This window comes from Benincasa hispida, chromosome 12 (assembly GCF_009727055.1).
Source record: "Benincasa hispida cultivar B227 chromosome 12, ASM972705v1, whole genome shotgun sequence".
NCBI classification, from domain to species: domain Eukaryota; kingdom Viridiplantae; phylum Streptophyta; class Magnoliopsida; order Cucurbitales; family Cucurbitaceae; genus Benincasa; species Benincasa hispida.
In genome coordinates this window covers 2,688,761-2,760,849 of record NC_052360.1, presented here as the reverse complement: position 1 = coordinate 2,760,849, position 72,089 = coordinate 2,688,761, and the positions used below count along the sequence as shown (strand labels likewise).

Sequence of the window (72,089 nt, the reverse complement as noted above, 5' to 3'; positions counted from 1 at the left end):
TTGTGCAATCAATATAAGAGTTATTTGAGCTATTGGGGTTAATGTCCTAAATCTCATAGGGTCATGTAGTTTGTACCTGCATTGTACAAATATTTTATTTATTTAATAAAATATGAGAAGTTTTATTTGATATTTAGTTGCATTAAACCAACAAATCAATAAACTAACATCCAAGGTTATCATATATAGCTTAAACATGTATGTAGAGACATACAGGTGGTTCACGTTTAAGTGATAACATAAATAGTTTGTAGTAGATGGATAAGGTTGGATACCTTATCCTGGTGAGACTACAAATACGACCCACTTTGTAGATATTACAATTGTTGTAAAGTGCTACAAATGATCTGATCCTGATCATTCATATGGAGACATGTGAGCGGGGATATTCTATACAAAGGAGTTTGTATAAGACTAGACCATGAAATTACTAGTCTCATTATATAACACCGTTCATAATTGAAATTTACATTTCACCAGGATGACCATAGGTGACATGACCTGAATCGTGAGTGACTTGTGAACTCTTGCCTAAGAAGAAAGTCATTTGATTTGTATGGATGAGAATGGGCAGATCGTCAACTCAATAAGTCTACCATTTTGGGGATTCATCTGATTGAGGAGTCGGGAATACAGCTACACAAGACGGAATTCACTCCTCCCCCGAGGTCAGGGTAAGTAGATAATTTGCTCCCTTAAGGGTTGATTCTGGGGTTTGAACAATGTGATGTCACACCCTCTCCTGGCCCAAAATAGGTATAGTCATAGTTGGACTATGATTTATTGCTCATTAGAGGAATCAGTGGTACTTAAGGAGTTAGATGTAACTATAGAGGCAAAACAATAATTTTGGCTTAGTTGTACTTACGTGCAATTTGTGATGGGTCATCGCTCTGTTGACTAGTTATATCCGATGGAAACAGAAATATATCTGTAGTGTGAAGAGTGCAGCTATCATTCTTTAGTGAAATGCCCCACAGTTAATGGATGTTGAATAATTTAATTAATTAATTAATTATTCAAAAGAGTTTAATTAATTATTCAAGTACCATTGGAGCTTCAAGCTATAGGTTCATGAGGTCCCTTTTGTAAATCAACAGGGATTAAATGACAATCAATTTTGGATTAATTCGAATTATTCAAATTAATTGAAGGAATTAATTATATGTGACATAATTAATTTAATTTAATTATATGTGACATAATTAATTTAATTAAGTTATATATGATATAATTAATTTAATTTAATTATATATGATACATTATAATATAAAGTTTATTTCAAAGGGAATACATATTTGAATATGATTCAAATATTAATTATTTTAATTTGATTGATATAATTAAATTTAGTATAAATAAGATTTATATTAAATATCATGTATTAATGAGAGAATGAAAACTATAGGTTATATTGTATGTGATACAATATTAAACTATAAGTTATATGTTACATTTTATATAACATAAAGTTTAATATATATTATATGGTTTGCAGTTATCATATAAATATATATTAAGTGTTTTATTAAAATAAATTTTCTTTTAATTTATTTATATTTTGAAAAATATTTTTGGGAGGGAGTTGTAACTCCTTCCCCTTTTTCTCTCTATTACATGCATGTGTGGGTAAGTGTGTAGAGGGTTAGGTTTTCTCCTTCTTGCTCTTGAGATTTACAAAAGACAATACAGAAGTGTTTCTGAGAAAAGAGTTACTTGAATCTCACCCTCTCCTTCTCTCAATTCTCCTTTCAATTTTTCTCTCTCCCAAAATACCAAGAGCCCACACAACTCATTGGATTCTCATTTCAGAGAATACAGAAGGTTCTGGTTGATGGTGGCCAATTAGGGTTTCAAGTACATTGCAGCTCGTAACATTTTGGAGAAGAGAGATCACACGAAGAAGATTGGATCTTCAAAGGTTAGTGTAACATCCTAAAATTTTGTTCGTAATGTAATTTCAGTATTTTGTAATATTCGAGATCATTTTTTAATTTTAGAAATTTAATTGGATTACTGAGATTCAATTATTAAGAAAGGGATGTTTCAATTTAATTGTTTAATCAAAGGGAATTTGTAGGAATTGGACTTTATGTCACCCAAATTTAATTTCAAATTAATGTCAAGAATTAATTTCATTTTGGAAGGGGGTTATGTCACACAAATTAATTTTGAAATTAATGTCAAGAATTAATTTCATTGTGGAACGGGGTTAATTAAATTCTTTGTGAATTGAAAATTTGAAGGAAGAAATGGATTGAAAGTTAGAAGCAGGGTCTGATTGAAGGAAGATTTTGGAGATTGGAATCTTGAGGGTAGTTGTTGCTCAACCTTCGTTGGGAAATTGAATTCAAAGATTGATTATTGAAGACTGCCGCTTGGATCGATATCTGAATCTAGTATCAAGATAAGTAATCTTACTACTAGAACTGCCCACGTGCCAAGCAACATAGTTATGATTTACTGAAGATTGTTGATGATTTAATGTTCATGTATGCCTTTGCTAATATGAGGATTTAAAAGACTAAATGCGCATAGAGATATTTGAATGCTAGCATAATTTGAGTATATTATTATTCTATGAGATTCTATTTGATCTAAGGAAGATGAGATGTATGTTCATGTTATAGAACCAAGTCATGATGCCTATGATATTGCAATAGTAATAGCGTCCTCACTATTAGTTAGATACCCACTAGAGGTTGTGTTTCCTTTGAGATTCACTAGAGGTGGTGATTTCCTTCGGGGTCTACCAAAGGTTGTGTTTCCTTTGGGATTCACTAGAGGTGGTGCTTTCCTTCGGGATTCATCAAAGGTTGTGTTTCCTTTGAGATTCACTAAAGGTGGTGTCTCCTTTGGGGTTTACCAGAGGTTTTGGGTCCTACGAGACTTACTAGAGGTAGTGGGTATACTTAACTACAGTAAGATGAAATTCAGATATTCATGTATATATGTGTCCCATGGGGACTAGGGGCATGCTTATATCCCACCATAGATATCTAGAGGACATAAATGCCTAGCCTGACACGAATAGTGGGGTTACTTACTGAGTCTTTTATACTCACCTTTTCTCATGTTTATGTTTCAGGTAAGGGTAGGAACGTGCTAGCGAATGACAAAAGGAATCCATGAACGAGCCACTGGGGATCAATTTTAATTATTCCGCTCATGTTTTAAGAGTTCTTTTGTGTTTTTAACTTTTGGTCTTGACATTTGAAACTTATCGTTTGAGATTTATTTTTAGATTTATTTATTTCCATTTATGACTTATGGGTAACCTATCATTTGATTTTAATATTTGAATTTAATGAAGATCTTTTAAGTTACCTTATTTATTTAGCATTTATTTCGCTATAAAAAGGATATCGTTTTAACTTCCATGCATGCGTTTAGTAATGGCTTAGCTTGAGTCCTAGGAAGTCGGGTCATTATAGTTAATCTTTCCATCTTCTTTTTCTCAATTATAATTGCATGCTATAAATTTTAAATTGTTGATTAATGAATAATTTTTCCTGTATGTTTCTATAAAAAATTGGGATTTTAGGACCGATCCCCAGTTTCACAAAGGACCTTCACCGGTTCCTTTATGAGCGAGTGTCCTCACAATTCAAGTAGCATTGGGTTGATATAGACGAAACTAATAATGTCAGCTCCATATTTGAACTCTGGTCCGTATTGAATGTTAAGAGACAAATAGAGGAGACAAAAGTTGTTAACTCTAACGAAGTTTATCAAAGAGGTTTGACCTGGGAGGAAAAACTTGGAGTTCATAATAAGGATGTTCAAGTTGATCCCACTGCTCTTCAGAATAGGAAGAAATCTAATGACAGTAAATTTGATTTACTTGTCCTCGAGTTGTTCTTAGTAAAGAATAATGATACTGACTAGATAGTTGATTCAGGGACTACTAATCACGTATGTTCTTTCTATTAGAGATTTAATTCTTGGAGAGAATTGGAAATTGGGGAGATGACTTTAAGAGTTGGCACTGGTGAGACTGTTTCAGTTGTTGCCGCAGGCAGGCTTAAGTTACTTTTGGACAAGAAACGATATATGTTATTAGATGACGTACATGTAGTTCCTAATATGAAAAGGAATTTAATCTCTGTTTCTTGTTTAATTGAGCAAAATTATTCTCTCTCCTTCTCTAGAAGTAAAGTGTTTATTTTAAAAAACAGAATGGAGATAGGATTTGCTTCAAAAGAAAGTAACTTATATGTACTACGGTCGTTAGTTACAAAGGCTATCTTAAATACTAAAATGTTCATAACAGCAACAATTGCTAAGAGACCAAGGATTTCCCCTAAAGAAAATTTCACTTTTGGCATCTAAGATTAAGTCACATTAATCTCAATAGAATGGAGACATTGGTGAAAATGGACTTTTAAATAGTTTAGAAGAAATTTTTTTTTACTTGTATGTGAGTCATGCCTTGAAGACAAGATGACAAAACAACCTTTTACTGGAAAATGTTATAGAGCCAAAGAAACCTTGGAACTTATACATTCAGATCTATGGTCCGATGAATGTAAAAGCAAGAGAAGGGTATGAATATTTCATCTCTTTTATAGATGATTATTCAAGATACGGGTATCTATACCTAATGCAACACAAGTCTGAAGCACTTGAAAAATTCAAAGAATATAAGATTGAGGTTGAAAACATGTTAAGTAAAAAGATAAAAACATTACAATCTGATCGTGGTGGAGAGTATAGGAACTTAAGATTCCAGAATTATATGATAGAACATGGAATAATATCCAAACTCTCAGCCCTTGGTACACCTCAACAGAATGGTGTATTAGAAAGGAGAAATAGAACCTTGTTGAACATGGTCAGGTCTATGATAAGTTATGCTCAACTTCCTAACTCGTTCTGGGGATTTGTAGTGGAGACTGTTTATATTTTGAACAACGTTCCATCAAAGATCGTTTTTGAAACACATTTAGAGTTATCAACAAATGCTAAATTCATAGAGGAAGAACACATGAGGAATCAAAAACCACTAAACAAAATAATTTAAAGAAAAATTTCTGATAATACTACTGAAACTTCAACAAGAGTTGTTGAAGAGGCTAGTACATCAACAAGAGTTTTTTTATTTTGGTTCATCTAGTCAAACTAATTCATCTCAAGAGTTGAGATTACCTCAATGTATTGGGAGGGTTGTGAATCCACCTGTTTGCTACGTGGGTTTAGCAAAAGCCCAAAATATCATTAATGATGATGATGAGGATTTGTTGTCTTACAAAAAGACAATGGAAGATGTTGACAAAGATGAATGGATTAAGACCATGAATCTAAAAATGGAGTCTATGTACTCCAGTTCTGTCTGGGAACTTGTAGACCAACCTGATAGGGTAAAATCTATAGGATGTAAGTGGATCTACAAGAAGAAAAGAGGTGTAGATGGAAAGGTGCAAACCTTTAAGGCTAAATTAGTAGCAAAGAGTTATACCCAAGTTGAGAAGGTGGACTATGAAGAAACCTTCTCTCTTGTTGCTATGATAAAATTTATTCGGATTCTCTTGTCTATTGCCATATATTATGACTATGAGATATGGAAAATAGATGTCAAAACTACCATTTTGAATGGTAATATTGAAAAGATAATCTACATGACTCAACTAGAAGGATTCATAGTACAGGGTTAAGAGCAAAAAGTTTGTGAGCTCAATCAGTCCATTTATGGATTGGAACAGGCATCTAAATCTTGGAATATGAGGTTTGACATTGCAATCAAAATATATGGCTTTAATCAAAATGTTGATGAACCTTGTATTTACAAGAAGATCATTAACGGTTTAGTAGCTTTCTTGGTGTTGTATGTGGATGATATCCTACTCATTGGAAATGATGTAGGTTTTCTGACCAAAATTAATGAATGGTTAGTTGTTCAGTTCCAAATAAAAGATTTGGGTGAAACTCAGTATGTTCTAGGGATTCCAAATTATAAGGGACCGTAAGAATAAAATGCTAACCTTGTCTCAGGCATCGTATATTAACAAAATTCTTATCAAGTATTCGATGTAGAATTCTAAGAAAGATTTACTACCTTTTTAGGCATGGAATTGTTCTTTCACAAGAACAATGTCCTAAAACACATCAAGAGGTTGAGAAGATGAGACAGATTTCTTATGCATCTGCGGTAGGTAGCCTTATGTATGTCATGTTGTGTACTAAGCCTGATATCTACCATGCAGTGGAAGTGGTCAGTAGATATCAGTCCAATCCAGAATTTGATCACTAGACAACGGTCAAAACCATTCTCAAATATCTTAGGAGAACGAGAAACTATATGTTTGTATATGGTGCTAAGGATTTGATCATTACAAGATACACTTATTCTGATTTTTAGACTGATAAGGATTCTAGGAAATCCACATAAGGATCAGTATTCACTCTGAATAGAGGAGTTATACTATGATGGAACATCAAGCAAGGATATTGCAAATTCCACAATGGAGGCAGAATATGTAGCTATTTGTGAGGCTGCTAAGAAAGCTGTGTAGCTCAGAAATTTTCTGGCAGATTTGAAAGTTTTTCCGAACATGATTTTGTCCATCACCTTTTATTGTGATAACAGTAGTGCAGTGGCAAACTCTAAGGAGCCCGTAATTACAAATGTAGAAAACATATAGAGCATAAGTATCATCTCATTAGGGAGATTGTTCAACGAGGAAATGTGATTATCACATAGATTGCCTCGGAGTGTAACATTGCTGATCCATTTACAAAAGTTCTCATGGCTAAAGTTTTTTAGGGTCACTTGGAAAGCATGAGTCTACAAGATACGAGATTTAAGTATGTACAATGATCTTGAGGTCAGAAGTTCAATCTCTCACCCTATATATTGTTAAAGAAAAAGGGTATTGAACCTTCTTTATGTGTAATAGGTCATTGACCTATTAAAAAAATTATAAATTGCACAAATCTATTGCAATACATAAAATAAAATTTTATGGCCACCATAATTAGACAAAAGAAATTATATTTAATAGATCCACTAATTTTTAAAATTATTCAATGCGTAAACGATTTATTAGACACAAAATTGTATGCTAATAGACCTATTTCTAACAAAAAAAAAATTAGAAACCTACTACACAATTTTAGATACAAGACAAAAAGTTGGGGATTGAAGTTGTAATTTAACTAGTATTTTAAAATAAAAAAAAAAAATCTATATCGCATGGTAAACAATCAAAACTAGATTAAACTATAAATTAATCCTTGAACTTTAAAATTTATGTTTATTTGACTCTAATCTTTTAAATTTACAAATTTAATCTCTGAACTTCTGAATTTTCTACGTTCATAGAGTTACTAGATATAGTTAGTAAATTTCGACAATCAATTAAGTTTGTAGAAATTGGAAATTGAAAACAATGGTATTTTCAAATAAAGGAAAATGAATCAACTTAACGAAAAATATAGCAAAATATCATCAGGGTAGATACCTGTCGTGGTCTATTGACATCTATCAGTGCTAGTGATAGATATCTATCGCCGTCTACCACGGATAGACAATGACATTTTGTTATACTTGAAAATATTTTTAGCAATTTTACAATTTAAAACAATTATAAAAAAAATCTTCTAAATTAGTAAATTAAAAAGATATTGATAGTCAAAATTCCATTAACATCAAATTAAGTTTGATATCTTATATGTAAATTAGTTTTAATTCATTTCAAAATTTAAACTATAATAAAAAACTAAAAAATATAGAAATTTATTAAACAATTTTTTATGAACCAAATTTACAAAGATTGAAAATATAATTTTAACGTAAAAGATTGTAACAATAGATTGAATCCAGCTGCCAGTTCGTCCAATTGAAAGATTTTACTTCGTCTGTTTGAAACTTTGCACGTCAAGAATGAAGATATTCGACATAGTGGCTCCCATATTGATTTTATTTATTTATTTATTTATTGGGATAATTAAGGGTATAGATGACTTGAAAAATTGATCCAATTCAATTTGTACGGTTTGAATTGAGTTATTAACTCTTTGGGGTTAGATTGAGTTCAAATAAATAAAAATTTTATAGATTTGGTTGGTTCATGAGTTCACCTATAATAATTCAAACTAATCGGACCAATTCAAACTTATTATTAACTTTAAAATATATATTTTTTTAAAAAAAATTATGATACATTTAAATATACATATATTTTATTTTAGTTTTATTTAATTTCATTAGTTTTTTTTTATCATTTATTCTCCAATAACTTCTAAAAACAATTTCTTTTAGCATTTTGAAAAAATATTTTGCATTATATAAATTGAAATTAAGTTGTTAATATTAATTCAATATATGAAAATACTTAAATCAAATTTTTACGTATTAATAATTTTGCTTCTTTTTAAAACAAAAATTTAAATAAATAACCCGAGTAACTCAAACCGATCCAACCCAAATGTTTCATGGCTGGATTGGGTTGTGTTCATTTTTTAAGAGGATTACTTAGAACAATTAGGTCAGGTCTAAAAAGTCCTTCAACCCAATCCAACCCACGAACATCAGAGAGATAATTACATTTCATCTCCGTAAATTTTGAGTTTAATTTTTAATTGAGTCCTTAAGTTCTAAAATGTTACAATTTTACTATTTAGATTTGAGTTATTTCTATTTGGTCTCTAGTTTTCGAGATTTATACTTATAACCTCGATTTTTTTTTTAACTAAATAGTCACTTTTAATATTTGACATTAATGTCTATTTTTAATTAAAAATAATTATTGAGTGAAAATTTTAAATTAAATTTTAGTAATAATAAAAAATTAGTGAAATTTTAATTAATTATAATTTTTTAAATTAATTAATTAATTCTCTTATTACAAAAACTACAAAGATGAGAGATCAAACCTTCGACCTCTAAATACGTAGGTCATATTAATTTATGAGCTAAACTCACCTTCATGAGGATACATGTTTGAGTTGACATTAAAATTGTAAATAAGAAAATACCTAAAGGATTAATAATAAAAGATAAAAGACGTTTAACTTGACCCTCAATTTCATTTAAATCCTTCTTAAGTTGAGTACCATTTTTTTAGAAAATTTTCGTTGAATAAGTTTCTCAATAAATATTATAACATTACGCAATAACTATTGAATCCTATTCCGTAAATTATAATGAGTGCTACATAAGTTACGCAAGATCAACTTATTGCTATATTATTAAATTATAGCATCGTTTCTTTTATAATAATGTTTGTATTTAATGCTGCCTTTAGAATTAATTTACATGTTTTGGAAATTCGAATCACCGGTGTTGATTTTAGAAAGGACTTTCAATTTAATTCATAATTTAAGTTGTGAAAATTCACAAATAATTGGTTCAAAAAATCCAAACTTCACTAAACATATTAGATTATGGATGTGTTTGGAACATGTTCAAATATTTAATTTAAAAAATAAGTGCTTTTGAAAAAAATTGAAATGTTTACCAACCACTCAAAATAATTTTTGAAATGTATTTTTAACCATTTTTGTCAAAGAAATTTAAATAAAAATGAGTTTTTTTAAATGCACTTTTTCTTGAATAAGTTCAAACGGGTCCTATATCTATTTAGAACTCATACTTTAAAATGTCAATTTCATCAGCAAAGAACTATATGAAAGAGTAAAAAGAAATTTAACTTCGTTAATAGTTAAAATGAGCTTAACTCAATGGTAATTGATATAACTTTCTTCTTTAGGGGTGGAAGGTTCGATCTTTTCTTCTTACCGTTGTTATACTAAAAAAAACACCAAAAATAAAAAAATAAAAAATAACCTTCTTCTAAAAAGGGGGGAAAAAACCCAAAAAGAAAATTTAACCTACTTAATGTTTAATTATTTAAAAAATATTCATATTCTCTTAAAAAATTTAATATCATCAATGAAATTTCATAAGTGTTTCAAAACTATTTTCAAAATAAAAAATTGTTTAAATGTTTGACCAAAGTTAAGACCTTATAATTGATGTGACAGTCACCTAAGACAAAAAGTGGGACTCGAGCAGCCCCACATCATTCCAGATCACTATGCCACATATGTTATAGATCTCAATTTTTATCCAAAATTCTAATAGATTTGTACTCTAAAAATAGTTTTGAAATATCTATGATATTACAAAAAATAGATACTTTTTTTAACAAATGACAAGATTCAAGGTTAAAAAATTAGCCTAGCAATAGAATCTAACAAGCATTTCACTTAAGAACAAAAATAGGATATAGCACTTTATGTTTTCAACCAAAATAATACCTCAACACTTCATCTAAATTCATGAGATACAATATTAAGATTTGTTTGGTTCAAGGGAATTCAGAATATGGCTTAAGGGAATTCAAGATGAATAGTGAGTATTCCATGATGATTTTTTTTCTTTTCTCCTTATTCATTTAATTTTTATTTTGAATATAATTATTTAACTATAATTAATTGATATTAATTTACCAAAATCAATGCAATTAATTAATTTTATAAATAAAAACTCATTAAATGAATGTGATTACCTATTGCGTTTATTGATTAATTAGTGACCAGTATCTTAAATATGTGTAATTAGGTAATTAAGATTAGTTAAATAAAACTAATACAACAATCTTCATTTTTAAATTATTATAATTAATTAGTTATTGAATATTTATAAACAATTAACTATTTATTGTGGTTAATTTATGTTATTTCACTCATTATAATATATCAAAATTATATNACTATTAACCTACCATATTTTCCTCTACTTTTTCACTTTCAATATATTTTAAAATATGTTTTATTTTATTGATTAATTAAACTTAAATTAAATTTCTAATTACCAACACTAAATTAACTAAAAATAATTAAGTATTAAATTATAACTAATATGAAAATTATTATTATACATTTTTCAAATATTTATAATCAAAATGATTATTTTATTCTTAATTAATTAATTTTTATCAATATATTGAATGATATGTTTGATTGATTAATCTACTAAATTTGTGTAAGATTATCATGCTAATTCTATAAATTAAATACACAAACATAGTTTTTTTCATATAAAATTCTAATATAGCATTTCACATACACAACTAAACACAATCTTCTTTGATTATCCAACATCTCACATACAAATATTCTCAAGATCAACGGCAGACTCAGAACTTCAATTCAGTGGAAACACAAATGTATATAAGATTAGAAGTTTAGCCGATGAACTTTTAGATTTGTGTTAATATATAGTTTCTAAACTTTAAAAAAAATATTTAAAGGGTGAATGATTTCTTGATTTTTGTGTTTAACATATTCCTAACATATCAACTATGCATATAATAGGTCTCTTGCATATTCAAAAATATTAAAAATTAAATATTATACTTGACACTAATTTAACTTTGTACTTAATAGGCATGGTTAGATATTTAAAATAATAATAATAATAATGCATCTTTTCACTTCAAAATATAAAATTTAAGATTTAATTAGACACCATCTTTTTTTTCTTTTTGTTCTAAAACCATTAATCTTTAAAATATTTTTAATATTTTAAAGATTTATTAGATATAAGGTTAAAATTTATAGATCTATTAGACATTTTTAGGAACTAAAAGGTTACAAATTTATTAAGAACAACTTTTCAAAACTTAGCAACTAAAACTTATGATTCAATCTTCATATAAATGTAATTTCAAATGCATATCTAGATTAAGTAATAATAATTACAAAATTATTATAAATCCTTATAAATTTGTTCACCTAAATATATTAGCAAAAATCATTCAATCAATTTGCATAAAGATAAAAAAACTATTCATATCTTTCTATATGTATATGTGATAAAGGAAAAAAAATAATATAAAATTAAAATACAAGTACAAATTTTGTATATGAAATGAAAATTAATATACATGTTTGTCAAACATGAACATCTTTTTTAGAAAAAAAAAATATAAAACATTACCATTTGAAGAAGGTACGTACTCTTGGCCCGTTAATAAATCCCCTAATATTTTATAAATTACTAAATATTTATATATGATTGACATTTTTTTTATTGCTAAACATCAATTTCGAAGTACACCCAATATTATGGGGTATTTCAAATACTTTCACACGGCTTTGGCCTCACAAAATACAAACTTTTTACACATTACTAAAGAAAAAGAATTACATAACTCTCTTAAAACCTTCTTTTGAGGTTATTTAAATTTTTAATATCGTCCATTTCTCTTCTTCTTCTTCTTTTTTTTTTTTTTAAAAAAAAAACTTTTAATTTACGATTAAGATATATTAATAATAACAGTAATAATAATATTTGCTTCATTACTATTATTTTTTTTATTTAAGCGTTTGAATTGCTCCAAATTTCCTCAAGCTCTCTAGCAAAGGCTTTTTGTCTTCCAATTACGATTGTAATGTGGTCTTTGTTTTGCACAACATTCACACGCGCCTTTGGTACACGCGCCTTCACGTTGTAGCTGCAGTCTACCGGAACTACGTCGTCGTCGCTGCCGTGGAATATGTTGATGTGGCAGTTCACGCGCTCTCGGACGGCGTCCAAATATCTCTCTATCTTTCCACCGGTTCCACATATGACGTTGTGGAGTGTGTGCCACGCGGCGTTGTGCGTGTGGGCGAAGAAACCCTCCACTAAAAATGATTCTATTCTGAAAAATATAAATATCCACTTGTTAATATGACAGGCTGTGATGAGGAGGAAAAAAAACAAAAAAAAAAATCTATTGGATTAAAATACTAATTTTTTAAACATGATTTCTTCCATTTTGATATTTATACTCTCAATAAAACAAAATTGATTTTTTTAGGTTAAATTGTAAATTAGGTTCTATGTTTTTCTAAAAAAAAATTTAAACTTTTTTGGGAAAAAAAATTTATAACAATCTTTATAATCTGATGAAACCTAATAAATAGTTGGTTGAGCAAAAATTACAAAATTATTTATGCAAGTTTTATCAAACTATAAGGACCAAATTTACAATTTAACATTTTGTTAATCACAATCCGTTAAAATAATAAATAATAATTTCACATAAGAAAAATATAATATGTGATTATATTTTCTAAATTTATAACAAAAATACTAATAAATAATTTTTTTTTTGGAAAAACCAATAATAAACTAGACTAAACTTAAAATTTTTTGAAAATACAGGGATAAATATTAGAACTTTGAAGTTAAACAAGCCTAAAGTACAAACAACAAAATGTTACTTTAACATTTTTTTTTAAAATTTAAATTCAATCATCGTAAGAATTGGGATTTAACCATGGATCTTGTAATTTGTGTGTATTATTTATAGAATTATATTGGGATTTACAATTAAAACACTCTAAAAAGGTACTATCCTGTAAAGAGTTACAGTAGCTAGCATTAAATTACAAGAAGCAAAAATCACAAAATATCATTTACTAGCTTATTTTGTGTCAGTTTTGTGGTGTTTTATTTTTCCTGCATGCCTGTAACGTACATCAGAATATATATAATACATAACTGCATTAAATTTTACTTTTACTTTTATTTCTATAAATTTTTTCTAGTAAAATTGGAAATAAAAGGATCCAAACCCACCCATATGTTAACTAAACGAATGCTACAACTTGGACCCAAGTTCCTGACAAATTAAAACTTTTGGACATTGAGTTCAAATAATTGAAAAGGATCAGATACTACATCAAGTTGTGTTAAAGGACCAGGGTTGTATATTACTTGACTCGGACCCGGCTAGAATCATAAACTTGGTTGACCTAGACCAGATTGGATGAGAAATATTGTAGGATGGTCTATCTCATCAATGAACTTACAATTTTGTTTTTCTATAGAAATATCAAAATTTTTTTGGATAATTTGTAGGTAGGAAAATCGAATCTCTATTGTTTTTTTTTTTATATATATATATATTTGCAATATTATGATGGAAAGTGAAGGAAGTGAACATTAAATCAACGAATTTATATCAATTGAGCCACATGCACCCTATATCTTAAAATGGTTGACTATTATATTTGAGTTATGTAGTTGAGAAGGATTTTAAAGGAAAATAAAAATGATGATTTTTCACTAACAATTTTCTTTGTGGGTATTAATTACTTAAAAAATGTAATCTAGTACAGTAGCTTAATTTAATTATAAAAAAAATAAGTTTTTAAAAACTTTTTTTAAAATTTAATTTAAAAATTTGAAAAATCTTTCAAAATGTATGTTGGACCGCTAGAAAACTATTGAAAGTAGTATTTATAGACTTAATTCATTGTTAAAAAAGGAACACTAAAAAATAAAAGGTTACTAAGAAAGGCTTAAATTTTGAGTTTTTTACTTAATTAGGTTTCTAATTCATTATATGATTTTTGAAAGCTCGTGAATAAATTAGATAGTTAAATGTTTTATTAGTCACAAAATTAAATTCTATATTTAATAAGTCTATGAAATCTATTTAGGGACTACACTTGTTAGACTCAAAAACAAATGGAATGTTTTAGAGATATATCTGACTCAAAAACCTAAAAGTCGAAACCAATGTTGTTATTGAACAAATTAAAAAGTTAGAAATAGAAGTATTCGTAAATTCGAACCTAACAAAACGGTTACACCAAAAATCAAATCAAAACAATTGTCAAAGGGTGTTCAACATTTTTTTTCTCCTTTTGGTGAAAGATTCGTAATTATGGTTAAACAAAGAAAAACAACTCAAGGAACTGAAGTTTGGTGAGAAAAAAATGAGAGGAAAATACCTATTTCTGGTGACAAGTTTGGTTAGAAACTCCCAAAAGCGATGGTTCTTGCATATGAGTAGGCACACCGTCCTTGAGATGTGCTCATACCAGCAAGCTATCGACGCCCCTAGGGCTATCGGCGGCCACACCCGCCGCGGCGCAACCTTCCTCATCACGTATTGGCTCGGTTCTACACCCTTTGGTGCCGGATAATATGGCTGCAAAAAAAAAGTTTAATATGACTATTATCGTGTATTTAATCATTTATTAATGTTTTTAATAATTTTTTAAAGTTGGGTTAGTATAATTTGTACAAAATTCAATAAATATCATTATCAATTATAGGAGTAAATAACATGTGTTGTTTTAAGAGTTGAAAAATAAGATGATGGTGGAAAAAATTCTAGTACAATAAAAATATGATCATACTTCCTTTGTTCACACTAGAAATTTGTTTTTATAAGTAATTTTTTAATTTTAGAGGATCCCTCATTATTTTCAAAAGCATACTATCGTGGCAAATAATAAATGGAAGAATTTTCTATATGACCAAATGAGTGATTTTTAGTATAAATTTGGGAGGAAACAACAACCCAACACCTAACAAGTTACTATCAAGATTCATTGAGAAGGAAATGAAATTATTAGAGTTCATACACAACAAATGATTATTAATATTAAATCAAGACAAAAAAAATGACATTTTAGAAGTTTGAACACAAGATACTCAATAAATACCTTAATAATTAGATAGGAAAGAAAACGATATGAACAAGAGGAGTTCAACAAGTGATATTAAATATCAATTGTAAAGGAAGGAAAACGATATGACATGAGTTTGGATACTAAAATTGAGTGAACAAAGGACCACAAATATTAACAAATATGACATTAGAGGAGTTTGAAGCGTACCGGTGCAAGCAGTGTTAATGACTTGATAGAGCTGGGATGCTTGACGGCTAAAGCGAGGGCCAAAATGCAGCCGAGGGAATGAGCAACGATGTGGAAGGACTTGACTTTGTACGCTTCGAGAACCGAGGTTTCGATCATGTCGACGTGCTCTTTCAATGTGTAGAGTGAATCAGCCGGTTTCGGACTTTGACCAAAGCCGAGAAGATCAACGGCGAGGAACCGATATGACGATTTAGCCGACTCCGAGAAGTTTGGGAAAAGGGTTTCCGTCCAGAAAGCCGATGAAGAAATGAAGCCATGAATGAACAGTACGTCTTCACGTGGGTGATCTGAAAACCACCCATTCTTGAGTTATGTTTCAATAGTTGTATGTGCATTCAATGATAATTAAGCTTAAATGCTCCATTTTCATTTTTTTTTCCTTTTTTTTAATAGTCACTAGATTAATTTGAACTTTCAACTTCAAGAAAAACAATACATATAAATTTTGATTAAACTATGCTTCGGCTTTAATGATTCTTGTTTGGTAGTGCAATTTGAATATTTTAAAAAAATTGATCTCTAATTTTCAAACCGTACATTTTTTTTTTCCTTTTCAGATTAATTTTCAAAATATGATATTTGAACATTCTTTTTTAAATTATCCATTGTCATTATGGTTATATTGCATTTTAATATAAATATAGGACCTAAGTTATAGGTTTATAACAAAAATCAGATTGGTAGAAACATCTTTTTGACTATCATTAATGTTTTCGAAACCTAGCTAAGAGAGAGAATTGCAAAAAGGAAGAAAGATTAGGCCTTTTTCCCCCTCTTATTATTTCCTTAAAAAAGTAAACAATTATCACAATTTTAATGGTAATATGTAGGTAAGAACATTAGCTAAAATTAGGTGATCAAAATAACGAAAATAATTATTTCTCGAAAGTTTAGGTTTAGAAACTACAATATATTTTCCCCCAAAAAATTTAAAGAAAAAAAAAGAAAATTGACATTTCAAAACTCTAAAAGATTAAAAAAAAAGAAAAAGAAAAGAAAAGAAAAGAAAAGAAAAGAAAGAAAGACCTCTTGAGAAGAATTCAAAGGTCAAAATGAATCATTTAAAAGTAAAATCGAAGTTCAAAAACTAAAATTCAAACACGAGCGCAATTAAAATTACCTTTCAGTCCATGCGAACGAACAAAGAGCGATTGTTTAGGGGAAGAAGACCAACGAGTACAAGGTTTACAATCACAGTCCGACCATCTAGGATTTTGGCCACCATTGATCTTGTCTTGAAGCATTTCAACAATGGTGGAATTAACAGTAAACGTCGACCCAACCGCGGTGGTCGTCGTGGAACCAACAAGAAAAGGCATAACCTTAGATATCTCAGAGAGATAAGAAGGACGAGTATAAAGAGTATCAGAAACTTCTTCAAGCTGAAGTTTAGTGGACAAAGACAAGACATTTTTTTGAGAGACCAAAACCTTATTCCCATCACTACTTGTAATAGCTTCTTTATGGGAAGAACAATAACAAGGTTTCCATTGGGATTCAAAGAAGAAATCAGCCATTTTGTAAACAAAACATAACACAATGTCGAAGATGTCAAGAAGAGAGAAGAGAAAAATGCTTACGACTTCATTTGTGAAATGGCCAATTGATTTGAAAACCCATTTGGCTGATTTGGCCATTGAAGAAGAAGAAGAAGAAGAAGAAGATATTGATAACATTTTGATAGAAAGAGACTAATGATTTTGGAGATATAAAAAAGAGTTTAACTTTCTCTCTACCTGTTTTGTAATTTCTTCATTGATAATTTTTAAAAAAAAAAAAAAAAAAATTGACTTTTTTTTTTGGAGAGAGAGAGATAAATAGTCAGGGAGTAGCAGATAGCAGATGAAATAATAATGAATTCATTGTTTTATTTAAAGCCATCTGTTGAGGAGAAAGGAAAAAGAAGGTGGGTGGTGGTTGAACTTCCCTTTGGGGAGAGAAGGAGGGCAAACAATCTCTGCTTGGCAAATGGGATTTTGTAGACTTGGATACAAGTTTTTTTTTTTTTTTTTTTTTTTTTTTTTTTTTTTTTTTTTTTTTTTTTTTTTTTTTTTTTCTTTTCCTTTTCTTTTCACCACAAAAACAAAATACAAATCCCTTCCCTTTATATAAGGATAATTTGTGAAGTGCTTTCCATTTTTTTTTTAATATCTTTTTTTAAAATTTTAAATGATTTTGTTGTGTTATATGTGCACATCGAAATTCGATGGTGTGTTTTGGGATAACGACTATCTTAATACTATAATAATCATCTCTTGTTATAATAAATACTATTTTGTATTCCCCAATTGGCTACCGTTAATATTATTTCAAAACTCTCATTTATTACAGTATTTACTATTTGCTATAATTTTTACTATTTTACATTCATCATTTTTTTTATTCTTTGCTCTAGTTCGTTCTCAAACTAAAATAGTTTACACCTCAAACACATACTATTATAACCTAAACTAAAATAATTTACATCTCAAATACAAGTTATTATAACTCAACTATAATAACTTAGAACTATAATGACCAACTCCTTGCCAAGGCTTTGCTTGGTAACCATTTTTTTTTTGTTTTGTTTTAAATGAAGCATATTTCTTCCCAATTTTTTAAATGGTTTGCATCTTTATTCCGTATAAAAGTGGAATGTTTAGCCAAATTCTAAAGAAAAACAAGTTTTTTCAAAACTATTTTTTTAGTTTTCAAAATTTGGCTTAGTTTCTCAAAATATTAGTAAAAAAATAGATAACAAAATAAGAAATTTAAAGATGAAAGAAATATTCATAGGCTTAATTTTCAAAAATTAAAAACTAAAAACTAAATCGTCATCAAATTATCAAAAGGGCCTAAACTTTTAAGAAAATTCAACTATGTATTAAATTTCTAAAAGTAACATGTGCAATTAATTTGATTATTAACTATTTAGTTTTTGGTATTTGACATTTGAAAATCAAGCTTATAAAGTTTATTTTTTAATTATTAATTTTTTTTATACTTTCTATCGATGTTTCCATTGATTTTTTTTTTCTACTTTCTATCGATCTTTCTATTAATATTCTTGTTTTTTGTTTTTAGATTTTACCTAATAAATCAATTTCTTTTAAAGAAAAGTGAAAATCATGATAATAGAATTATAAAGAAATTAACAAAAGCATAAATTTTAAAATCAAAATCTACCCACGAAATAATTATCATATGAAACCTTTAAGAAAAAAGCACAATTTCTTTCAAATTACGGTCCTGTGATTAATTTGTTAACAATTTAGTTTTTTTTTTTAATTTTTAAAAGTTGTGCTTGCTTTTAGTAATTTCTTTGCATTGATTATAATCTTTCTTAAGATAATATTTGAATTTTTAGCCAAATTATAAAATAAAGATAAATTTTCAAAACCTAAATAGTTATTAAATGATGACTAAATTTTTCATTTTAATTCTAAACAACCCTCTAGTATTGTTAAACTTTTGATATAGTACATGGTTAGGTGGTACAATAGATTAGAAAAATAACATTTGAATATGACATATGGTGATTATAACTATCCGAATTTTTAAGATTTATAATAGAGTTGATTACTATTATACATGTAATTACAAAATCAAAACCTAGTGATGAATGTTCTAAATAAATAAATGGCGGCAAAAGTGAGTAGGTTTAATTGAGTGTAAAATACAATCAAACAAATAAAATTTGGTTTGAAAATCTATTCCATTTAATCAAATCCATCTAATTTTTGGCTTGGTTGTTGATGTTTCCCAATATAATTAAAATCAAAGTTGAAAAATTGAGCAATTCATTTAAAACTTTTATAGCTACATTACTATAAAGCAAGGATCAAAATTTATTGACTAAACTATCGCAAAGTAAGCATATAGTTCAACTTAATTGCCATAAATTACTTCCCTTAACATTGGAAAGGTTGAATTTCTTTTCATTCGCTAAAAAAATATTAAAGTATGATTGTAGTTACAATTATACATCCTCAAACTTTTAAATGTAAAAATTAGACCTTCAAACTTCTACAAAGGTTAAAATTGGACCTTTAAATTTATGATAGTTGTAGAAGTTAGACCCGCAGATGATAAAAATCGACCGTTCGAACTTATACAATTGTTATAATTTCTACAAAGATGTAAATTTGAGGGTCCAATTTTAACAATTGTAAAAATTTGAATACCCGAATTTTACAGATGAAAGTTTGATCTCTGTAATTTTATTCGCTTTATTTCCTTGTACATGACTCTCTCTTTTCTTTTTTTCTTTTTTTTTTAATGCATCACTTTTGGATTTCGAATATGATGAGGATGTTATGGATATGTCAATCTAATTGGGATATCTCGGTACATCTATTGATCCCATCTCTTCTCATATCCTATTAAAAAAAAAATTAAAAATTTGATGATGTAATTACAACTACTATCAGGATTGATTTTTTTGCCATCCACCTAAAAACTAAATTATTAATTTCAACCTTAAAAATTCTCTCTTTTAATTAACCAAAATAGAATCTAAGATAGAGAATAAATCTAAAAGAAAAAAAAAAGTTGTTGCCATTAAGAAAAAGTTATGGGCCACACTTAAAATAATATTATATATATACTATTTTTCTTGTCAAGAAGGGTTACAGCTCATGAGTATGTTATATTGAGAAATTTGTGGCCAAACTTATTAAATATTGTTCACAATTAATCTTATAAGTGAATGAATAAACAGTGCTCTCAAACCTCTAGTATTAAATGCAAGCTGCATAGGCCACATGACCTCTTCAACTCTCTTAGATGTCATCTTCACCACCGTCCTAACTGGTAAATGTCAAGTTCTTTTAACGTCTAAACGAAATTCGTGGTCGGTTCTAAAACTTTGTTTAAATTGAACTGACGATAAATAGGGATGTCCATTTTCTCCGATGAACCCATCCCTAATAGGACTCAGAGTCCCTATCTAATGAAGCATTAGTTTCTACATGCTTGATAAAGACTACTTTAAATGGGATGGATCTTTATTTTCTGTAAATGTTAAAAACTCTCTCTAACATGTGTCAAGTTTCATAGTTTTTAAATCTATAGTATAGGTTATCTTTATTTTAACTGACATAAAATTTATGTTATCGACTTCAAAGTTAGATGTTCGATTTTCTCAACCAATAAATTACAGAAAAAAATATTGTCAATTTGTTTAATTATATAAAAATTTAGATTTTAGGTTAAAACACTATTTTGGTCTCTTTTCTTTGGATTTTATTCTATTTTAGTCTAAATATTTTCAATTTTTCAATTTAGTCTTTTATAGTTATTTTTTCGAAATTAATTGAATATTAATAATAATTTTCATGAAAAACGATTTATAAGAGGGATTAAATGATGATAGAAACTAACTTTTTAATGAAAAATCTCACAATAAAATAATTTTTAGATTTATTAAAACTACATTAACTAAAATAAAACAAAACTTTCTCCACAAATTTATGTAAAAGGTTTTTGTAATTAATATTTCAAAGGATACTTTTTTTAGCCTTTAGATTTTTTTATCTTTTTGAGAAATGAAATCTAAAACAAAGAATTTTTTTTTGTAATCATGCAAAGGCATGGCATAATTTCAATGATATAGTCAGTTCAAATCTTCTCATAATGAATTTTTTATTATGTAATATTAACTATTAAGGAAAGAAAAAATTTCTCTTACAGTAGTATTTATAGGTATATTAATCCAAAGTACTTTAGATTTTTTTTTTTTTTTGAAGTTCAAAAATTCAGTTTGTCATTTTTTAAGATTAATTTTGAACAATATTGACAAGGAAAAAAGGATCATGAGGTGCATCGAAAAATCTCAACAAAGTTGACACCTCTCCAACATTCTCATCACGTTCCAAGACAAGAAATGATGATTCATTAATCGACAAAAAGAATACAGAGACGAGTTAGAGGAAAACTCGAAAGTCAATAAAAAAAGAGAATTCGTAAAGCACCCAAATAGATGATAAGTTAAGAATGTCCTCCCAGAGATGACCCGTTGTCTTGTTACGATCATGAAATGTTCGGTCATCATTTTCCAACCAAATGTTCCACAAAGTCACACCAATAAGATTGCACATTAGAAATTTTCTTTTAGTTGAATTCTTCAGGTGAATGAAGATGGCAAGGATCTCATCCGAGGAATGAAGAATATCAACAGCAGCCTCAGAAAACCTGTAAAAGAGGGGCCAAATTTGATTAGAATAGCAGTCACATTCATATATGAATAATACTTTTGTTTATCGATTTTTATTCCATAATACGAGATTTTATCTCAAAATCAATTCATTCTTATTAGAGTAGCCTATTTATTTCATAAACAATGTGAAATCCTTTAATTTTTCAAAAATGAGATTTTGGACAATTTTCAAATATTTAAATTGTGTTTGATAATTATTTGGTTCCTTTTCAATTTTATTGAAGATCTTTGAAGAGACAACTACTTAATCCTTTTTATTTTTACATTTTGAAGATTATCTTTATAAATATTTGTTCCTTTGTATGTGTTTATTTTTTTTCTTATCTAACTTTTTCTAAATGTTTTCCAAATTCTTGAAAACTAATTAAAGAAAGTATTATGTATTGTGGGTATGTAATTGATGACACATATCTTCACTTATATTGAACTTTGTGGGTGAAACTAAATGCAAAACTATAAGAACTTATGTACAAAAAATATATAATATTAAAACCATTATCGAGATATCTAAATGTTCGTTTTTCCAAGGAAAATATAAAAACTTATTTTTGTTTTTAAAATTTAACTAATAACTCATTGAAAACCATATTAATAAATAAATTACAACGAACAATCAAAAATAATTTTCAAACTCAAAACGAAATAATTTTCAATGGGGTTTTAGTCTTTCCAAAGTATATGTTCAACTAGGATCATATCCAACTGTACAAATATGAGTAGCAAGCTTTTTATAAAATTGAAGAGATATAACATCTGGAGTATGAAAATTTAAATCTCCGACCATGATCTATAATGACAAAAAAAAAAAAAAAAAATTGGGAGTCATGGACTCCCATCCCACCTTTGTATCTTCTCCACATAAATGTGCATTTACTCTTAAAAAGAGATTATGTCAATTATCATTGAACTTAGCTCATTTTCACGAAATTATTTGTAATAATTACTTTGTTTAAAATTTGAATTAGTAATAATTCATGCATGCTTGAGATTATGAAACTTCTTCGATGCGATCATACCAGCATTACTATATTAGATTCCCTCAAAATTTTACTATTAAATGTGTTTGAACGAGTAATATTAAATTGGATGACCACTTAAAAAATACTCGCGTTACACCACTTATTAGGAAGCTTCTTATATGGATTGCAAAAATTTAAAACGGTACCAAATACCAAGTCGCATAATTCTAACATGTGTGATTCAAAATGGTTCATATTGGACCACTACTTTAGACAATCATAACAGTCGGAGAAAAAAAAATATTACTTAATTATTATTTTTTATTTTTTGGAAAGAAAAAAAACACTATTATTGGAGGCTATATATAGCTTTTGAGAAAGTATTATCTGATAGAGCTTTCTATATTAATGCACATATTTTCATGGATATAATTCAATTTTTTTAAAAAAGCAGTTGAAATAAATTTGGTTGAAGAAACTTGTTCATAGGTTCACCAACATTCAAAAATTAAAATTTGTGTAGTGTTATGGTAAATAATTGTCCAATGATTTATTGATAAAAAATGATATTACTATTTTTCCAAGGTTCTTTTCATTATTTTTTAGTGTAATTTAATGTGATTTTCTACTATTCACGTAAAGTTACAACTCTCTTTTCAAGACAATTATTAATCCTTGGAAAAGAAAAGTTTACCTTAATGAAACTTTAAATAAAACTTGAATTTTCAACCACCACTACGACAATTTTAGAATTTTTTGTCACTGAATTGCCATCAAGTAAACTTTATGCATGACACTATAAAAAATGTCATAAAGTGTAACATATGTTTTTTTTAATTGTTACAGTAATATAATTAGCTAATTTTTTATCAATAAAATTTGGACAACATGTCATGCACGATGTCAACCATAATATTTCATGACGAACAGATTTTGTCAAAATATTTTTTCTTATCTATTGATATTGGCTAGTTTTCTTTCTTTTTCTTATAGAGAATGTTTTCTCCTTCTTTCGAAGTATATAGTGATCTTATTTATTTTTTTCAAGGTTATCCCTTTCTTAAAAAAGTGGGTACATCAAAAGTTTTGAGTTTTGAGTTTTGAGATTGTCTAAACCTCAACCTTCATGTACTGTAGTAAAAAAAATACATTGTATTTCCCTATTGAGAGTTTGTTCCAGAAGTCAATTAGACTTGGTTGAATTGTTGTGAGTGTAGCAAATCACTGAGGGAGTAAGTGAAAACACGGGCTGTGTTTTTTGATGTTGTATTGAGCGGATGAAGCTCAACTAAATCTTGGAAAAAACTTGCTTATGAAGGTGAGGGGAGTTCAACTTAGGGGAACCTAAGTACTTCAGTGGAAGGAGTCTATCAGATATAGATGATACTGTATCCAACATGGTATGGTATTAGATTAAAGAGTAACTTTTTTTTGTTCTATATTAGATTCATTTATTTTTCACTAATCGCCACATAAAACTTTTTTTTTAAAATTTTTTTATGACGTGTAGTAAACATAGTCAACAAATAAAACTTAATAGAAATCACTTTTTCCTCAAGTTATACTACATATAATAAAAGTTTCATTTTTAATCCCTAGGTTTTGGATCTAGTTCCGATTTATTTCTTAGATATCAAAATGTTACACTTTTATTTTTTACATTTTGAGTTCGATTTCAACATAGTTCTAGATTTAAAAATGTTACAATTTTACGCTTTAGATTTTAGTTTTGTTTCAATTGGTTCTCTAAGTTTCAAGATTTACACTTTTAAATTCGATTTTCATTAAATATTCACATTTAATCCTTGACATTAATTTTTATTAATTGAAATTTTAAATTTAATTTTAATAAAGATGAAAAATAGTGAAATTTAATTAATTATAGTTTTTCAATTCCTTAAAATTAATAAATAGAGATTAATACTAAAAACGAAAAAGTGATTATTTAGTGAAAAATTAAAGTAATTAAAAGTGTTAGATTTTAAAACCCAAGAACCAAATTGATCTCAAGGATAAAATTGTAACATGTTAAAATTTAAGGACTAAATTAAAATCAAACTCAAAGTTGAAAAACTAAAAATGTAACATTTTAAAACTGATAGATCAAAAAAAAATTACACTAAAAACCTAGAGACTAAAAAAGGTCTTTTTCCTATATTTTAGCTACTATTGATAAGACGTCAAGAATGACATGTTATCATTACAAAAATGTTAATAACATCAATGTCCTACTACCGTCAAGATTCATTACACATGACTATTTCTTTATATCACATAAACGCTTTGGTTAAATGTACATTACTGTCAATGCTACCACTTAGCTCATCTCACTTGAGTTGATTGATGACTTAACACAAGCTATCGAGAATTGTAAAACTTTTCATGTTTTTCAACATCTTGTTTTATTCTTAAGTTTTAAATTCATAATATTTTATATTTGAAAATATTGAAAACATATTTGGGAATGATTCTAAAATGATTAAAATCATTTTTTTTTTTCATTTTCAAAATCACTCTCAAACATATTTTTCATCATTCAAAATCAATTTTAATGATATGAAAATTTCATTTAAAAATATAAAATTCAACATTAGAGTGATTAAAGACATATTTTTATGTCATTTTAACTTCAACAAAATGATATTAATCATTTTAAAATTATGGAATGAAATATTTGTGAAGCATTGGTATATCAAGAGAATAATATCGTCCTGTTTCCAAACTTTATTGACGTATATCAAAGAGACATAACTATGTCAAGTGACCACATTTAGTGGGAGGACTTCATCATGATTATGGGCACTTTGAAATCAAGTTAAGGGATGTCATTTTCATATCTATACGTGTGTAAGATATTTTTTGGAGCATTGGTTTGGAAACAAATTTGAATACGAGCTAAATTAGTTATATATTCGATCAGATAGTTAAAGATTCAAACCATTTTAATCTTAATATAAATGGTTGAGAGATCAGTGAGTGCATCAAGATATTCAAACTATTTCTTTAAATTAGTGTAATTTAAAGTTGAAGTATGATCCTCTATCATTTCAAAGATGGTTTTTTTTTTTTTAATGAAAATAACTGTTAGTAATTTTCCCTTTGAATCTCAACATGTTTATTTATTCTAAGCCTATTAAAAATATGTTTTTCTAAGTTTTCTCTCTCCTCTTCCCTTCTTCCCATTTTGGACAATAATCATTAGATGAGACTAATTTTGCTCATTTCATCTCTAAGTGGTGGACACACATCAAGTGATGTTGTTGGATAATGATATCACATCAATGTTTGATAGTATCATGTCATTTCTTACATTTGAGTATTACCTGATAAGCACACTTCATATTAATGAAGATGTTGTCTGTCATTCGTATACCTAAGAATTTTCTCTTCTTTAATCGATATGAGACTTTGATCTTAACTTCCAATGTTTGATATTTGTATATATCCATTGTGGTTTTATTTCATACTCCACATTTAGATAGACCATGTAAAAACAATAAGGTTTATTACGATATGGACCTACGGGCATATAACACTGATCCCTTGTTAAAGATAAATTTCATTGTAATTTAAGTTCGATTACATACGTAATGATTGACAAAGTAGAAACTTGATCAAACGACTAAACGGTAATAATATATGAGAGTGACTTATATATCACATGTAAATTGATCACAATATATTGTATAGGGCCAACATAAGCATAATTCAAAACACTATTAAAAACGATAGGCATGCAATTGACGAATGTTGATGGGAGAACTAATGGTTTCATCTCCATCAAGGAGCTCTTTGGCAATTATGATATTAGCAGCTTCTGTTGGGTGATAAGCATCCCAAAACACATATTTTGATCGATCATCACACAAAAAGGAGCTTGATGATTGGTTTTGATCTTGGTTTTGGTCCTTGTAGCAAATGAAAGGAGGAAAGTATCCACCACAACATGGTTGCTTTGCATTCACAAACCCTATTATCATGTTTTCAAAACAATTAAAATATTTCACCATATGAAAAAATAATTGGAGTTAAAAGAAATGTTGAAACGACAAATTAAAAAAAAAAGTAAGAAAAACGTAAACAGTAAAGTTTGATAAAGATGTTTACATTGTTAACTAACAATGAATTATTTTCACGAATGGAAGAAGATAACAATATATTATTGAGAGAAATACTGCAGAAGTTCCAATAGGTAAGAGGGTTTATATATGACATCTCTGTAAATCCTAAGCCTATAATCCAAACCTCGTATTTAGTTATTCAAAGCACGAAATAACATATTCAAGACGTAACAATAAAAAAGTTACCAAAAAGTACAAGTGTTTTTCTAAAAAAAAAAAAAAAAAAAAAAAAAAAAAAAAAAAAAAAAAAAAAAAAAAAATTAAAAGTTGAGAAGTTTTTGTAAAGAAACAATGTCTATACATTGCCAATAATTATAATTACGATTTTACCTACTTTAACCTATCTGCCCAATTTTTCTTCGGTCAAATCACCATTTTATTCTTCAAGATTTGAGCTTCATTTAATTTTTTTTCTATATAATATTTATGCTATTACCCAATGCTTTACTTGTTTATTTATTATTTTTTTACATGGCAAAAGAGAGAAAATAGGTGTCTTGGGATTAGAACTTTGGCAAATGTAGTGTATTAAAAGACACCCTTTTTCTACACAACCTATTTCCTTCCGACCTAAATCCCACCAAATTTTCTTTTTTTGGACTAAAGTTCAAACTTTAATACAACTAGCCCTATGTAGTCATTCAATTTAACCTATTAACTCATACCTAAAGGTCAATCCATTACTTTTCTCTAATGTCATGAATATATTGTAAAAGTGAACTATTCGACAAAAAACTTTTAAAATCATATAGGGAATCAAAATAAAATCTAACTTAGACAATAAATGTATAAAAACAATTTAAACGCAAATCAAAACTTGCAATATTTTATTAATGAAAGCATTGAATTAAAAGTTGGGATTTGAAATCTAACCATATTGTTGATAATTGACAATAATCTTCGTGAAGACCGTATATGAATTGGCATAAACGAACATGGTATTGGGACCAAACTCTAAATTCAATTGATCAACCACTTCATTTAGTTTAAAATTGTAGGCTTCAATCAATCGGTTCACTTCTTCTGAGCATTTTTCATTTGTTACAAAATGTACTGCTCGTACAAATGGAATGCATCCTAGTGGTCCAACTCCCACCACTACAAACTTTCGTGCTCCCAACTTGTGTAGTTGCTTCATCCATAAAAACTTATAATTATTACCACAAGCTACTTAAATCCAGACATAAGAAATAACCTCTTCATTTATAACCAACTATATTTTTCAAATCATAAATTCACTAGCCAAGTATAGAGATATACAAAGTTATAAACCATATCAAATTAATTAAGTACTCGATAGTTTTACAAATATTGTACCATAAATCGTATTAAAAAATGACTGATTAGGGTTATTTGTGTTCTGATCGGAAGTAGGAAAAGTAAGGTTTAAGTAATTTACTTGGTTAAGTTTTTCTTTGCCCAAGGTCATACTTATTCTTCAAGTCTTGCCAAAATATCATTGTCCCAAAAATTAGCACTAACACTAAAGTCCCTCACCATACAAAAGATTGGTATCTTCTTTTTACTTATGGTGGGCTACCTTTTGTCCTTGACCATTTCCTGGTGGAGGGTGTCCTTGGCTGTTGGTCGGATATTCTAATGCTTTCAAAACAAAAAAGCTTTTCAATTAAAAAAAATAATAATTAAAGAAATCTAAAAAGTTAAAAGACTAATATTTTGCATTTTTTTTTTCAAAAACATAATTAGTTGCCAAATTTTTAGTAGGGATCAACAGAAAGATTTCTCCAATAAAAAAGAAATATTATTTTTAAAAATATATCTACTAATAATTTAGAGTGCTCTTTATAGTTTTTATGTGATGAAAAAACAGTTAAGTTTGGTCCTTGTCATTTTAAAATCTTTGATTGAATTATTAGGTACGGTTTTGTTAATTCTCCAAAAAATCAATTTTGTATTTCCCCACTTATTTTACACATTTTCTTTTGATATTAGCTCATCATTTGTCTATACCGTACCAAAAGGGGGAATAATGCAAGAAAAATTGTCAACTTCTTTGATAAACTATAATCTAGGGTCCTAAATTGAACAAGGCAAGAACAATATAAACTAACTTTAAAAGGGTTAGATATAAACTATTTCTTTTCAACTATATTATTGTTTAATATAGATGACTAATTAAATATAAACTCAATAAAGAATCTATTATATTTTTCTTATTTTATTTTACCTTGAGATGTATTGTTAAGTTGGAGACCATATGATCCAAGTAATCACTTGGGGAAGCCTTGTTTCTTTGGAAAAATGGAATGGAGGGTTGAATATAGTTGATTATATCATTGGATCCAACTGTTAAAGAGAAAATTGCATTCTTCAAAACCTCCATTGTTTCATTCTCTCCCTTTACTTTCACCATGTAATCTCTGCTCGCCTCAAAATTCTTCACTTGCTCCCTCAGTGGAATCCTTCCCAACTATTCATAAAAAAAAAAACGTGTTACAACATAAACGAAATCGACAAACAAAAAAGAAAACATAGCCAATAATTAAATCTTGACACATAGATTATGCAGTTCATTGATAGTATGTTAGTTATGTCTACAGGGAGAGAGAGAAATATAAGATATACATATGAAAATACAAAAATACTAATAGGGTTAAAAGGTTTTGATAATACCTCTCAAAATTCTAAGCCGATAATCGTAATTAAATAAGATATAATGCGTAAGTATTTGAAACACGAAATAAGAAATTCAAGACATTATATATACACATATCTTAAATCTTATTGGGATCTAAAATATGATAAAAAAAATTAGAAGAAAAAAATCATTTTGAGTTGAATATAATGCATTACTTACAAATAAAAGACCAGTTTCATCCAAAATTCCAGAAGCTCCAGAGGCATAGTTGATTCCATTATATATCGTGTCTGCTTCTTTACTTGGAGCTAGAAATGGTAGAGGAAATGATTTGGCTCCAAGATATTCCCCTGATTCAGACTTTCCATATAAGTAATTTGATCTATAATAATTTCCTCAAATGTCAACCTATATCAATTCCAAGAATATATATATATAAAAGTTCATATATATTTAAGATCGTATGTATATATATATGAATAACTTCATATCAATAACGTTGTTAAATGTTTCATTGTTCTTCATTTCAATTTTTAAAACATATATGCATTTAAAAGTTTTCTTATATTTTTATTTCTTTGTTACTGATCTTCCAAAAATAATCATTATATATATATATATATATATATATATATTGATTAAACATTGAATATGATTGCTATATTGTTAATAGTTTTTCGGTCCTATTTTTTGCAATCTTGTTTTTACAATTTAAGAGAAAGTTTGCAAATCCAATAAAATGAGGCCAAATATCCTATAAATAGGAGCCAATAATAATAATAAATATAATAATAATAATAATAATAATAATAATAATAATAATAATCCATGTTTAAATATATCTGAAATCAATACATAGGTGAATACATTACCGATAATATCTGAAATAGTTCGACCATTGGTGAACCTTCCGGTGGGCTGGCCACCGGAGGGCTTGAAATCAATACCGTATGGTGGTGAATCAGCTTTGGAGAGGGTGAAAATATAGTCATTGTTCCCGACATCAACGAGTGAATCTCCAAACACAAAGGTCGTGAAGCAATGGACACCACCAAAGAAGTTGATAAAGAAAACAATGAACGTCACAACATATGATTTAAAAGAAAACCATATTTTTTTTAACACTCTCCACAGTTGTAGACTCGGTTCAAAGCTCTTGCATTATTTAACTATGTGAGCTAAAGAAGTTGATAGTGTCATGCAAAGAGAAGCATAATATGTGCATGTTTTGCAACGACTACGGTTTGAAATGGTCGCCATTACAATCTGAAATTTTTTTTTTTTTTTTTTTTTTTTTTTTTTTTTTTTTTTTTTTTTGCTTGCTTGCATTTGTGTCAGTGTTTGAAGCATTCATAGGTTTAGAAATGGTGGAAATTGTCATAGTGAGACACTTTTTGTTTGTTTGTTTTTTTCCTTTTCAAAATCTAGTTTAATTTTGAACTATTAGTTCTGGTATTTTTTAATTTTTGGTTTTAGTTTATGAATTTTCAATAAAAAAATTATTTTAAATAACACAACTGCTGAAAGTATTTATAAATAATAACAAAATATCACAGTTTATCTGTAATAGACCACGATAAACTATTATCTGTATCTATTGTGATATTTTACTATACTTTTATAAATATTTTGGTTCATTGTTTTCCTATATTTAAAAATAACCCTTCAATAAATCTTAAATCTAGTATTTCAAATTTAGTTTTTAGAAAAATTGGTTAAATAATAATAATACATTTTTATGTAAGAAAATACAATATATGTGAATATATTTAAAAAATTTATGACTGAAAGACTCATAAATTATAAAAAGGTCTTTTGAAAAAATCAATAATAAACTAGTACGAGTAAATTAAAGTTAAGATTTATTAAAAGTAATATAAAAATTAAAATTAGACTACACCAAAATTAATATATAGAAGTATATAAAAGTTAGAAAAAAGAACACTATGAACAAAACCAATGTTAAATTAAATTTTGGAACTTTTTCCAATTTATAATAACAAGAAAGCTATCTCAAAATTTACAATATTATGGTGATGTTGACAATGTTACGTCATTGAATGCATGAAAGTGAATATAAAAATTGCACTTCAAATTGTTGTTTGAATCGTTATTAGGGTGCAAATATATTTTAAACCTAAATCTCAAAATGATTGGGACAAACATGTGATAATCTCATTCAATAATTTTTCCAATCGTAAAAGATATTATGTTGTAATTTTAAAATTATTTATTGTGACTACCAAAAAAATGTTTTTATGTTGCTACTTTGATTTCTTACCATTAAATCTATAATTAAAAAAAATTAAATTTCATTCTTGCACAATAATTTTTCGTTGTTTTCAAATATAAGAAAATGAATCAACTTATTTATAAATATAGAAAAATGTCACTGTCTAATAGACGGTGACATTTTATTATATTTGAAAATATTTTTAGTAGTGTTGTGTTTTAAAATAATTACCCATAATTATTTTAAAAAGACAATTACCCATATTTTTTTTCCAACCTATTAATTATGGTAAATTTAATTATATCAAACTTTAACAATTATACTCTTCTAATTTAACATAGAAATGTGACTACAATATTGTTGTAGATATAATATATCAAACAATATTTTTATATTTAATTAAGACACTCAGTTGGGAAATTTTTATTTAGAGTAGTATGGAAACCACATTCCATCGTTTATCATAATAGTGTTGGGAATGCGACTAAAATCTCATATTGATTAAATAAGAGGATGATCATAAGGTTATAAGAGAAGACAATTATCTCCATTGGTATGAGGCCTTTTGGAGTAGTTTTAAAAGTAAAGCTACGAGGGTTTATGCCCAAAGTGGACAATATCATACCATTATAGAGATAGTTGGAGAGTCCTTATCCCTATCAAATAGAACGATGATTAAAGAATAATGCATGTCATGTACATGAAATAAAATAATGTGTCAATATTTAATTGAAAGAGTTAAAGTATAGTTCAACTGACATACAGTATATATGAATTTCTTAGGCCTCGTTTGGTAAAAATTTCATTTTTATTTTTAATTTTTGAAAATTAAGTCTATTTCCTCCTCATTTCTTACAATAATTTGTATATTTCTTAAGTACAATAATTGGATTTTTAACCAAATTTTAAAAATAAAAACAAGTTTTTAAAAGCTACTTTTTTTGTTTTCAAAATTTAGCTTTGTTTTTTAAACCATTAGTAAAAAGTAAATAACAAAAAAAGAAATTTGAAGATGGAAACAATATCTATAGGTTTAATTTTCAAAAATTAAAAAAAAATCAAATAGTTACCAAACGAGATGTTAATTTTCAATTGAATTAGAAGTATGTTTTTTTTTTCATACTCAGTGTTGTACGCATCAAAGGGGGTGTTCGTGGGTTGGGTTGGGTTGAAAGACTTTTTAGATCAAACCCAATTGTTCGGGTTGTAAATTTCTTCAACCCAAATAACCATCATTAAAAAATGAACCCAACCCAACCCAATCATGAAATATTTGGATTGGGTTAGTTCAGATTACTCAGGTAATTTATTTAATTTTTTTTTTTATAAAATGAAGTAAAATATTAATACGTAAAAATTCGATTTAACTATTTTCATATATGAATTAAGATTAACAACTCAATTTCAATTTATATAATGTATAATCTTTTTTCAAAATGAAAAAAAAAAACTATTTTTAAGAGTTGTTAAAGAATAAATTATCAAAAAAAAAACTTATAAAATTAAAGAAAACTAAAATAAATATAATATATCTAATTGTACATAAGCAAAATATATATATATATATATTTTAAAATTAATAATAAGTTGGGTTGGTTTGGGTTATTTTAGGTGACCCATGAACCAACCCAACCCATAAAATTTTCATTTATTTGAACCCAACCCAAAAAAGTTCATAACCCAACCCAAAGTGAATGGGTTGGGTTGGGTTGATCGATTTTTTTAGGTCATCGAATTTTTTGAACACCCCTACAGTCATAATTTAAAATCTCGAGATTTGTGATAAATAAAAAAAAATAAACAAAAGTCAAAGGATTGTATGACCAACTACAGGTTTTAATAGTCAACTCCAGCCACGTGGCATGTCACAAAACCTAGAAACAAGGTCAATCCTATTTATCTCATTGACTTTATAGCTCTACTATTCTTAAATGATCATGAAACCATATTCTTGACCTTTTCTTTTTTTGGTGCCATAAATTAGCCTCACTGTATCCAACTTTTCTCTCATTACTAATATATAACTTCCATTCAAACATGTAGTGATGGGGCAACACTGGGTTTCATTTATGTATCCAAATTAAAGTTTGTGTACATAGGAAAAAGAGAGATCTCAAAAAACAATACATATATTGTCAAGCCTTTTTGACTTTGGATTTGGTTCTTTCAAAGACAAAATGAGCTGTGAGATGTTAAAAGAGATTTTCCCAATGCATTTGTGGGCAGCTTTGCATGCCATGAAATGGTCTCTTTTCAATTAGGAATGTGACTGTAGCCTTGCATTTATTACAAATGAGAACAAAAATATATGTAATATAAACAATAGCAATTATCGCGATTAGTGAATCCATACGACAATTTGGATGAGACAAAGAATAAAGTTGATTAAATTAGGTTTGAATTATCATTATCAATCTAAAAACTTAAATCGATGGTTTACGAAAAGTTTAAAGCAAAAAGATCAATCATTGACTCTTCAATTATTTGCCAAGTTCTATCAATTATTTAGTCCTAAAATTTCAATTTTGTCAAATTACTCCTCAAACTTAGATATGTTTGTGACAACCATAACCCTCGATTGAATTTCTGTAAATTTAAGGCTCCGATAATTTCTCACTCCAAATATTGTTAAAAGAAAAAAAAAAATGTTTCGATTATCCGTCCAATATAAAAATGATAAAATTCTAGAGAAAAAGGTAGTACTAGAGCTTCTTTTTTTTTTTTAATTTATGAATTTTGAGTAAATTATTCAATGGTTAATTTATGCATCCATCACACTTTTTTTTTTTTTTTTTTTGCAACACCTTATTTTATTGAAACTAAAAAGTTTACGAAGATTTTTATACTATTTTTTGCTAAAACGTCTATTACTAAAAAAAAATTGAGGGTAAAAATTGCAAGACTTATTTAAGTTTTGGGGTCAAATTTGATTTTTTTTCTAAGTTTAATTATATACATATTTTAACAATATTTTCCCTCAAGTGAAAATCAATGTTAATTAGAAATAAAATTTTTAAGGACAACAAAATCTCCACATATTCGTCTTCGTGATAGCATGACGTTGTTTGCTTTTGGACATAAACTCGCATGACTTTACTTTTTGAACCACCCAAAATGTTTCATATACCAATGAAGATAATTATACCCACTTTACTTATATACCATGGAAAATTATATCTACCATACTAAATGCGAGACTTTATTTATAAAAAAATAATATTAAAGGGACTTGAACACAAGGTTAATATTATGTTACCATGTTAAATCATCAAAATCAACTTCGAAACTTAAAACCTCATTTGATAACTATTTGGCCTTTAGTTTTTCATTTGTTAAAATTAAACTTACAAACACTACGTCTGCCCACAAATTTCTATATTTTGTTATTTAGTTTTTATAAACATGTCAAGTTCAGGAACGAAGAAAAGTAATTTTGATCACAAATTTGTTTTTGTTTTTAGAATTTAAAAAAGAATTAAGATGTTACATTGAAATTGGTGAAAACCATTCCATCATAGGAAATTAAGCGAAAACAAACATTTTTTAACAAGATATTAAAGGAGAAAGAGAGATCAGAAGGTGCACCCAGACTTCTCAACTAAGTTAACAAATCTATAACATTCGGATCATAAATTTCAAAAATAAAAAACTAAAAACAAAATCGTTATCAATCGAGACCTGTTCCAACGACGAACAAACCTGGTTGGCTTAAGGTTTTGTTGGCAAAATAGGAGAGGAGGGGTTTGGTCAAAGGAGGGGCCTTTCAATAACGTGTGGCTGTGCAGAACCGTGTGGGTGTGTGTCAGTAGTTAGCCAATGGTTGACGCTTTATCTTTTATATGGTTAGAGGGCCATACTCACATGACTCTTAATTGTCTCTCGTCACTTTGGGAGATGCATTTTTATGAACTCAAAGGGGGCTTTAAAGTCAATGCTTGTTTGCATTTCAAAGACAATTTCTCAATTGGTCCAACCATTTTGTGTTTATTGTTTGGATACACCTCAATTAATTAACTCTATTTTTACAACTAATAACAAGGTGTTCATGAAACTATTTTAAATGATATGGTTTGAAAATTGTGAAATGACCCTTTAAGATTCTCCAATGATAAAGATTTGAAATGAATTTATATAAAATTTTGTATTTAGATGAAAACTGAAAGTAAAATAAAATAAAAAAGTTTACTAATCTAGATTGAATAATTAAATTATTAATAAAATTAAATAAGTAATTTATCTCTCTAAATGTGTAAATGTACGAGAGATCGAGAGATCAGTAGATGCATCCGGATATCTCAACTAGGTTGACACATTTATAGCACCACCCATCATGTTCCAGGTAAAAAATGATGCATTTTTTTTTTTTATAAATATATACAAGGAGCATAGGAAGATCAAGGTTCGGTTTCAAAATAAGGAGAGACCAGAGAAAAGCCTTCCAATTTAGCGATATACAAGATGCATCATAATTGTTAAAAAGATTGGATTTAGTGCTCCATTGTGCAACTAAGTATAAAATATCCTCCCATAAATGATTAGGAACTTTCTCTTCAACATGGAACGTTCTACAGTTGCGCTCCAATCAGAGACACCATAGGCAAACTCCAATCAGAGACACCAAAGCAACTTCTTTTTCGAGTTCTATTAAATATGATTTAGCACATATAACATTGTTGGGGTTGATATCCTAAATCTCGTAGGGTCCTGTAGTTTTTAAATACTTATATGAACAAGCATTCTGTGATTTATAATATATGATATTTTATTCACATTGTCTATGAAATATTTGATATTTTAGTTGCGTTAACCACAAACCAATAAACTAAGAACCATGGTTATCGTTGTAACGTAAACATGTATATGGAGACATACAGGTGGATCATGCTTAAGAGATAACTTAAATGGTCTGTAGTATATGGATAAAGCTGGATACCTTATCCTGATGACACTACGAGTATGACCCGTTTTGTAGGTGTTACAAATGTTGTAAAGTGCTACAATGATCTTGATCATTCATGTATTAGACATGCGAGCGGGGATATACTATATAAAAGAGTTTGTATAAGATCGGACCACGAAATGGTTAGTCTCGTTATATATCGTTGTTCATAATTGAGACTTTCATTTCACTAGGATGACCATAGGTAACATGACCTTAATTCTGAGTGAGTTGTGAAGTCCTGCCTATGAGGGCGGTCCTTTGATTTGCATGGGTGCGAGTGGCTAGATTGCCGACTCAAACCTACCACTTTAGGGATTATGATTGGGAAACTGGGAATTCAGCTACACAAGACAGAATTCACTTTTTCTCCAAAGTAGAGGTAAGTAGATAAATTGATCCCTTAAGGCTGATTTCGGGGCTTGAATAATGTGGCGCCACACCTTCTCTTGGGCCTAGAAGTGTTTACACATAGTAGGGCTATGATATATTGTTCATTAGAGGAATTCGTGGCACTTAAGAAGTTAGATGTAACTACAAGGGTAAAATAGTATATTGGCCCAATTGTACTTACGAGCGATTTGTGAAGAGTCATCGTATTGTTGATTGGTTATATCCCATAGATATAGAAATATATCTATAGCGCAAAGAACGCAGCTGTCGGTCTTTAGTGGAATGCCCGACAATTAACAGATGGTAGATATTGTGATTAAAGAGTTTAGTCGGTTATTCACGTATTATTGGAGCTTCAAGCTACAGGTCCATAAGGTCTCCTTGGTAGCTAAATGGATTCATGTTGAGAATCAGTTTTTGGGTTAGTTTGAAGTGTTCAAATTAAAAAAAAAATTGATTATATATGATATAATTAAATTGATTCAATTATATATGATATAATTGATTTGATGTATTAGATACATTAATTGGAGGAATTAATAGAAATATGATTTATATTAAATGCCAAAAAGAAGAAAAAGAACTATGGTTTATATATTGCATGAGATGTGATAAAAAAACTATAGGTTATAAATATAATATGATAAATTAGTTATTATATTTATTTATAACAAAATAATTATGAGATAATTGTTGTTGGTTATCCTTTTCTCTATTAACCGACTTAATGGGAAGTTGTAATTAGTTATGGTAACTGATTGTTAAAATGAAAATCATTTTCATTTTTTCATAATCCAACGCGCATAAAGGAAAAGCTATACGATAACCCTGAGAGAGTAAACAATCAAAGAAAGAGTATACTATACGATAACTACTTGCTGTTAAACGATCAAATACCCAAATCTATACAATAAACTTCTGTCTTCTCCCACTTACTCGATTGTTCAGTTCCTCCTTCCCTCTACCAAGTTCATACAGAGCCCACACCTCTTGGATTCTCATACTGAGTATATCAAGGTAGCCTCGTGGTAGTGTCAAGTTGTTGTTCGAGGGTCGAAGGTCGAGTGTTACTCGATTCTGTTCGAGATTCTACCAATTCGTGCAATTTTCTGGTTTGTTCGCGTTGCGTTCATGCAGTTGAACGCGTTGTTGAGCTCGATTGTGGGATACGAGAAGAAAAGTTCTTCAAGGGTATGTTCACTTGATCTCTTAGTGTTAATTTTATGAAGCATGTTGTAATTTACATATGATGCATATTTGTTCTGTGTTAGATTGTAAATGTTGATGTTCTTTCACGATGAGATTTGAAACGATCTGCTTCCGCTCATTGGTTCTCTTTGTTAAGAGTTCCTAAAATTGGTATCAGAGCAAGGTTGTTCTGATATTCAAAATTCCATTGATGTATTGAATTACATTTGCAGTCTTGGTGGATTTTATGTTTCTGCAAGTGTTTAAGTGTTAAATGCAATTGTGGATGTGAATTGATGGATGTTTCTGGATGATTGCCTCTGTTTATTAAAGCTTTATTTACATTTCAAGTTAATTTGTAAAGGCCACTGTGTTTTGGGCATAATTAATTTGCTATCGATTATGTATTCAAAGTGTTTGAGTCTGTAAGTGTCATTTGTGATGAAGCTTCAACACATAGAGATGTCGTTCTCATCAAGGAAGAAGAACAATGGTTGGTCGCATTGTGTAGCCCAGGCTAAACGATCATTTAGATTTGGCTACGCGATCGTGTAGAAAAGTTCTACTCGATCGTGTAATATTTGCTAAACGATCACATAGCTAATGCTACATGATCGAGTAAAAAGTTTGCTCGATCATGTTGCATTGGCTACTCGATCGTGTAGACATTAAGGTAAACGATTTTTGAGTATAGGATATTCAACACATGGTAGGCTCGTGCACTGAACGATTGAGTAGGCCAACATGTTCATCGCATAATCACTGACTACTCGATCACTCCGTATACGATACTTGACGCTTGCTCCACGATCGCTTAGACGATCATGCTTCATCACATAGTTATCGTCTATTTAATCGTTTAGGCATGCGTTATACGATGTGCGTTGCATGATCACGTGGCCTTCATGCTTCATCGCATATCATAGGCATTCAATCCATGGTACATGATAGTTTATATTCGTTCAGCGTACTCGGCGATCACCTAGAGTTGCTATGCAATCAAGGAATGAGGCTTCGCCCGGGCGGTTCAAGACCCGGTTCGCCTGTTTGAATCAGTTGGCTTGATGGTTTTTGTAATAGATAGCTTTTCTTTTTTGATTTTTTAGGCTAATTATCCCGGTCCATGCTTAATTATATGTCATAAAGTATGCCATATAGTTTTAAAACCTACCATAGGTTATGCACTTATTCATGCATCATCTTTATATTATAAGAGTTATAATATAGTAGTTTGCATGATTAAATTACTTTAAATCATGCTCATGCATCACATAATATAAAAGTTATAATATATTCATGCATTAAGCATATCCATACATCATCTTTATATTATAAGTGTTATAGTATAAGGGTGTATGAAAGCGTGTATGCTTGGTTCATTACAAGTTAGATAAGAGTTAATATAGTAATGAATGAACATTGCATGAAGCATGACACTTAGGTTAATTTATAAAAGTTATAAATACCTAGTCTAGCTGAACAATGTTGTTGGTTTTAACTGTTTCTTTTTATAAGTGTTATAATTAAAATTAGAACTAAAATCAATAAGAAAGACATGCATTTAAACTTAGGTTTAAACTTGTATAAAAAGAGTTTAATTTGATTGAGATAGACCTAAGATCACAGTTCTAATGAGATTAGAAATGTAAGTTTAATCTTTTAATTCGGTTTAATAGGATTAAATTGACTAATAAAAGATTAAATATGTACCAAATCTATCTATAAGAGACCTTTTGTTTAAGGTGAGTTCTGTCTAGGCTGGGATATTTAAGCTGACGGAAATGGAACACCCTTACCTGGGAACCTACCTAGAAAGATGAATTAGATAGATTTGCTGCATGCATGCAAATTTGATGATAGTCTATTAAAGTGTTTAATACGACTTGATTTGAACTTGTTTAATTATCAAAAGCAAGAGTTGTTTTTAAGAAAATTAAACTCACACTTAGATAAAATCAGTAGCCGGATTGTCTAAGTAAATGAAACCCTAGGTAGAATATTCAGTTGGAGGTACTTAGGGTATATGATACTTTACTTAATTCTCTACATGTTTCTCCCTAAAAGTTCACACCGTGAGATCTATCCTCGGCCTCGTGACACCCTAGGAGTGTCCCTCTAAAGGATGGTGTTTGGGTAGGTCAATACCAAGGGGAACGGAGAGAATGTTCATAGTAAGTGGAAGTGGAACGTGTGACAACATATCCCACAGTCTCTCTCATTAGGTTGGATAACGTTTTTGTGCATCGCCTCGAGGCACCCTGGGAGTGTTCCCCTTAAGGATGGCTGTATTTGCTCAACTCTTTATCTGATCTCCTGAAAAGGATAAGGTTGCTTTAGTCTTCTGTCCTAATCTGCTTTTTTCCTACGGTGGATACATTAGGGCGAGACTCTAGAGCCTAAAATGAGGGGTTACACTTATGCGGAATTGTTAAGGGTGTTAACAAATTCTGAACTGAAAAATGGTGACTCTTAGAGTCAGTTACAAGAGTTGTTTCTATATAATGGTTCATAATGTATCATCCCAGTGAAGGGGCACTTGGTCACCCCAACAGTGACTTTTGTCCTACCTTACTGGGACATCATTGCAAAATAGGTGTCACTTCACTTAGGGTACAATAAAACTATTTTGTTAAAACCTAAAATTGGTGTTAAAAGTGGTAATGCAAATAGACTTATTAAGTTTGTTCTTGTTTTCATCAACCTTTTAAATATGGCAACCGCTACTTTTGCTCTTTTAGTCGCCGAAAAATTGACTAATGATAACTATGCTAGTTAGAAAAACACGATAAACACAATACTTATCATTGTCCTATTCCAACTTAAACTATCGCTCGAAATGTTCCATAGGCCTATGAGAAATGGACACAGGTAAACGAGAAGGCCCGAGCTTACATCTTGGCTAGTCTGAACGATTTATTAGCCAAGAAGCATGAGCCCATAGTCTCTTCTCGTGAGATCATGGAGTCCCTAAAGGGAATGTTCGGACAACCATCCGGGCAACTTCAGCATGAAGCTCTAAAGTTCATCTTCAACTCCAAAATGAAGTAGGATACATCTGTTTGAGAACATGTTCTAAACATGATGGTCCACTTTAATGTGGCGAAGATGAACAGGGCTCACATCGATAAGGGCAGCCAGGTTAGAATTATTTTGGAGATGTTACCAGAAAGCTTACTGTATTTGGTAAGCAACATTGTTCTGAACATGGTTGATTACATCCTTACAACTCTCCTCAACGAGTTGTAGACATTCCAATCCTTGCTGAAAAGCAAGGAGAAGAAGGTTAGTGAGACAAATGTTGCTTCATTATCTAAAAAGTTCTTCAAAGGTTCAATCTCAGAAACTAAATCTGCACTAAAAGGTGGAAAAAGAAGAAGGGTAATAAGGGGAGGGGAAAGTGCTTACTAACCCACAACCTGTCGCTCTGCAGGTAGGCGATCAGTGCCAATTGAAAAGGAAAAATATTTCCACTGCAATCAGGATAGGCACTGGAAGCGAAATTGCCCATGTTGGTTGAAGAAGAAAAAGAAGGCCAAAGCCAATCAAGGTAAATGTGATTTACTAGTTTTGTAGACTTGTTTAGTGGAGAATGATGATTCTGCTTGGATTATAGACTCTGAGGCCACTAACCATGTTTGTTCTTCTTTTCAGGGGATTAAATCCTGACGGCAGTTTGAGGCTGGTGAGATGACGATGGGAGTAGGCACCGGGCACATCGTCTTAGTTGTGGTAGTGGGAGGCCTCGGTTGACTTTACATATTAGATTTATCATTTTGAATGATGTGTATGTTGTTTCCAAGTTAAAGAGGAACTTGATTTCTGTAAATTCCTTGCTTGAATGTAAATATACTCTCAATTTTTCAGTTATTAAAGTGTTTATTCTGAAAGATGGTGTTGAGATATGTTCAGCTAAATTGGAAAATAATTTGCATGAGCTAAGGCCGTTAGCAACAAATTCCCTCCATAACATAGAGATGTTTAAAACTGTCGTAACTCAAAACAAATGAGTTAAAGTTTCTCCTAAATAAAATGCCCAACTTTGGCACCTTTATTAGGGCACATCAATCTCAATAGGATTGAGAGGTTGGTGAAGTATGGACTTCTAAACGAGTTAGAGGAAAATTCTTTACTTGTGTGCGAGTCATGCCTTGAAGGCAAGATGACTAAAAGACCTTTTATTGGAAAATGTTATAGGGTCATAGAGCCTCTAAAGTTAGTGCATTCAGACCTTTATGGTTCGATGAATGTCGAGCCAGGGGAGGCTACAAGTATTTCATCACTTTTACTGATGATTGTTCGAGGTATGGGTATGTTTATTTAATGAAACATAAGTCAGAATCCTTTGAAAAGTTCAAAGAGTTTAAGGCTGAAGTTGAAAACGCATTAGATAAACGGATTAAAACACTTCGATCTAATCGAGGTGGAGAGTTTTTAGATTCTGAGTTCCAGAACTATTTGATAGAACATGGAATCATTTCCCAACTCTCAGCACCTGGTACACCTTAGTAGAATGGTGTATTGGAAAGGAGAAACAGAACCTTGTTAGACATGGTTCAGTCGATGATGAGTTACACTTTCTTACCAGACTCGTTTTAGGGTTTTGCAGTAGAGACTGCAACTTACATCCTTAGCTGTGTTTCCTCTAAGAGTGTTGCCAGAACACCTTTGGAGTTGTCGCACGGGTGTAAAACTAGTTTGCGTCACTTCCGCATCTGGAGTTGTCCAACACATGTGCTTGAGGCTAATCCTAAGAAATTAGAACCACGTTCTAGGTTGTGTCTACTTGTAGGCTACCCTAAAGGAACACGATAGGGTAATTTTGATAATCTTACGGAAAACAAGGTGTTTGTATCAACAAACGCTACCTTCCTTGAGAAGGATCACATAAGGGAGCATAATCTAAGAAGTAAAATCGTGTTGCGTGAGCTTTCCAACGAAACTACTAAAACTTCAATAAGAGTTGTTGAAAAGCCTGCTACATCAACAAGAGTTGTTGATGGAAGTTCATCTAGTAGGTCAAATCCACCTCAAGAGTTGAGGGAATCTCGACATAGTGGGAGGGTTGCGAACCCACCTGTTCGCTATATGGGTTTAACTGAAATCCTAGCTATGGTAGTCGGTGGCAAGGTTGAAGATCTGTTGTCTTACAAGAAGACAATGAAGGATGTTGACAGAGATGAATGGGTCAAAGCCATGGATCTCGAGATGGAGAATCTATGTACTTCAACTCAGTATGGGATCTTGTAGATCTATCTAATGGGGTTAAATCTATAGGTTATAAATGGATCTACAAGAGGAAACGGGGTGCTGATGGGAAGGTGCAAACCTTCAAGGCTAGGCTTGTGGCAAAGGGTTATACCCAAGTAGAGGGAGTTGACTATAAGGAGACTTTCTCACCTGTTGCCATGCTTAAGTCTATCTACATCCTCCTATCCATTGCCTCATATTATGACTATGAGATATGACAAATGGATGTCAAGACTTCCCTTCTGAATGGTAATCTTGCGGAGATCATTTATATGGAGCAAGCTGAGGGATTCATAGCCCAAGGTCAGGATAAAAAGGTTTGCAAACTGCATTGGTCCATTTATGGACTGAAAAAGGCATCTCGATCTTGAAACATAAGGTTTGATACTGCAATCAAATCTTATGGCTTTGACTAAAACGTTGATGAGCCTTGTGTCTACAAGAAAGTTACCAACAGTTCAGTAGTTTTCCTAGTGTTATATGTTGACGATATCCTACTCATTGGAAATGATATAAGTTTACCGACTTCAGTTAAGAACTGGCTAGTGACCCAATTCCAAATGAAAGATTTAGGAGAGGCTCAGTTTTTTCATGGGATTCAGATATTTCGGGATCGAAAAAAACAAAGTGCTAGCACTATCTCAGTCATCGTACATTGACAAGATGTTGATCAAATACTTGATGCAAAACTCTAAAAGGGGCCTTTTGCCTTCTCGGATGGAGTTACATTGTCTAAGGAACAGTGTCCTAAGACACCTCAAGATGTTGGGAAAATGAGACGGGTTCTCTATGCATCTGTTGTTGGCAATTTGATGGACGCGATGTTATGTACTAGAACTGACATCTGCTACGCTGTGGGGATAGTTAGTAGATATTAGTCTAATCCAGGACAGGGTCACTGGACAACCGTCAAGAACATCCTTAGGTATTTTCGGAGAACAAGGGACTACATGCTTGTGTATGGTTCTAAGGATTTGATCCTTACTGTGTACACGAACTTTGATTTTCAGATTGATAAGAATTCTTGAAAATTCACTTCAAGATCAGTGTTCACTCTTAACGGAAGAGCTGTAGTTTGGCGAAGCACTAAGCAGGGGTGCATTCTGACTCCCTTATGGAGGCTGAGTATGTAGCGGCTTGTGAAGCTGTTGAGGAGGCCATTTGGCTCAAGAAATTCCTGACTGATCTGGAAGTTGTTCTAGACATGTCTAGGCACATCACCTTTTATTGTGATAATAAGGTGCTGTAGCGAATTCCAGAGAGCCTCGAAGTCATAAACGAGGCAAGCATATTGAGCGCAAATACCATCTCATAAGAGAGATTTTGTATCAAGGGGACGTGATTGTTATGAAGATAGTTTCGAAGCACAACGTTACTGATTTGTTTATGAAGGCTCTCACGGCTACAGTGTTTGAGGGTCACCTATAAAGCATGGGTCTACAGGATCGACCGCGGCTAGACTAGGACAAGTGGGAGTATTGTTGTACTGGGCCTTTGTGCTCTAGTTTATTGTTTTGTACTTGTAATTATCTTGTACACCCCACTAGCTTTAGGAAAAGTGGGAGATTGTTAGGGTTGATGCCCTAAATCTCATAGGGTTCTGTAGTTTGTAAACATCTATATGAACAAATATTTGGTGATTTATAATATGAGATATTTTATTCATTTCTATCTATGAAATATGAGTTATTTTAGTTGCATTAACCATAAACCAATAAACTAATATCCCTGAGTATCTTTGTAACTTAATATGTATGTGGAGACATACAAGTGGATCATGCTATAAGTGATAACCTAAATGGTCTGTAGTATATGGATAAAGGAGGGAAACCTTATCCTAGTGACACTACGAGTGTGACCCGCTTTGTAGATGGTACAAGTGTTGTAAAGTGCTAGAAATGGTCTGATTCTGACCATTCATGTATTAGACATGCAAGCGGGGATGCAGTATACAAGGAGTTTGTATAGGATCGGACCACGAAATGTTTAGTCTAGTTATATAACGCCGTTCATGACAGAGACTTTCATTTCACTAGGATGACTATAAGTAACATGACCTTAATTCTGAGTGAGTTAGGAACTCCTGCCTATGAGGGCGGTCCTTTGATTTGCATGACTACGAGTGGCCAGATCGTCGACTCAAACCTACCACTTTGGGGATTCGTTTGATTGGGGAGTTGGGAACTCAACTACACAAGTCGAAATTCACTCCTTCTTCGAAGCAGGAGTAAGTAGATAAATTGCTCCCTTAAGGGTTGATTCTGGAGCTTGAAAAATATGGCGCTGTACCTTCTCTTGGCCCGAGACGTGTTTACTCATAGTGGAACTATAATGTATTGTTCATTAGAGGAATCAGTGGTACATAAGAAGTTAGATGTAACTAGGGGGGCAAAATAGTATATTGGTCCAGTTGTACTTATGAGCGATTTGTGAAAGGTCATCGTATTATTGATTGGTTATATCCGATGGAAACAGAAATATATTTGTAGTGCGAAGAGTGCACTGTGGTATTTAGTGGAATGCCTGACAGTTAACGGATGGTGGATATCATGATTAAAGAGTTTGGTCAGTTATTCATATACTGTTGGAGATTCAAGCTACAGGTCCATAAGGTCCCCTTGGTATTTCAATGGATTCATGTTGAGAATCAGTTTTTGGGTAAGTTTGAAGTGTTTAAATTAACAAGAGGAAATTTGATTATATATGATATAATTAAATTGATTCAATTATATATGATATTATTGATTTGATGTATTCGATACATTAATTGGCAGAATTAATATAAATATGATTTATATTAAATATGAAAAAAGGAGAAAAAGAGCTATGGTTTATATATTGTATGAGAAGTGTTATTAATACTATAAGTTATAAATATAATATGATAAATTAGTTATTATATTTATTTATAACAAAACAATGAGATAATTGTTGTTGGTTATCCTTTTCTCTATTAACCGACTTAGTGGGAAGTTATAATCAGATATGGTAACTATAGAATAAAATGAAAATTGTTTTCATTTTTCCATAATCCAATGTGCATAAAGGAAAAGCTATACGATAGCCTTAAGAGAGTAAATGATCAAAGAAAGAGTATACTATACGATAGCTACTCACAGCTCAACGATCGAGTACCCAAATCTACACGATAGATTTCTGTCTTCTTCCACTTACTCAATCGTCTACATGATCGTTCAGTTCCTTTTTCCCTCTACCAAATCCATACAGAGCCTACATCTCTTGGATCCTCACACCAAGTATACCAAGGTAGCCTCGTGGTAGTGTCAAGTTGTTGTTCGAGGGTCGAGGGTCAAGTGTTACTTGATTATGTTCGAGATTCTACCAGTTCGTGCAATTTGCTAGTTTGTTTGCGTTGCGTTCGTGCAGTTGAACGCGTTGTTGAGTTTGGTCGAGGGATACGAGAAGAAAAGTTCTTCAAGGGTATGTTCACTTGATCTCTTAGTATTAATTTTATGAAGCATGCTATAATTTAGACTTGATGCATAACTATTATATGTTAGATTGTAAATGTTGATGTTCTTTCACAATGGGATTTGGAACGATCTGCTTCTGCTCATTAGTTCTCTTTATTAAGAGATCCTAAAAATAACATTGTTGGGGTTGATGCCCTAAATCTCGCAGGGTCCTGTAGTTTGTAAACATTTGTATGAACAAACATTCTGTGATTTATAATATATGGTATTTTATTCACATTGTCTATGAAATATTTGATATTTTAGTTGGTTTAACCAAAAACCAATAAACTAAGATTCATGGTTATCGTTGTAACTTAAACATGTATGTGGAGACATACAGATGGATCATGTTTAAGTGATAACCTAAATGGTCTGTAGTCTATGGATAAGGCTGGATATCTTATCCTGGTGACACTATGAGTATGGCCTGCTTTGTAGGTGTTACAAATGTTGTAAAGTGCTACAAATGATCTTATCTTGATCATTCATGTATTAGACATGCGAGTAGGGATATTCTATACAAAGGAGTTTGTATAAGACCGAACCACGAAATGTTTAGTCTCGTTATATAACACCGTTCATAATTGAGACTCTTATTTCATTAGGATGACCATAGGTAATATAACCTTAATCTTGAGTGAGTTGTGAACTCTTGCCTATGAGGGTGGTCCTTTGATTTGCATGGGAGAGAGTGGCTAGATCGCCGACTACACAAGCTTACCATTTTGGGGATTTGTCTTATTTGGGTGCTGGAAACTCAACTACACAAGATGGAATTCACTCCTTCCCCGAAGTAGAGGTAAGTAGATAAATTACTCTCTTAAGAGCTGATTTCGGGTCTTGAATAATATAACGCCACACCCTCTCTTGCCCCAAGAGGGGTTTAGTCATAGTGGGACTATGATTTGTTGTTCATTAGAGGAATCAGTGGTACTTAAGAAGTTAGATGTAACTATAGGGAAAAACGGTAATTTGGCCCAACTGTACTTACGAGCAATTTGTGAAGGGTCATCATACTGTTGATTGGTTATATCCAATAGACACAAAAATATATCTGTAGGGAGAGTGCAGTTGTCAGTCTTTAGTGGAGTGCTCGACCATTAACGCATGGTGCATAACGCGTTTAAAGAGTTTAATAAGTTATTCACGTATCGTTGGAGCTTCAAGCTATAGGTCCATAAGGTCCACTTGGTAGCTTAATGGATTCAAGTTGAGAATCAGTTTTTTTGGGTTAATTTGAAATGTTCAAATTAACAAGAGAGAATTGAATTATATATGATATAATTAAATTAATCCAATTATATATGATATAATTGATATAATGTGTTTGATACATTATTGTTTGATTGGAGGAACAAATATTTGAATATGATTCAAATATATTTTCTATGAATAAGATTCATAGTTATTAAATTTAATATAAATATGATTTATATTAAATGTCATAAAATAAAGAAAAAGAACTATGGTTTATGTATTGTATATGATGCAATATTAAAATTATAGGTTATAAATATAATATGATAAGTTAGTTATCATATTTATTTATATTTATTAATTATTTGATAATTAAATTCTTTTTCTCCATAACCACCCTTAATGGGTAGTGATAGATTTTATGGCAAAGTGGGATAAAAATGAAAATTGTTTTCTTTTAATAATTCTACGAGAAACAACGGACGAAAGAAGTAATCGAGAGACTATGCGATAGCCTTAAGATCTAAATGATCGAGTAGCTTGCCTATGCGATAGACTAGTTTCTTCTACACGATAGTGTTATTGTCTTCAGGATTCTCACACCGAGAATACCAAGGTATCCAAGTGGTAGTGTCTGGTTTGTTCGAGGATCGAGTTACTGCTCATTGCTATTCGAGGGAGATCATATTGCTCATTGCGTTCGTGAACGATCGAGGGATTATCTTGAAGAACAGATCTTCAAAGGTATAATCTCTCAACCTTTGTTTTTATTTTCAAAGCATGCTGTAATTTAAGTTATATGCATAATCTGTTATGTATGACTGTAAACACATGAGTTCATTCACAATGGATATTGGACAATCCGCTTCCACTCAAAGGTTCTCTGTAATTACTGTTCCTTCAATTGGTATCAGAGCCAGGTTATGTTCTGATTTCCAAATTCCATTGTTGTACTGAATGTCGTTTACAGTTTTGGTGGGTTTTAAGTTTTCTTCAATGCGCTTAAGTGTTAAATGTTTGTCGATATTGTTTATGGATGTTTTCGGGATAATTGTCTTTGTTTCATGCTTTCATTTACTTTTACAAAATTTAATTATAAGGGCCTTTACGTTTTTTGGCATAATAACTTGCAATCGAGTCTGTATTCATTTGTGTTTTTGAGTCGTTCATGAAGAAGCTTTAAATGCAAAGAGTTGTTGTTCGCTTCAATGGAGAAGACGAAATGATGGTCGCATCGTGTAGCTCAATCTTGACGATCATTTAGATTTGGCTATGCGATCGTGTAGAAATGTTCTACTCGATCGTGTAGTATTTGCTAAACAATCGCATAGCTAATGCTACGCGATCGTGTAAAGAGTTTACTCGATCATATTGCATTGGCTGCATGATCGTGTAGACGCTCGGGGTAAATGATCGCATAGTATTTGATAATCGACGCAAGGCATGATCGCTAAACGATATTATAGGCTATCATGTTCATCGCATAGTCAGTAGCTACACGATCACATGGTATACAATACTTGGCGCTTGCTACTCGATCATATAGACTATCATGCTCATCACATAGTCGTTAGCTACACGATCGCATGGCATGCATTACTCGAAGTGCGCTACACGATCGTGTGGACTTTCATACTCATCGCGTAGTCCGGACCACGAAATGTTTAGTTTCATTATATAACGTCGTTCATAATTGAGACTTTCATTTCACTAGGATGACCATAACTAACATGACCTTAATCCTGATTGAGTTGTGAACTCCTACCTATGGGGGCGGTCCTTTGATTTGCATGGGTGAGAATAGCCAGATCGCTGACTCAATAAGCCTACCATTTTGAGGATTCGTCTAATTTGGGAGTTGGGAACTCAGCTACACAAGATGGAATTCACTCATTCTCTGAAGCAGAGGTAAGTAGATAAATTTTTCCCTTAAAGACTCATTCCGGGTCTTGAACAATGTGGCGCCACACCTTCTCTTGGCCCGAGAGGGGTTTAGTCATAGTGGGACTATGATCTATTGTTCATTAGAGGGATCAGTGGTACTTAAGGAGTTAGATGTAACTACAAGGAAAAAAGGGTAATTTTGCCCAGCTGTATTTACGAGCGATTTGTGAAGGGTCATCGTATTGTTGATTAGTTACATCCAATAGTCAGAACAATAAAATGATGGTGGATAATGTGATTAAAGAGTTTAATCACTTATTCACGTACCATTGGAGCTTCAAGGTACATGCCTATAAGGTCCCTTTGATAGCTTAGTGGATTTAAGTTGAGAATCAGTTTTTGGGTTAACATGAAAATGTTCAAATTAATAGGAGGGAATTTGATTATATATGATATAATTAAATTAATTCAATTATATATGATATAATTGATATAATGTATTTGATACATTATTGTTTAATCGGAAGAACAAATATTTGAATATGATTCAAATATATATTCTATTAATAAGATTCATAGTTATTAAATTTAATATAAATATGATTAATATTAAATGCCATAAAATAGAGAAAAATATTATGGTTTATATATTGTATATGATGCAATATTAAAACTATATGTTATAAATATAATATGATAAGTTAGTTATCATATTTATTTATATTTATTAATTATTTGATAATTATCACCTTTTTCTCCATAACCACCCTTAGTGGGTAGTTATTTGGTTTTATGGAAAATTGGGATAAATAGAATTGTTTTAATTATTCCAAAGAGAAGGGAGCAAGAGATAATGCATTAGTAATCGAGTTACTATATGATCACTTGAGAGACTAAACGATCGAGTAGCTTGTCTATGCGATAGACTTTCTCATCTATACGATAGTGTTGTTCGTCTATTCGATCGTCTTCCTCCTCCACATCAAACTTTCCCTCTAACCAAAATTAACCAGAGCCCACCACTCTTGGATTCTCACACCAAGAATACCAAGGTCACCAAGTGGTAGTGTTCGGTTGGTTCGAGGATCAAGTTGCTGCTTGTTACTGCTCGAAGGAGATCGTGTTGTTCGAAGCGTTCGTGGACGATCGAGGGATTTACTTGAAGAACAGTTTTTGAAAGATATAATCTCTTGATCCTTTGTTTCTATTTCAAAGCATGCTATAATTTATGTTTTATGCATAATCTGTTCTAGCATGACTGTAAATGTATGTGTTAATTTACAATGGAATTTGGACGATCCTCTTTCGCTCAAAGGTTCTTTGTAAATAGAGTTCCTTCAAACATATCATTTAGTGTATTGGGGAAGGGAGGTACAAGAACAACATTAAGCTTGTACCATATGTGTTGGGAATATGAGCAGTTGATGAAGATGCGCTCAACCGATTCTTCATAATTTTTTAACATAATGCACCAGCTAGGATTGAGCCTTATATTAGGAGATTAGATTTGGCATTTGACTATAGTGTTAAGGTCTTTGTGTAGGAGGGTCCAAATGAAAATTTTGCATTTTTTGGGGAGGATGATGATCGACATCCAATGTATGGCGGAGAAGGATGGGTTCAGTACGGTGATTTTTCATGGGCTGACATTGAAAGAACCATCTAGTATTAGGGACCATTTAATATAATCCTCACTAGCTTCATGAATAGGAGGAGACCATCTGCTAGTAATCTACGACTATTGTTCCTATTCATGGGGAAATAAGACTCTATGAAATCTAGGATTCCAAATTTGTTACTCATCATCCCAAGTGTCGTTGGTAGTGATCTGTCCCATCTCATACAAAGCAACAAAATCTGGGATATAAAGTATAAAGTAATCCATTCATATACCAGTGATGTTACCAGAATAAAGTGGAGTTGCCATTTCGAATGACTCGTTGTATTTTAGCCATCATAACGTCACCAAATTTTGATATATGGAACCAAGGAGTCATTCAACTTTTATACCTACAAATATCAGGAATAGTATAGTTAGAATACCTTGAATTTTTTATTTGGCGCATCGAACGGCTTAGTACAGGAGTCTCGCTAGTACCATTATGACCACAGGATTTAGAAGAGTGTGCTATATAAACTCTCTAACCCTATAGGTGCCATTTATTCTATAGTTTGTAACATTCTATGTAATAAAATTATTCTACCTCTGCCCCATAGACGTAGCTAACACATTGTTAGTGAACTATGTAAATCTATACATCGATTCTCTATTGCTTTTTTTGTTCTCTTTATTCTTTAATTGTTAATTTCATAACAAACTGATATCAAAGCTAATCATTAGAGTTATGAAATTTCACATTTTTTTGACAATGTCATACCAAACCAACAAAGGTTGTGGGTGCCACTAGCTGGTAAGTTGAAGAAGGCTGCTACCGATGATAAAGAATGGCAGACTCTTGAGGAGAAGGTTCATTTGACGATCATGCTATGTTTGGCCGATAACATCATCATTGAGGTTCTAGATGACAAAACTGCCGCTGGTCTTTGATTGAAGTTGGAAAGTCTTTACATGACAAAGTATTTAACTAAGAAGTTGTGTCTAAAGAAACGTTTATATCATTTATGTATGCAGGAAGGTACGTCTCTTCGAGATCATCTTGATCAGTTAAATAAAATTTTGTTAGATCTACATAACGTAGAGATTAAGGATGATGGTGAGGATTCTACCTTTATTCTATTGATTCGTTGTCCCATCATGTGATACTTTCGTTGACTTGTATATTGGAGGAAAAGAAACTCTGACTTTAGATGATATAAAGTTCACATTGCTTACAAAAGAAAACTGTCAGATACAGTTAGTTTAGGTACAAAAAGTCAGGCATCTGGGTTAGTTGTTACAAGGAGCAAGGAACGTGGGAATTTTGGTAAACAAAAGTTGAATAAGAATAATAATCTTCGAAGTCCAAGGGTTCTAAGTCAAATGATGTTTGTCATTATTGTAAAGGAAAAGGCCATTAGAAAATCGAGTATCCTAAGTTAAAAAGGCAGCTGGACAAGAAGGAAAAGAATAACAAGAAGGAAGCTTCTGCCTCTGTTGCACAAGTTAAGATTGATCCTGGATAAGTCAAAGTTGATTATAAAGGAGATCTAGCTTTAGTTGTGAATGAACATTCACATTCTGATGATGTGTGGATTCTTGATTCTAGGGCATCTTATCGTATGTGCTCAAATAAAGAGTGATTTTCAACGTATCAGCAAATAGATGGGGTGAATGTTAGCATGACTAATGGTGTTGTGCATAAGATAGTTGAAATCGACTCAGTCAAGATATGAACACAAGATGACTAATGGTCTTCTACACTTTTGACAAGGTTAGACATGGTCCATTAATGATGAAAAGTTTGATATCCTTTAATGTGCTTGATAGTAAGGGTTATAGTTTCAAAGGTAAAGGTGGAGCAATGTATATTTATAAAGAGGTGATTCTGAGAAGCATAAATTGTGAGATACTGTATTTTCTGTCAGGTTTCACAATAACAGGTTATGCTGTTGTTGCATCGTCTGTTGTTCACAAGGAGGATATGACTAAGTTATGACATATGAGATTTGGTCATATGAGTGAAAAAGGGATGCAAATTCTATCATAGAGAGATCTTTTGTGTTGGCGTAAGGTGCAGGATCTTGAATTCTGTGAACATTATGTGTTTGGAAAGCTTCATTGTAGCAAGTTTCCAAGGAATTCTCATCATACAAAAGAGATACCTGGTTACATTCATTCAAATTGTTGGGCCTTTCCAGGATTAAGTCTTTTGGAGGCAATAAGTAGTTTATGTCTATAATTAATGATTACTCAAGAATGACTTGGGTATTTATGATGAAGCATAAAAGTGAAGCCTTCAACGAATTCAAGTATTGGAAGATTTTAACTGAAAAACAAAATGAGAAGAAGATCAAGTATTAGAATTCTATGGGTGTGAGTTCAATTAGTTCTATAAAGCTAAGAGGATTGTTCGCTATCATACTGTCACCGATACTCCACAACATAATGGGGTTGCAGAAGGTATGAATCTAACATGGAGAGAGTGTGGTGTATACTCTCTAATGCTAGGTTAGCTAGAATCTTTTAGGTAGAAGCGATAAATACAACATGTTATTTGATCAACTGTGGACCTCACACAGGTACTGATTATAATACACATTATGAGGTGTGGTCTGATGAGCCTATAGATGATTCTTCATTAAGAGTTTTTTGTTGTATTGTTTACTATCGTGTTAATAAGGGTAAATTAGAACTGAGAGCTAATAAGGAGTATTTGTGGGTTTTGAGGATGGAGTTAAGAGATATAAGATCTGGTCGCCTTTTAAGAGTAAAGTTATACTTAGTAGAAATGTGATCATCTATAATAATTCCATCTTTAACTCAAATGTGAAATCTATTGTGACGTCTACTATTGTAGGAGAGAGTAGCAGTGCTGATAAATAAATGGAAAGGAAATTCACTTCAACTGTGAATGAATTACAACACTAAGTTAGAGAAGATTAACATGTTACTATAGAAACTATCGTGCTGCAGGAAACTAAGGTGACTAAAATTTCAGAAGTTGTTGTGCCTGAGAAATCTAGTTGCCAAGTAAATCAGCCAAGTATAGCTCGTGATATAGCTAGAAGAGCTAGTGTTAGTGAAATGTTGAAATCCCTAACGCAGCAAAAGAATAACACGAAACCATACTCAAGATTAATTTGGAAAACATAAATACTACACTAGCAAAATTATACAGAATAAACATATTTTAAAAAAGAACTATAGGGAGAAGAATTTTCTTTACTCACTTTCGTTGAAGACTCAGGATGGAATCAATTCTGCAATTGATCACGTACACTACCAAAATGGCTACCTTCTTAATCTTTGAGAACATGAGGTTGAAGGTTTGTAGAAACCAATCTTAAAAAAAGGGAAAAACAATCATATAAATTTTGAGATGTTGCAGAGAGAATTAGAGAGAAGATTTTTTTCTTTTTCATAGAACCTTTATGTCAAAACCTCCATTTTTTTTTTCTTTTTGCAGATCTAATAGGCATGAGAGAGGAATGTAGGTAGAGATCCACATTTAGATAACTCCCTTCCCACATAAGGGAGTTATTAGGTTTTATTAATTTAATAAAATTAATTAATTAAATCCAATTTAATAAAAAAGTTCATTTAATATCATATTTAAATGAACATATCTTGCATAACCTATGGTTTATTAAATCAAATAAAATTAATTAATTAATTAATTCTCCAGTTAATTAATTACCTAATTAAATATCACATGTTTAATTTAACCTACATTTGAATCATAATGAATTGTATTTTTCTCATAATCTATAGATTTAATCTGTATCCAATAGACATTAAATTTTAAAATATAGTTTTAATATGACTCCAATTCATATTAAATTAGTATTTGAACTCCTTCAAATATTTAATTCTCTCATAGATTAATTTTGAATCATGTCAAAATTTATATAATAAAGTTTAATTAAAAAGTAAACTTTATATTATAATGTACCAATATACATTGTACTATTTCCCTACGTGAATTTGAACATTTTAAATTCTATTCAAGACATAATAACCTCAATACCCTTTATGAGCTAAGAAAGGGACTTAATAAACCTACAGATTAGAAGCTCCTACGATGTGATATTAATTATCTAAACTCATTAACTAGAGCAATCAATATTTGTTAACTGTGGGTACACTCCACTAAAGACCCACAACTGCACTATTCTCACTGCAGATATATTTCTGTGCCCACGGATATAGACCAGTAACAACAAGTTAGTCCTTCAAGAGTATTCGTAACACCAGTTGGGTCAAATTACCATTTTACCCCTAGGTTACTTCTATATCCTTAAGTATCAATGCTCCTCTAATGAACAACTTGTTTATGGTCCAACCATTAAACAGAAACCCTCTCGAACCAATGAGAGAGTACGGTCCTTTGTTCAAGTCCCAGAGACACCACTTAAGGGAATACTCATCTACTTACCCTAAAGTCGAGAATGAATGAAATCCATCTTGTATAATTATGTTCCAACTTCCTGCTCAATCTTGTCCCCAAAATGGTAGGCATATTGAGTCGACAAATCGGCCACTCTCATCCATACAAATCAAAAGACAATCCCTTGTGAACAAAATTTCATAATATACTTAGGATTAAAACTAAATTGTCTAGGTCATCCTAGTAACTAGTCAACAAGGTTACATTTAGTGGTTACTATTTCATGGTTTGGACTTATACAAACTCATTGCATAGGATACCTCCACTTGCATGTCTTCTACACGAATGCCTTTGATTATTGCGTTTGTATCAAATACAACGTAGGTAGCATGCATAGTGTCACAAGGATAAGGTACCTAACCTTATCCCTATACTATAGACTTTTTGGGCTGTATCTTGAACATTGATCCACGTGTATCTCTATATATTATTCAAGACTCATAAGACAACCCATGATGTTAGTTTATTGAATTTTAGGGTTAATAAGACAAAATAAATACAACACAATCAATAACACTTATTGAGATAACATCAATAACTCTTTATTAATGACATTCAATTATTTACATTTATTATCAATGAGTTTTAGGATAAAACCCAACAGTTAGGCCTCCAAAGAGGTATGGTTTTGAAAATATCATAAATTATGCACTACAGGTTGCTGAAGGAGTGGATCCTTTTGAGTCATCCACATATAAAGAAGTTATTTTGTGCAATGAGTTTGCTTAGTGGTTTGTTGCTATGAGGGATGAGATGGAATCCTTTGGTAAAAATCAAACTTGGTAATTAGTTATATGACATAAGAAGAGAAATCTTGTTACTTGTAAATGGGTTTCCATGAAAAAAAAATCTTATCTACAAAGGGTATTAAGTATAAAGCTCGGGTTATTGCTAAAGGGTTCACACAAAGAGAAAAAGATGATTATAATGAGATTTTTTCATCAGTAGTCAGACATCCTTTTATCAGGGTATTACTAGTTAGAAGAAATGATTTTAATAACCCAAGCAGATGAGTTCCAATGTCATGAGAAAGAAGATTATGTTTGCAAGTTGAAGAAGTCTTTATATGGACTAAAGCAGCCACCAAGACAATTGTATAAATGGTTTGACAGCTATATGGTTGGACTTGGTTATAATCGGAGTTCGTATGATTGTTGGTATATCAAAACAAAGTTGAAGATGGTTCAATGATTTATTTGGTTTTGTATGTAGATGATAGGCTCATAGTTGCAAATTCGAAGTCTTATATTCAGAAGTTGAAGAATATTCTCAGTGTTGAATGTGATATGAAGGATGATTTAAGTGTTGCTCAGATAATTTTGGATATGGAGATCTATAGGAACAGAGATAAAAACAAACTTTTCTTGTCATAGAAAGGCTATATTTAGAAGATATTGTCTAGGTTTGTTATGTCATCAGCTAAGCCGATAGATACACCTAGTACTAAAAATATTCGTTTGTTATATGTACTTTCACCACAATCTGAAGCTGAGAAGGAGTATATGTCTCGACTTCTATATGCTAGTGTAGTAGGAAGTTTGATGTTTACTATGGTTTGTACTAGGCATAATCTCGCCCATGATGTAAATGTTATCAGTAGGTTCATGGGTCAACCTGAAAAGAAATTTTAACAAGCTGTTAAGAGGATTTTTTGTTACCTTAAAGGTATGTCTAATGTTGGTCTTGTTTATGGGAATGATACAAAGTATTTGGTGACCGGTTATTCTGATTCTGATTATGCTGGAGATATTAATAGTAGGAGGTCTATGGCTGGTTATGTGATCACTCTGGGTGGTTCTATTGTTAGTTGGAAGTTAACTTTATAGCCTACAGTTATTTTGTTTACTATTGAAGCAAAGTACATGGCCTTGACAGAAACTACTAAAGTGAGAATTTGGTTGAGAGAGCTTGTTGGTGATCTTGGTTTACACCATGATTAGGCTATTGTCTATTGTGATAGCTTAAGTGTAATATGTGTAGCCAAGGATCAAGTTCATCATGAGAAGACCAAGCATATAGATGTGAGATATCACTTCTTGAGAAGTGAGCTAAGGATTAAGGTGATGAAAATTAGTACTGCTGATAATCCTACTGATATATTCACTAAGCCGATTCCACATGGCAAGTTTCAACATTGCTTAAACTTACTTAATGTTCTGAATTGTTAGTGGTCCCTTTTGGGATGCTCTGAGGCATGAAGAAGAAATTTGGATACATCTGATAATGTTATTTATGTTGCGTCTGGTACATTTGTTATTTGTGAGAGAATTCAAGTTAATGTGGAGATTTGTTGGAATTTCTTGAATTTGTTATCTAGTGCTTCAAACAACTAATACTCTATATAAACTATCTAACTCTAGATTCGCTATTTATTCTATAATTTGTAATACTCTCTCTAATAAAATCATTCTTCTTTTGTCTGGTGGACGTAATTAACACATTATTAGTGAATTACGTAAATCTGTGTGTCAATTCTCTAATCTTTTTACATTTTATGTATTCTTTAATTGTCGATTTTGTAACAAACTTTAGGAAAATTGAGATCATATTTTTTTGTTGAAAATGCAAGCATAGATCTAAACAATCTATGCCATTGACGAGCACAAAGTAATTAATAAAGTCCCATTTGCTGTGAGCTCCATGTATTCTCTTTCTTGTACTGATATGGTGGTTGGCAGTGTTGATGGGTCCAAAAGAGCCTTGTGTACTCGTTGCTGTCCAAGAATGGCTTTGATTTTGGCCTTCCATAGTCCAAAATCATCCTTCCCATCAAATTTCTCAATCTCATACCTTGCAACAGCCATTTCTGAATCGAACGAGTATCAAGTCTTGATTTTTTTAGAATCTTGAAGCTCCAAGAAAGTTGACCTTGATGACCTTTAAACGCTCTGATACCAATAATTGTTGAGCTGATGACCCTTCACAAGTCTCAAATGCTCAAGATCAACGTTGAAGAGATGAAGAAATGACTCAAATCAATTCTGCCAAATCCTCGATACTCGGAACTCGATGCTCGATTGCTTGTTACTCGATCCTCGATCAGAATTCCCTTCTTCGTCTAACTAGTCTCTATTAAATCCTCGATGCAACTCGATGATAACAGAGTTAATACTCGATCGTACTCAACGGTTCTTGAATGATACTCGATCCAACTCGAAGGTGAAAGCGATGTACTCAGAGTTACTCAATAGTGATGAATCGATGCATGATTGACTCAATAGCCTGGTTACTCGATGCGATTTGTAATGTAAACGATTGGTGCATAATTTGCAGTAAAGATTTACTAGATTGAACAAGAAATATAAGGGAAGAAGGGAAGAGACACAATGTTTACGTGGTTCGGCAAGAATGCCTTCGTCCACGGGAAGATCTGAAATTTACTTAATGAAGATTGCTTACAGATTTGTTGTTTACAGAAAACTAAGAAAATGATGATAACTCTCTGTTTTTAAATTCGAAATTAGTGGTATTTATAAGGATATACCAGCTGATTGTTACATAAGTTAGTTATAAATAAACAGAAATCTGAGGTATTTGAGTCAAAGTTTCTTCAAATTCTCCACCTTGTCTCTAATGCATTGCAATCTTCATGATCTTCCTGATTTTGACTAGTTTGAATACTCTGTGTTTGTAAGCTCAAAACCAACCTGTTTAAAACATTTAAACAATTTAAGCTTTGTAATAGGTTTTGTTAGCAAATCAGCTGCATTGTTAAAAGTATGGAGTTTTAAAATTTCTATCTCCTCTGTCTCAATTTTATCTCTAATGAAGTGATATTTGATATCAATGTGCTTTGTTCTAGTATGGAATTGTGGATTTTGGAATAAATGGATAGCACTTTGGTTATTACAGTAGAGTTTCACTACCGTTTCATCTAATCCAAAGTCGTTCATCAGTCTCTTGAGCCACAAAGCCTCTTTGTTTGCTTCAGTTAGAGCCATATATTTAGCTTCAATTTTAGATAAGGCTACTATAGGCTATAGTGATACTTTATGGTTGATTAGATTAGGACCAAAAAGGAAAAGGTAACCTGTTAAGGACCTCATTTTGTCCAAATCACCAGCATAGTCAACATCAACATATCCATAAAGCTCTAGTTTTGGTTCAGCTGACCTTTGGTAGACTAACTTAGAGTTTTTAGACCAAACTAGATACCTTAGGATCCATTTAGTAACCTCTCAGTGTCTCTTACCAGGATTAGACATATATCTACTAATTAAGCTAGTTGAATATGAGAGATCCGATCAGGTAGAAATCATTAGATATATTAGGCTTCTGATAGCTTGACTATAGGATATGACAACCATCTGTCTTTTATGTTCTTGGTTAGAATCCTTAGGAGAGTTAGCTGAGGAAAGCTTAAAGTGTTGAGCAATGAGTAAACTCACAAGTTTAGCGGAAGGAAATCAAACATGGATTTCCATGAGCAGCGAAAGAGATCGTTCCAAATTCCATTCGAATTGAACACTAACAATTATAGTCAATAAATGGAAACCAACAGGCTATGCACGAAACGAAATTACAACATGTGTCCATAGAATCAAGGGATAGAGGATGCATACCTTTGAAGAACTATTCTTCACAAATCCTTCGATCAATCTCCCAATGCGTCCAAAGACAGCAACACACGAACGGAACGACCGGTACACAACACGAACACAAAAAATATAGCCTCCACGAAACCAATCGAGTCTTACTCGATCCACGAACTGAGTGAGGACACCACCACAATGGTTATCTTAGTATTCTCGGTGTGAGAATCCAGGAGTTATGGGCTCTGTATGATCTTTTCTTAAGGAAGAGACTGGAGAATGACGATCAAGTAAGTGGGAGATAAGAACACAGTCTATCGTCTAGACGATGTGCTTGATCATTTTGTAAATGGCAGCCTATCGTATAGACTATGCCACTCGATCGTTTAGCTACGATCAGCTGAATGACTCATATAGTCAAAGATGCACGATCGTTTAATCTCTGTCAGCTATCGCTTAGTGAAACTTTTTCACTTGATAGCTTTTCTCTGTGAGTTTTTTTCGAATGAGGCAACTCTCTAAATTTAGGAAAAAAAAATTTCTTTTATCTCAAAGTTACCATAAAACCACTAATAACCTCCAACTCAATTGGTTATTAGAGAAAAAAGAGATAATTATCCAATAATTAATATTATTATAAATATATATGATAACCAACTTACCATATTATATTTATAACTTATAGTTTTAATATTTCATCTCATGAAACATACAAATATAGTTATTTTTCTATTTTATGGTACTTAATGTAAATCATATTTACATTAATTCCTCCACTTGATGTATCTAATACATCACGCCAATTATATCACATATAATTGAATTTCTTCTGGTTAATTTGAACAATTCAAACAAACCCCAAGAACTGATTCTCAACTTGAATCCATTGAGCTACCAAGGGGACCTTATAGACTTATAGCTTGAAGCTCTGAAGGTATGTGAATAACTGACTAAACTTTTTAGTCACGGGATCCACCATCCGTTAACTGTCGAGAACTCCACTAAAGACCGACAACTGCACTCTTTTCACTATATATATTTTTCTGTGTCCATATCAACAGTGCAATAACGCTTCACAGATCGCTTGTAAGTACAATTGGGCTAATTTATCGTTTTTCCCCTATAGTTATATCTAACTCCTTAAGTACCATTGATTTCTCTAATGAACAATAAGTCATAGTCCTACTATGACTGGATCCTCTCTTCCAAAGAAAGGATGTGGCCACTATGTTCATATGCTAAGAGCTCCATGTCTTATCTTTCTTGTGCTGATATGGTGGTTGGCAGTGTTGATGGGTCCAAAAGGGTCTTGTGTGCTCGTTGCTGTCCAATAATGGCTTTGATCTTGATCTTCCATAGGCCAAAATCGCCCTTCCCATCAAACTTCTCGATCTCATACCTTGCAACAACCATTTCTGAATCGAACGTGTATCGAATCTTGATTTCTTGAGAATCTTGAAGCTCCAAAAAAGTAGACCTTGATGACCTTTAAACGCTCTGATACCAATAATTGTTGGCTGATGACCCTTCACAAGTCGCAAATGCTCAAGATCAACGTTGAAGAGATGAAGAAATGACTCAAATAAATTATGCCAAATCTTCGATACTCGAAACTCGATGCTCGACTACTTGCTACTCGATACTCGATCAAAATTTCCTTCTTCGTCTGACTAGTCTCTATTAAATCCTCGATGCAACTCGATGTCAATAGAGTTAATACTCGATCGTACTCGACGGTTCTTGAATGATACCCGGTGCAACTCGAAGGTGAAAGTGATGTACTAGTAGCTACTCGATAGCGATGAATCGATGCACGATTGACTCGATAACTTGATTACTCAATGCGATTGTAATGTAAACGATTGGCGCGCAATATGCAGTAAAGATTTACTCGATTGAACAAGAAAGATAAGAGAAGAAGAAAAGAAACACAGTGTTTACGTGGTTTGGCAAGAATGCCTACGTCCACGGGAAGATATAAAATCTTTTACTTAATGAAGATTGCTTACAAATTTGTTGTGCAGAAAACTAAGAAAATGATAATGCTTTGTTTTTTAATTCGAAATCAATGGTATTTATAAGGATATACCAGTTAACCGTTACATGTGTTAGTTATAAACAAACAGAAATGTGAGAATTTGGGTCAAAGTTTCTTCCATTTTTAAAGTACTCAACAAATGCATTCTCAATATCTCGATCTGTAAATCAACTCTCGTTGCGGTGGTTGTGTTCTCATTTCCTTGATTGAGGCAAGTATATTTGCATAATTGTCTCCACTTTTTGGCTTCAAAAAAAGTAATTGCCCGTAGATCCACTTTCAGTGCAATGCTATGATTACAGTCAACTTCAGTAGGAAGATTATGTTCTTCTTTGACATCAATTTCAGTTATGACTTTAACAATTGCTTGTTTTGGTCTTTTTTGAGCACCTGCTTATTCCAGGATTTACAGTGAAATGATAGCTCCTTTCCTACACGTTTTGCCATCTATTATGAATGAGCTATGGAAAGACCTTCTGAGATAATCAGCGATTTTCGAATTTGAAAGGACAGCGCCCCACTCTAGAGAGTTTGACTAACCGTTTAAATAGCAAACATGTAAAAATATGATTCGATTTTTCTTTTTTCTTTTTTTTTTTTTTTTTGGAAAAGTAGTTTTTTTTGTCACTAATGTTGCATCTTTAGGATTTTGGTCCCTATGTCTTCAGTTTAATTCCAATTAATCTAGTTTCAAAATATTGCAATTTTTACTTTTGAAATTTAAGTTTTGTTTTAATTTAGTCTATAGGTTCAAGATTTATACTTTTCATTTTGATTTTTACAGTTAAATACTCACTTTTAGTCATTGATGTCAGTGTCTATTAATTAATTAAAAATAATTATGAAATAAAATTTTAAACTTAATTTTAATAATGATGAAAAATAGTTTTACTTCATTAATTATAATCCTTTTAATTTCTTTAAATTAATGAATAGACATTAATATTAAAGACAAAAATTGAATATTTAGTGAAGTTGAAGTTAAAAGTGCAAACCTTGAAACCTAGAGACCTAATGAAAACAAAACTCAAATCTTATAGGTAAAACTATAACATTTTGAAATCTATGAACTATTGAAACCAAACTCAAAATTTAAGGACAATAGCCCCCGTTTGTTGACAATTTTGTTTTTTTTTGGTTTTTTAAAACTAAGCATATTTCTTTTCAGTTTTTACAATGATTTTTATCTTTCTTAAGTATAAGTGTTTCATTTTAGCTAAATTCCAAAAATAAAAAACTTATTTTTTAGGTTTTCAAAATTTGACTTGGTTTTTGAAAATTTTGGTTAAAAATAGAAAACAAATCACAAAATTTAGAACTGGAATAAGTGTTATATGCTTAATTTTCAAAAAACGATAAATGAAAAATTAAGGCCTCATTTGGTAACCATTTTATCTTTTGTTTTTGTTTTTAAATATTAAGTCTATGGATAATATTTCCACCTCCGAATTTCTTTCTTTGTTATCTATTTTTCACTACTGGTTTAAAAAACCAAGCCAAATTTTGAAAATTAAAAAAGTAACATTAAAAAAGTTTTTTTTGTTTTTGTAATTTGACTAAAAATTTAATCATTATACTTAAGAAAGATGCAATGATAAGAAATGTGGATTAAATATAGTCTTAATTTTAAAAAACAAAACTAAATAATTACCAAATCAGGCATAAATAACTATAAAACAAAGCCTAAATTAGTAATTTTGAAGCCTAGAGACCAAATGAAAACTTGACCAAAAATCTAAAAAGATATTTTCCTTTGTTTTTTTCATTTGTAATAACAAAGATAAGGAATTAATCTAAAATCTATCATGATTTGAAATATCGGAAAGTTTGAAAAAAAAATCCTTCTTAAATACACACGGAATTAGGCACAAATTTAATGAACAAAGAAATATGCAAAACCCAATGACTATGACAAAAGAGAAATAAAAAGGGAAGTAGAGGAGCTTTAAATTTTGATCATTTAATAAGAAAGTTAATGATATTCACGTAGTACTATTTTTACTAGATGAAACGTAAATGGATCGTCTTTGTAATGGCAATTTGTTCTAGGAGGCTACCATTGTATTTAATATTCATGATAATAGCAAACTTTTTACACCTTCTTTCTTCTTCTTCTTTTTTTTTTTGACAATGAGTAGATGGGAGAATCGAACTTTTCACTTCGAGATAGATAGAACAAGCACTATATTAATTGAGTTATGCTCATTCTAACTCAACAAATTTTATTTATTTTTTTAAACAAGATATTCAAGGTGGAAGGGATCGTGAGGTGCACAAAGATATCTCAATTAGTTTGACACATCTGTAATACATTTATCCTACTCCAATATCAAAAGCGATGCATTCCAATAAAAGTGATAGTTCTGTACAAGACAAGTTAAAGGAGAGCTTGAAAGCAAAAATAATAATAATAATAAATAAAACATATATAAAAGCTAGAAAAAAAATTTCCAATTTAGTGCGGTAAAAGATACATCATAGCTATTGAAAATAGGAGATCTTTTTACTCCATAAGACAACCTACGTGATAATGTCTTCCCAAGTATTGGAGTATGACTTCTCGACATCTTGGAAGTTCTAAATTTAATTTTTATGGTTTGAGTTTATTTTTAGTTTGATTTTGTTAGATGCTTCAAGTAGCCAATGATGGTGAAATTTAATTAAAATTATATAGTCCAAATTAAAACTTCTAATATTATTGTGATTAACTTGAAATTAAACCCAAACGGTAAAAAATAAAATTGAGTCTTTCAAAAAGAAAATGAGAGATTGAATCTAACCAAGTATTACAATTTACTAAAACTAACTTTCATACAAAATTGAAAACGAAATAACCAAAAACCACCTTCATTATCACATAAACATTTGTCCACGTGTCAAATTCTTATCAAAATATGAATTTAACACTTAACATCTATAGAAGGAATGAATATACATTAAAGTATATGGTAAAAAAATATTAAATAAAAAAAAATACCAAGAAATGTAATTAAGGTGAATAAAATATAATTTTTTTTAGAATAGGTGATTTATACAACAACAAGGAAGATCTCATAGCCCGGGATCAAGGCATCAAAGCAACAAAGCATCAAAGCACAAGCAAAGACATGGTAACAAAACCCAAAACATAGCCTACAAGATAAGATCAGAACAAAACCAACACAACAGGAAACAAACTCGAAGACCACTAGAGAGAAAGCCAGAGAAAAGAAAACAAAATCTCACAAACAAAGGACAACAGCAAAAACAAAGAACAACGGGAAGTACAACAAGAAAAAACATCCATAAACATACTATATAAGACCAAGAAGATCAACCCGCCAGGAAGAAGCACGAGCACGAACCGTAGAGACCATAAGGTGAACCAGAGCTGACACTAACCTCGGTCTATTTCCATGCAATCATCAATTACGTTCTTGCCACATGTAATATATGGAAGAACACTAGAAAACACGGAATAACTTACTACGCACCCCCTTACCCGACCCCACTCAACACAACCAACTCAACTCCACATCCCAACTCGCCACCCGATGCGACGAGCCAACTGACGTAACACACCAGACCACACCTCTCTCCCAAATCCACACTCAAAAAATAAATGATCTCGCAACTCCACACCTCCCCAATACAGAAGGAGTGATGCGGAATACTACCCCCCGCCCACAAAATACTGGCCCAAGACATCCTAGGACGACGAGGACGCAAACTCTCCTACGCACTAGCGATAGAAAATCGACCACTCGTATTCGGTACCCACACCCAATAATCTTCCTTCCTCACCCTCGGCCCCACTACTTGAATAAGACCTTAGATCTCAAGAAGCTCCCAAGACACTGTAGGCCAACTCTAACCTCCCTCACCATCCATAAATTTCGATAACCGCGCCTCCAAACTACTCCCTGCATTATAAACCACTGTAGACCCATATGAATCCAAAATCGCACCCCCTGGCAGTCAAGGATCCCACCAAACATAACAAGACTGACCATCGCCAACCATCAAACGAACCAAATGCTTGAATCTATCTCTATTTCACAAGTTAGCCCTTAAGCACCAAGACCTCCCAACCTCACTTCGAACAGCCCACAGAGACTGCCCACGCAAAACATAAGCCACCACCCATACCACTCACACCACCCATAATGAACCTGATTTAATTAAGAGAAGCCAGAGCTTCTTCATAATAGCAGCCTGGTTCCAAGATGCCACATGCTTCATACCCAACCTCCCCCCCGTCCAACGGCAAGCACACCTCATCCCACGTCACCCGTGCACCACTCCGACTTACTACACTACCCTTCCATAAATAACTACGTAACAAACGATCAATCTCATGAGTTACACACTCAGGCAATACGAAGATGCTATACCAAAACACCTAAAAGGATTGTAAGACAGACCTAACAAGCTGTAACCTCCCAGCAAATGAGAGGGATCGTGCTGCCCAGCTTCTAATACGAGATGTAATCCTCTGAATCAAAGGAGCACAATCCACAGCCCTCGACTGACCCGCCAATAAAGGTAAACCCAGATACCTAACAGGCAGCGAACCAAGAGAGAAACCCATAAACGCAGCTAGTTCCTCTGCCTCCCCAAACTCCACAACTGCAACAAACATGAAACTCTTTCCAACATTAGTAACTAACCCAGACAATCCTGTAAAATCTGCCAGGACCTGCCTCACAAACTCCAAAGAATCTCTCTCAGCTGCACAAAAAATCATCAAATCGTTTGCAAAAACCAAATGGGTCAGGTCCACATGCTCACACTGATCATGGAACCTAAACCACACAGGAGGATTAATTATTAATAATAGGTACTTTTAACTTATTTAAGAGAGTGTGTGCAGTTTTTAAAATGTCAAATTTTAATTATTTTTGTGAGCGTATGCGTGCATGTGCGTTTAAAAGTGTCAAATTTTAATTATTTGTGTGTGCGCGCTAACATGTACGTATATGTGTGTGTATGTGCATATGCGTGTGCATTTGCATGCCTATGCGTATATGTCTATATTTATATATCAAAGTTGACATTTCAGATATGAATGACACTTAAAAATGTTGAATACCCTTGGAGTTGATAAAAAAAGTTTCCAATTAGAGATAAAAGATTAACACCATGTAAACAACAAAAGCATTATTTTAGAAAAATATTGTATCTAATAACCCATAAATTATAATGTAGGTGAATTAATTTATGTAATCGACATGTACTCATTCTTTTGAAGTTAGAAATTTAATTTGATCTTCCATCTTCACAATTATTGCAGTAAAACAAACTTTATAATATTTTGAACCTATTTGCAATATATATATATTGAAAAATATGTTTTAATTAATTAATTATTTATTGTTAATACAACAAGAGGATGCATGAGAAACCTAAAAATTTTCAACCTAAAGGGAAAGATCAGCAGTACATGTCAATTAACGTTGAGCTATGCTCACTTTGGTATATGTCTTATTTTTCTATGCTCAATCACACTTTATAAGTTATACCTGATCTCAATTGAGATTTATGTCGTAGAAACAAACAATTAATATATACCTATTTTATAAATAAATCAGTAATCCTTTTCTCTTGAGTTAGAGAGTTGAACCTCAAATTAAAAAAAAAAAAGAAAAGAAGCAAATGTTTTAAGAAGTTGAAGTTTGTTATTGTTGGTCATAAAATGATGAGCATGAATATATAATTAATGGGCTTAAAATTTACTTAAGTAGATCTATAATAATATATTGAACAATATATATCTCTTTTGTAATGTAATTTTGACCATAATTTTTTAAAAATCAAAATCAACATAGTAATTTTCTCCCAAAGAAGTAGAGAACTCGCATATTCGAACCAAAATGTTTTATTCTGTGAAGAAAGTAATGTTATATTATTACTACTAAACTAAATATATTTGAGTTGTGTTTGGATTATCTTTGATATAATAGAGTGTTGTAAGTAATTTCATTTATGATACGTATTGGAATAATTAATTAGATATAACTTATGAAAATGTTAAAATATAATTAGGAGACAGAAAAAAAAAATTGTAATGTTTAGAACTTACATGGTTTGGTCTAGCTTAATTATACAGCAACATTATATCAAGCACTCACTAAATACTCCCGATAATCAAAATATTTTAATCATAACAATAACTTCTAAAAAATTTAAAATTAAATTTAAAGTTTATATAATATTTTGGAATTGGTAATTTCGGTTTTGGTTCATTTTAGTTCTTATATTTTTAAAATATTTATTTTGGTTCTTATACTTTCAACTTTAGTTCATTTTAGTCTTTGAGCTTTCATAAAATGATATAAAAATAAACATGAATTAACCAAAATAGTCACTCTATAAAAGTATTAGGCATTGTTTGGTTTGAGGTTTTTGAAGATAGGAATTGATACAAACATCCAAAGCTCATGTTTGTTTCAAAACTTTCAACACTTTACTTGAATAAACTATTTCTAAGCATCTACATTTGTCATAGCTAAGGGTTTTCTTTTCCATTCCAAAACTGTGGTTTTTCTCCCTCTTCTTCGGTTTTTCATTTAATGTATTATTTCATTTTGGATGTAGTTAATTAAATAATTAATATTAATTTAACAAAATTGATATAAATATTTGTTTTAATAAACCAATAGTAATCTAGTAAAATATCTTAATAAATGCGATTACGTAATTACAAAAATTATTAATTAATTAGTTAACAATATATTAAATATATTTAATTAGTAAATTAAGATTAGTTAGATTTAGTTAGTATTAAAATTTATTTTTCAATAACTGTTGATTACTTATATTTTTTTTATAATCAAACAATTATTTAGTCACTACAAGAAATCACCCCTTTCCCGATTTGTCAAACCGCCTGGAAATGGTAAAAAACACGTTAGGAGATCCACTCCCGACGACATACTTTTCATCGAGAGTTTGGTCAAGGATATTTCCGTCGGGAGTATAGCTCCCGATGCGGAAACATGTACTATCAGGAGTTTTGAACGAACTCCCAACATCTATTGTACGGCGTTGGGAGTTTGACACTTCTGACGCATGTAGAGACATCGTTGGGAGTTCTTCGAGCTCTTGACAGTTTAATTTTAGAAATTCAAAATATGAATTTAAACTCCCGATGTTTTTTTTGGGGATACTCATTTTTTCTATTTTTATTTTTTATTTATTTATTTTTTAATTTGATCTGAATAACCTATATAACATTATTAAGTAACTCAAATATATTCACATAAGAAATAAAACAAACAAAAAAATCCATAGTATTCGTTATTACCCAAAATAGAGAAAAGTTGGCAAAATGGTTTACAAAAGAAATATGTCTTCACAAATACATAGAAGAAAGAACATGAAAATAACGTCTTCAACACAACATCTCCAATACAACATCTCCAACACATAAATTCGAACACAACATCTCCAACCTCATCTTCAAACAACATCCTACTAAGAAACAAAAACCATAAGGTGAATCCTACAAATCTTGCAAAACAAATAAAATCCTACAATCCTACAAAACAAAGAAATGAGTATCAATCTTACAAAAAAAAAAAAAAAAAAAATCAACACACTTCCAACACTATGTGTTCTCAACCTGAAACCTCCACAAACCCATAAAAACCACAAGTTAAACTCCAAAAGAATAAATTATCTTAACCCATCCCAAACAACGTTCAAAATTCATAAATATTTACAATCAAACAAAAGTCATTAGATGAATCTTACAATCCTATAAAACAAAGAAAATGAACATACAACATTCAAAAACCATAAACTTCCACAAAACAAGTATAAGAATCTCAACTCACCCCACACATCCCACACAACATTCAAAATTCATAAACTTCCACAAACAAACAAAAAACTCCAAGTTGAACTCCAAAACAAGTATAATCAATCTCAAATCACTCCACACAACATTCAAAATTCATAAACTTCCACAAACAAACAAAAAATTTCATGTTGAACTCTACAACAAGTATAACCAATCTCAACCACCCTTCACAAAAATCAAATTTCATAAACATCCACAAACACAAAAAATTTCAAGTTGAACTCCAAAACAACTATAACCAATCTTAACCCACCCCACACAACATTCAAAATTCATAAACATCCCAAACACATAATAACTCTAGAAAACATATTAAAATCCAGTTGTTTGGCTACCATAATTGCAGGATAGCCACATTATCATAAAGCTACTCGTAAGACATAACTACTTTGCTACCATAACTTTAGGATAGCAACATATTAGACAACTAGATAATGAAGTAATCATACATAATTCGATGGCCCTTCTCTCTGTGGTCGTATCATATTTTTAATCATTTTTTTTTTTTCATTTCTTCCATTTGTCTTTCATGATCCTCTCTCTCCCTTTTTTTTTCTTTGTAATTTCTTCAAGTTCCTTAATCCTCAATTGAGACTGTTCGAAATTGGCTTTCAATTCCCTCACCTCTCTACTTTTCGTTCCTTGAGTATATGACGAACTCGATGTAAGATATACCAGTATGCAGCAGAAGCAACAAGGATCAATAAGCATTCTAATTCATTAATTTTGGCTATAAATAAAGTATGCTCATACAATAATAAGAGGGTTTCACCTTTGTAAAACCTTTTGAAACTCAAATTCTGCTGCAAATCTTCTCTAAATCTTCTTGTGAACCACCTCAAGGCCTTTCCTACTATTCTCTTGAAGCCTTAGATTGAGTTGTGAGACTCAAAATAAGCTTGAATAAAGGGAATTTGGAGAAGAAGCTCACTGGTGCACCTTTGGAAGAACAATTTCTCCAACTCAAGTTTTTCAGCAAAAACTCAACTAATACATGCTCGATTCTCAGCTCAATCTTCCCTATTTATTGCAAGACCATCATGCAAAAAAGAAAGCTGCATGAAGAACACCTCATTCATAAGGTGGGAATTGTGTGAATTGTGTGAGCTACTTTGTTGAGAAAGTGGAGCTCTCCCACTTTTTCCATTTGTGTTTTTCAATCTTTTCCAATTTCAAACTGATTTCCAAAATTGAAAATTTTATTAATTTTACAAAATTAACTCATTAATTAATTTTTCAATGAAATTAAAAATAAATAATGAATTAACAATTTAATTAATTCTAATTAACTTAATATCAAATATTAAATTATTTTTACACAAATTCTACCACATGAATCCCTATTCATGAATTTAATATTTAAATCATATTTAAAATTTAATTAATTCTCAAATTTTGTTTAATTCCAAAATTAAACGTGTAATTATATCACATATAATTACTAATTTCCTTAATTCTAAATTGAACGTTTCAAATTAACTTATCACGCTACTCTAAGGCTAATCTATTTACGAGCTAGTAGGGGGCC

At 31.1% G+C, this 72,089-nt stretch overlaps 2 protein-coding genes across 2 annotated transcripts; both read right to left on the bottom strand.

The window, feature by feature from the left end:
* Positions 1–11,974: 11,974 nt before the first annotated feature.
* On the bottom strand, positions 11,975–17,730 carry LOC120092660 (probable lysophospholipase BODYGUARD 1). Its single transcript, XM_039050807.1, has 4 exons — positions 16,790–17,730; positions 15,628–15,956; positions 14,734–14,933; positions 11,975–12,650 (listed from the first exon to the last, which is right to left on the bottom strand). The coding sequence occupies exons 1-4, from the start codon at positions 17,343–17,345 to the stop codon at positions 12,326–12,328; spliced, it is 1,410 nt and encodes a 469-aa protein (XP_038906735.1). The 5' UTR covers positions 17,346–17,730; the 3' UTR covers positions 11,975–12,325.
* An 8,790-nt stretch (positions 17,731–26,520) lies between these two features.
* LOC120093038 (GDSL esterase/lipase At5g41890) lies at positions 26,521–41,805 on the bottom strand. Its single transcript, XM_039051346.1, has 6 exons — positions 41,707–41,805; positions 30,417–30,699; positions 29,764–29,894; positions 29,134–29,376; positions 27,819–28,077; positions 26,521–26,794 (listed from the first exon to the last, which is right to left on the bottom strand). Exons 1-6 carry the CDS (start codon positions 41,803–41,805, stop codon positions 26,544–26,546), a joined length of 1,266 nt encoding a protein of 421 aa, XP_038907274.1. The 3' UTR covers positions 26,521–26,543.
* Positions 41,806–72,089: the final 30,284 nt, after the last annotated feature.

What these genes read in the sequence shown, in the direction of transcription:
- LOC120092660 (XM_039050807.1), bottom strand. Translation starts at nt 17,345, where the DNA reads ATGTTATCAATATCTTCTTCTTCTTCTTCTTCTTCTTCAATGGCCAAA. An exon ending in CATTAACACTGCTTGCACCG is followed by an intron (nt 14,934 to 15,627) that starts GTACGCTTCAAA and finishes TTTTTTTTGCAG; the next exon opens with CCATATTATCCGGCACCAAA. An exon ending in AAACTTGTCACCAGAAATAG is followed by an intron (nt 12,651 to 14,733) that starts GTATTTTCCTCT and finishes TATATTTTTCAG; the next exon opens with AATAGAATCATTTTTAGTGG.
- LOC120093038 (XM_039051346.1), bottom strand. Translation starts at nt 41,805, where the DNA reads ATGGGCAATTTCGCTTCCAGTGCCTATCCTGATTGCAGTGGAAATATT. An exon ending in TGCAGAGCGACAGGTTGTGG is followed by an intron (nt 30,700 to 41,706) that starts GTTAGTAAGCAC and finishes AAATAATGCAAG; the next exon opens with AGCTTTGAACCGAGTCTACA. An exon ending in AACTATTTCAGATATTATCG is followed by an intron (nt 29,895 to 30,416) that starts GTAATGTATTCA and finishes AGTCTGAATCAG; the next exon opens with GGGAATATCTTGGAGCCAAA.